Source organism: Apium graveolens, chromosome 4 (genome assembly GCF_009905375.1).
Source record: "Apium graveolens cultivar Ventura chromosome 4, ASM990537v1, whole genome shotgun sequence".
Taxonomy (NCBI): domain Eukaryota; kingdom Viridiplantae; phylum Streptophyta; class Magnoliopsida; order Apiales; family Apiaceae; genus Apium; species Apium graveolens.
This window is the reverse complement of record NC_133650.1, coordinates 6,271,732-6,343,820: the sequence shown is the minus strand read 5'-3', so window position 1 is coordinate 6,343,820 and position 72,089 is coordinate 6,271,732. Positions and strand designations below refer to the sequence as shown.

The 72,089-nt window shown below is 34.0% G+C and overlaps 5 protein-coding genes and 1 long non-coding RNA gene across 9 annotated transcripts; 5 read left to right on the top strand and 1 right to left on the bottom strand.

Annotated features, from left to right (window-relative positions):
* The first annotated feature begins 18,887 nt into the window (after positions 1–18,887).
* Positions 18,888–21,241, top strand: LOC141717600 (F-box protein At3g07870-like). 2 transcript variants are annotated; one of them, XM_074519748.1, is made up of 3 exons: positions 18,888–19,058; positions 19,590–19,666; positions 19,825–21,241. In XM_074519748.1, exon 3 carries the CDS (start codon positions 19,837–19,839, stop codon positions 20,974–20,976), a length of 1,140 nt encoding a protein of 379 aa, XP_074375849.1. In that variant the 5' UTR covers positions 18,888–19,058; positions 19,590–19,666; positions 19,825–19,836; the 3' UTR covers positions 20,977–21,241. The 2 variants fall into 2 exon arrangements, with proteins under 2 accessions (XP_074375849.1, XP_074375848.1); XM_074519747.1 differs by lacking the exon at positions 19,590–19,666 and having other exon boundaries at positions 18,889–19,058.
* Positions 21,242–22,276: 1,035 nt separating this feature from the next.
* LOC141717598 (F-box/kelch-repeat protein At3g23880-like) lies at positions 22,277–24,395 on the top strand. Of its 2 annotated transcripts, none has more exons than XM_074519746.1 (2): positions 22,277–22,449; positions 23,011–24,395. In XM_074519746.1, the coding sequence occupies exon 2, from the start codon at positions 23,031–23,033 to the stop codon at positions 23,949–23,951; it is 921 nt and encodes a 306-aa protein (XP_074375847.1). In that variant the 5' UTR covers positions 22,277–22,449; positions 23,011–23,030; the 3' UTR covers positions 23,952–24,395. The 2 variants fall into 2 exon arrangements, with proteins under 2 accessions (XP_074375847.1, XP_074375846.1); XM_074519745.1 differs by having other exon boundaries at positions 22,278–22,449; positions 23,003–24,395.
* A 2,136-nt stretch (positions 24,396–26,531) lies between these two features.
* On the top strand, positions 26,532–28,198 carry LOC141717599 (uncharacterized). Its single transcript, XR_012573701.1, has 2 exons — positions 26,532–26,702; positions 26,796–28,198. It is a non-coding gene; the product is annotated as an uncharacterized LOC141717599 (long non-coding RNA).
* On the bottom strand, positions 27,217–29,200 carry LOC141717597 (beta-amyrin 6-beta-monooxygenase-like). 2 transcript variants are annotated; one of them, XM_074519744.1, is made up of 3 exons: positions 28,036–29,200; positions 27,810–27,946; positions 27,217–27,652 (listed from the first exon to the last, which is right to left on the bottom strand). In XM_074519744.1, exons 1-3 carry the CDS (start codon positions 28,994–28,996, stop codon positions 27,353–27,355), a joined length of 1,398 nt encoding a protein of 465 aa, XP_074375845.1. In that variant the 5' UTR covers positions 28,997–29,200; the 3' UTR covers positions 27,217–27,352. The 2 variants fall into 2 exon arrangements, with proteins under 2 accessions (XP_074375845.1, XP_074375844.1); XM_074519743.1 differs by having other exon boundaries at positions 27,759–27,946; positions 28,036–29,195.
* A 6,257-nt stretch (positions 29,201–35,457) lies between these two features.
* LOC141718236 (uncharacterized) lies at positions 35,458–35,886 on the top strand. The gene has a single exon (XM_074520617.1). The coding sequence runs from the start codon at positions 35,458–35,460 to the stop codon at positions 35,884–35,886; it is 429 nt and encodes a 142-aa protein (XP_074376718.1).
* An 18,107-nt stretch (positions 35,887–53,993) lies between these two features.
* LOC141718235 (uncharacterized) lies at positions 53,994–54,422 on the top strand. The gene has a single exon (XM_074520616.1). It carries the CDS (start codon positions 53,994–53,996, stop codon positions 54,420–54,422), a length of 429 nt encoding a protein of 142 aa, XP_074376717.1.
* The last annotated feature ends 17,667 nt before the right edge of the window (positions 54,423–72,089 follow it).

Here is a 72,089-nt window from a genome sequence, read left to right as displayed (position 1 = left end):
AAGCCTGAAAGACATCTAGGGTTGTTAGTGCTCAAATTTTCAAGGTCCAAGGAATTGAATCATTTTGTGAGACTGCCTGGGATAAAAACAAAAAGAAAATGGAATTAATTGATGGGCTGTCAACGGATGTGGAATCAACGGATGATGAAAATTATCCGTTGAAGGAAGAAAAGGAGCATCCGTTGAAGGTTCCTCAATTAAAACAGGCAGATGTTTCTAACAGTGAAAAACTAAAGAAACTCAACAAAAAGTTTGGTTCAACTTCCAAGAACTTTGTCAGAGGAGAAGCAAGCACATCCAAAGATTTCAGTAAGGTGAATATAGGACACATGACCTTAGAACAGTTAAAGAATAGGCTCAAAGTGGTTGAGGATAAAAAGGAAACTAAAAGGAAATCTAATAGAAATGGGAAGGTAGGGGTTAACAAACATAACAATTACACACCTGATAAGTATGCTCCTAGAAAAAGCTGTGTGCATTGTAATAGTGTTAATCATCTATCTGCTAATTACAAATCTATTAAGAAATCTCCCATACCTGTACCCTCTTCCATGCCTAATATGTCTGCATCACCTCTGCATGCTATGCCTGTTATGTCTCAACAGAATCCTTATGCACATTTTGCAAACATGCCATATTTTAACAATCCTTATCTTGCTGCATTTAGTATGCCTCAAATGCCATACAATATGCCTATGTGGAATAACATGTTTGCACAATCCATGCCTTATCAAATTCCAAATGTGCTAAATGATTCTGTGACTAACCCTACACCTCAACCAACTACATCTAAGATCAAGGTTGACTCAAAGTTACCTAAGTCTAAAGATGCAGGAGGAATGAAGTCTAGGAGAAAGGCTAACATGAATGGACCCAAGGAAACTTGGGTACCAAAATCAACTTGATTGATTTTATGGTGTGCAGGGAAACAGAAGAAATCTATGGTACATGGACAGTGGCTGTTCAAGACACATGACAGGAGATTTCTCCCAGCTCACAGAGTTTAAGGAGAGAGCTGGCCCTAGCATAACCTTTGGAGATGACGGCAAAGGGTTTACTATGGATATGGCTTGATTTCAACCAGGAATGTCATCATTGATGAAGTTGCATTAGTTGATGGTCTCAAGCACAACTTACTGAGCATCAGTCAACTATGTGATAGAGGGAATACAGTTTCCTTCAATTCTGAAGCCTGTGTTGTCACCAGTAAGAAAGACAACAAAGTGGTTCTAACTGGAGTTAGAAAAGGAAATGTGTACTTAGCTGACTTTAACTCTACTGATGCAGAATCTATTACTTGTCTCTTCAGCAAAGCAAGTCCAGTTGAAAGTTGGCTATGGCACAAGAATCTATCCCATTTGAATTTCAAGACAATGAATGATCTAGTCAAAAAGGACTTAGTTAGAGGAATTCCTCTTGTTGAATTCTCAAGGGATGGTTTGTGTGATGCTTGTCAGAAAGGCAAACAAAGGAAAGCATCATTCAAAAAGAAGCTTGAAACAACAATTGATGAACTATTACAGCTGCTACATATGGATTAGTTTGGACCAGTCAATGTATTGTCAATTGCAAGAAAAAGATATTGCTTAGTGATTGTAGATGATTTCTCAAAGTTTTCATGGGTCTATTTTCTTGGATCAAAGGATGAAGCAAGTGAAATCATTATCAATCACATCAGGCAAGTCAATAATCATCCTGACTTGAAGGTTAGAAATATCAGGAGTGACAATGGAACTGAGTTCAAGAATTTGACAATGAGGCTGTTCTGTGAAGAAAATGGAATCATGCATGAGTTCTCAGCTCCAAGAACACCTCAGCAAAATGGGGTAGTTGAAAGAAAGAACGGATCTTTAATTGAGGCTGCTAGAACAATGCTTGAAGAATCAAAGTTACCAACATATTTCTGGGCTGAAGCTGTTAATTGTGCCTGCTACACTCAGAATATTTCTTTGATCAATCAAGCTAAAGGCATGACTCCTTATCAGTTGTTCAAGAGGAGAAAACCAACTCTAAACTTTCTTCATGTCTTTGGATGTAAATGCTTTATACTAAGAAATCAATCTGACCATAAAGGGAAGTTTGATGCAAAGGCTGATGAAGGGATATTTGTTGGTTACTCAGCTGGAAAATCTTATAGGGTCTACAATCTAAGAACCAACATTGTTATGGAATCTGTGCATGTTGTGTTTGATGATAAAAAGATTGATGGACTAACAGATGAGGGACAACATGAAAGACTCAAATTTGACAACATTGAGATATATTGTGATGATAGTGAAGAGGAGACTGATGGAGATGACACTTCAAAAGGGATTCAAAACATGCCCTTGGATAATGCACAAAATTCTGCATCCATTGATAGAGGCAATGCAGTATCCGTTGAAAGACATAGTGCATCATCCGTTGAAGTACAAAATGAAGCATCCGTTGATCATAGTTCATCAACAGATAATCGATTTACATCATCAGTTGATAAAACTCCAAGTTCCCTGCAAAGGACCAACAACTCAGGGGGAGTTTCAACTAATCAACACTCTGTCACACATCATGACAATATTGAGGCCACCTCATCTAGAGTATATCTTCCACCTCAAAGGAAATGGACCAAGAATCATCCTTTGAACTGATCATTGGTGATGCATCATCTAAAGTGCAAACAAGAAAAGCTACTCAAGATGAATGTCTGTATAGTAGTTTTCTATCTCAGGAGGAACCTAAGAAAGTGGAAGAAGCTTTATTGGATTCAGATTGGATATTAGCTATGCAGGAAGAGCTGAACCAATTTGAGAGAAACAAAGTTTGGAAGCTGGTACCCAAACCAAAGAACAAGAGTCCTATTGACACAAAATGGGTATTCAGAAACAAGATGGATGAAAATGGCATTGTCATAAGGAATAAAGCCAGATTGGTTGCTAAAGGCTATTCTCAACAAGAGGGAATAGATTTTGATGAGACATATGCTCCTGTTGCAAGACTTGAAGCCATCAGAATTTTTCTAGCCTATGCAGCCCATGCCAATTTCAAAGTCTATCAAATGGACGTCAAGAGTGCATTTCTAAATGGGAAATTGGAGGAAGAAGTTTATGTAAGTCAACCTCCAGGGTTTGAAGATCCAAATTTTCCAGACTATGTGTATTATCTGTTGAAAGCACTCTATGGACTGAAGCAAGCACCTAGAGCCTGGTATGAAACCTTATCAAAATTCCTTTTGGAGAATCACTTCACTAGAGGTACTGTTGATAAAACTCTCTTCTTTAGGAATGTTAATGGCTCTAGTATACTTGTTCAAATTTATGTAGATGACATAATATTTGGATCTACAGATGATAAGCTTTGTAAAAAGTTTGCTAAGCTAATGCAAAGTAATTATGAAATGAGCCTGATGGGAGAACTAACCTATTTTCTTGGTTTACAAGTTAAACAAGTTAGTGATGGAATTTTCATTAGTCAAACTAAATATATTTATGATCTTTTAAAGAAGTTTGACTTAATAGAATGTTCATCTGCAAAAACTCCCATGGCCACTGCCACCAAACTTGAATTAAATAAGACTGAAAGGTCTGTGGACATTACAAGTTATAGAGGCATGGTTGGTTCACTTTTATACTTAACTGCCAGTAGACCAGATATAATGTTTTCTACATGTCTCTGTGCTAGATTTCAAGCTGACCCTAAAGAATCTCACTTAGTAGCTATTAAAAGAATTTTCAGATATCTCAAGGGGACTCCAAATCTAGGAATTTGGTACCCTAGAGAGTCTGGTTTTGATCTAATTGGCTACTCAGATGCAGACTATGCAGGTTGCAAAATAGACAGGAAAAGTACAACTGGCTCCTGCCAATTCCTGGGAAACAAGCTTGTATCGTGGTTTAGCAAAAAGCAAAATTCAGTCTCTACTTCTACAGCTGAGGCTGAATACATTACTGCTGGAAGTTGCTGCTCTCAAGTGTTATGGATGAGGAATCAACTCCTTGATTATGGACTACATGTTGATAGAATTCCTATTTTTTGTGACAACACAAGTGCCATAGCCATAACAGAGAATCCTGTGCAGCACTCAAGGACCAAGCACATTGATATCAAGTACCACTTCATTAGGGAACATGTGATGAAAGGTACAGTGGAACTTCATTTTGTTCCAAGTGAACAACAAATTGAAGCCATATTTACCAAGCCACTTGATGAATCAACTTTCACAAGATTGGTAAGTGAGCTAGGTATGCTTAATTACTCTTAAAATTCATGTCCTTATTGCAATTTGAATTGAAGCCTGAAATGTATTAGCTACAAGAACAAATTTGATTTTTAACATAGATTATTCCATCAACGGATATTCCCTATCCGTTGAAAGTCAAAATTGTTCTATCAACGGATGTTCATTATCCGTTGAAAGTCATATACATTTCTGGAATTTTTATCCGTCAACGGATAAAACTGAAGTGCTCTTCAACGGATGACAGTTTACCTTATCCGTTGAAATATCACATCAGTCGATTCAAGTGTTTCACAGCCGTTGATTCTATTGTCTTAACCGTTGATACTCATACATACAGCTGTATGTATTTGTTTTAAAGGTAGTTTTCAGAATACTTACAGTTTATTCTTAAACGGCTGAAATTCACTTACACATATTTATTGTTTAATCTCTTATTTATTTTTTTTGAAAGTATATAAGCCCTTCTGATTTTTCATTTTTACTTTACGCTTTCTTGAAATTTCAAAGCTTTTACCATTTTCTCTCTGCAAAACCTTCAAGTTATTCTCTGCAATTTCTACTCACAACAATGGCACCAGTAGTAAAGATTATGTCTCAATCTGGGTTCATCTATGAGAAGAACAATTTCATAGCTTTGGTAGAAAAGAATGAAGCCCACTCAGATTATCACAAAATGATGGACTTCATCAAAAACTGTAAACTTAGCTATGCAATGCTGGAAGCCCCAACAATTTACTGTGAAGTAGTTGAGGAGATTTGGACAACTGCTGAGTTCAACTCCATAGATATGACTATCTCCTTCACTCTCAAAGGTAAAAATCACTGTGTTAACTGTGATGACTTACTAGCATGTTTTAAATTACCTGAGAACAATGCCATGACACCACACACTGATAACGATGTATCCAGCATATTAGATTCTATAGGTTATTTTCTTAACTCTGCTAGTTTAGGGAGTATTAGAAGAAAAGGCCTTAGGAAAGAATGGAGTTTTCTTGGGGATGCCTTTATCAAGGTTTTCTCTGGGAAAATTAGCAATTTTGATGCCATAACTTCATCTCTTGTTAATATGCTCTATATGCTTGTTTCTGATAGATATTTTAATTTTAGCAACTATATTATGCTAGAATTGGGTACTAGATTAGGTAACAAAGCTAATAGACCTAATAACATCTATTATGCTAGATTCTTTATGTTATTGGCTAACCATGTTGCTGAAGGTTTGGTCATTACGAATGAGAATAATAAACTCAAGTGCTGGGCACAAGAGAAAAGAGTTCTTGCAGATTTATTGAGAATGGATCTCAACAGCAGTGTGCCATTGGTATATTTACCAATCATGAATGCACCACAGGTAGGTGAGGTAATTGCTTCTACAACTCCTACTTCTTCCAACCCCTCTATTTCTTTATCTTCTAGTGTGGCCATGGAATCTGTGATAATGCCCCAACAGATTCCTACCAAGGTCACCAAAACTAAACTTTCAAAATCAAAGACAAAGAAAACCACCTCTGTTGTTTCTCAAAAGACAACAGTTGTAATACCTACCATTAACCCTGAGGGGAGTGAACAGGGTGTGAGTGGTGAGGGGAGGGGTGAACATCAAAGAAATCCCCAGGATAAGGAAGGAGAGAAAAGTGTTTCCCAAGCTAGCCAAGCCACAGTTTCTCAAAAAGCTGTGGTGGTTGAAAAGGGTACTAGCATATCCCTAGCTGCATCCTCCCAAAAGGATGTAACTATTGAAAATAGTTCCCAACCAGGAACACACAAACGAGGGAGGGACACTAAAGCCAAACACTCACCAACAAAAGCCTTTATTAGAAGAAAGAGAGCTAGAACCCAATCTTCTACACAGGGTGCACACACTGCACAGATACATCCATCTGTATCTATGCCTTCTCAAACTCAGTTTGATGTGGCTCCAACAAATGTGGAGTCACAGCCCCATTCTCTCACAATTAACACACATCAATCACCACACACTTCTTCACCATCTCTAGATGTGGATATGTTATTCCCATCAATTACTGATTCTCCCTCTTTACAACTCAGGGAGGAGCTCCACTCAAATACAGGTGATCATCATCTTTTAGATGATTTGTTGGATCACCCGCAAATTCTTTCAGATGTAATTGAAGGATCTGTGTCACCAAAACTCATATCAATCTACACAGATTCAACAGTTATATCACTTTCAATTTCTACTTCTTTTCCTTCTTCAACGGATATCACTCATCCGTTGACAAGTGGTTGTTCTTCAACGGATAAGCTTAACAGCAGTTATCCGTTGATACCATCAGTTTCACCTTCAACGGCTATTCCTCATCCGTTGATAGTCTCTACACAAATAACTGAAACAATTCCAAGTGTAGAAGACTTGATTACTGTACAATCACTGCTAGGACTGAGGGAAGGGAGTGACAATTTGAGTGAGAGGCTGGGTTGCTCCCAGGAAAAAGGAGAGATTGAGAGCTCAAATATGCATGCTATTTCTTCCAGCATGGCAAAAGTAAGTGAGAGGAGTACCACCTTAGTAGGTGAAGGTGAGGGAGTGAGTTGTGTGAGCCAGGGGGAGCCCCTGATGCAAGAACATAGAGAAAATGAGAGAAAGGCAGGTACAGCAGATATAAGGATGGATCCAGCCATTGCTAGTGAGTCAATGATTGTGAATGATGCTGAAAAGGAAAGACAATTTCAGCAACATTACAAAGCTGTAATTGATAACATTTCCTTGGATGCTGACACTTTTACTCATCCTGTTTCAGCCTATCAAGTATTGGTTGCACAGGGCAATGTGGAGGCAGAAAAGACACTACATCTAGTACATACAACAGCATCTCTTCAAAGGGACAAAACTGTTATTAACAAGATGCCTTCAACAGCTGGTGAGTCATTTGAAGAATTTGGAGTAAATTCTGATGATGATGACTTTGTTTCTTCTGATGGAAGCATGAACTTAGGGGGAGATGAAGGCCCTAGTTCTATTCCAAATCTACCTGAATGGGCCTTCACAAAGGAGTCTACAACAGGGCAATTCAATGTCTCCTTAGTCAAACAAATCAGTACTATCAAACAGGCCATTCAGAAAACTTCTCATGCTGGTACAAAGGCTATCCTTACAGCTCACTTGGACTCACTGCATCTCATGAAGTTGCATCAAGTAAGACAAAATCTGAGTGTGGATGAACTCAGAAAGGATATTGCTGACTTGAAATCCTACAATTCTGAAAAATTGGATTCAGTCATGCCCTTTGGTACAATGCAGGACATTTTGTTGAGATTGAAAAAGGAATCACATACTGAAAAGAGGATGGCCAAATTGGAAGACAGAGTTCAAGTTATTGAAGATTCTGTGGCCACCATTCTTCACAACCAACAATCTCAAACAAATCTACTTATGCAGCTGGCAAAAGCACAGGGCTTGACCCCTCTCCTTGATGATAACAAAAAGGGGGAGAGTAAAAGGGAAGGGGAAGGAGAGCCATCTACAAAAATCCAAATATCTAAAGTGCTAGTTCCTGCCATCACTACTTCTCCAATCATTCAAATCAAAGGAAAGCCTGATGGAATTGATTTAATCCAGCTAGCAGCAGCTGAAATTCAGGTGAAAGAGCAAAGGAGGAGAATTGATGAAAGGATGCAATAACTGTTTGGCTCAACATAAGATAAATCAATATCTGTGAAACATAGCACAAAGGTTGAACCAATCAAGATGGAGCACAAGCCAGAAAGGAGAAATAAGGTTGGAGAGACTTCTTTCAAGAATCTAAAACCTATGGTTCTCAAGCCCAACACCAGATCCAGCAAGGACTCCACAAAGAACCCTCTAGACTTTGCTCAGATGAAAGAAGTGGACTTTCCTCTTCCAAAGCCTGATGAAGACAAAGTTTTGGGTACAAGCATCATAAAACACAAGGAGACCATGGATGAGGCAGTAAGGAGAAACATGGCTATTATCTTTAGAGAGGGAAAAAGCATATGTGTGATGTAAGGACATCCCAAATTCTCAATAGCCAAGAGGGAAGAAACCAAAAGGTTAAAGAAAGAAGCTGAAAAACTCAAGGCTGACAAAAGAGCACAAGCAAAGCTTGAACAAAAGCTAAAGTCAAGTCTAGTTGAAAATGAGAAAGGAATTGAAGTCAGGGGTGAAGACAAGATTGCAAACTTAGATGAGGTTTTTGGGAGTATATTTGGTGAAAGCATGGAGGAAAAAGAGGAATGGCAGAAGGGAAACAGAAGAAAGGCTAAGGCACATAGAAGGAATGAAGGCAACACTGAAGAAACTAAATCTCTACCTTCCATACCTGAACCCTTTGTTGCTGATCCCACTATAAACATCCATGGTGAACCAATCATCCCAAAAGAGGAACCTATTGATTGGGACACCATCAATTTGCCTACCTTTTTAACCACTCTTCCACTACCAAAGAAACAGAAAAGAAAATCCAAATCTACACCTCCCCTAAACTCTAAGAAATTCACTCAAAAACATAAACCTAACCCTAAGCCACCCATTTCTAAAGATGATTATGTTCACATCTGTGACATAAAAGAAATTTCAGACATTGAACTCTATCTGGATGAGCTGGAGGATGTAAGGGGAATTGCTGCTTACAGACAGCTACCAGAGAGATTGGTGTTCAGATACAAAGGAGCTGGGGAAAGAACATGGCCTCTCTACAGGATTCTGAATGAAGGCTACTCTACCTTGATCAGAGTCTTTTCAGCCATACAAAAGGATTCTGGCTTTACCAGGACTGCCAAGACTGAAATTCTCAACAAGATTGCCAACATAAGGAAAACTTGGAGGGAGCCCAATGCTTTGCCCAGAACCTTACTCATTCAAGAAAGGGGAACTACAATTCACAAATCACCTCATTGGTTGATGGAATTCAGAGATGATAAAGGAGTCAGAAGATTTTTCAGACTTGAAGACCAACTCAAGATTGCCAGCAATGAAACTCTCAAAGAAATGCAATCTAAGTTGGATATCAGTGATGAAGATGAAGCTGAATTCTTCAGACAACTCCAACTCCAAATTGAGGAAAATGACAAAGGGCTAGGAAAGAAAACCAGGGATCAAAGAAGAAAAAGATGATTTGCTCAGGCTAGAGGAGCACCCTTGGAAACACTGTAAATCTTCAATTACCTTCTAGTACATACACTTTTGCAGCACTTTTAAATTTCTACTTAGTTTCAGTTCATATATTTGTTAAGTGTTTTGTTATCATCAAGTTAACCTTGAATTTATGTCTACAATTCTTATAAGACATAAATAGGGGGAGATTGTTAGGAATATATGTGCATTAGTTTGATGATATGTTTAACAAAACACTTAAGTAGAAATCTAGTGTTTGTAGCCTCAACGGATAAGACCACTTTGGCTATCCGTTGATGATGTAGCTTTACTTAGAAATAAGTCTAGTGTTGTAGCACATTTCAGTCTCTGAATTTGAGATATAATTCTTAAATGTTGAGGGAAATTATAAGTCATATTGACTACTAAAGGATATGCAGATAGGAAGGCCAATTGTAAATATTTCATGCCTTGTAATTTTGTATAAATGAAATGGTGTCAACGGATAACTTAAAGACCTTCAACGGATGAGAAAAAAAGCTTCAACGGATGTCTCTAAAGCTTCAACGGATAACATCCTTCAACGGATGAGTGCATCAACGGATAGAGCTTCAACTGCTAACACATCAACGGATAAAGCCATCAACGGATGAAGGCTTCAACGGATGTTCTGTTAAATAGCAGTTGACAAGTGATAGTTGTACCTACAAACAGAGGCACATGGGTTGACAGAGACAACTGAGATGTGGTAGCCTATTTCAGGAACATCAGAAAAAGCAGCCGTTCTACTCTAGTATAAAGAGGCAATAGTCAACAATGCACTGGAGTAAAAATGGAGAAGAAACAAGTGGAGAACTTATTTTATTATTGTACTTTTTATCTTTGTCTTCACTTGTAAACTTGGTGATATATAAACCAAGTAGCAGCTAGTAATTAGCATAGAATTTTTCCAGAGCTGTTTAGAAAAATCTTGAGAAAAATTATCTAGTTTGTACTAGGATGCAGCTGTGATCAACTTCTTGAATCACAGATTTTCTGAAATACCATCTCTGGTGGAACAACAAATCCACCAGAAAAGTTTTTTTTTAAGGTCTGTTGTGTTCTATACTTTTGTGCTTGAATATATATCTGTCTGTATTAGCTTAAAGCAATTCACACACTTGTTTATCTTAAACACACAGCCTTTGAAACTGCTCAAAACTTGAAAAAGTTTTGAGATTTACATTCAACCCCCCTTCTGTAAATCTCATTGTTAGTTCACTAGGAATAACAAAACTCTATGCCTGTGTTTATATACTACACAGTTACAAGATAATCTTCTAATTGATATGGAATATAATTCTGCTTCCTAAAATATATCAACTAGTTATCTTTTCTTCCAAGTATTCTATTCTTCATAGAATTCCTTCTTCATGCACAATTCTTTCTGTCTTAGTCTCGATCTTCTTTCCTTTCAATCAGCCGCCTGCCTTATCTGAAAGTCATCTTAAGTCCTGATATTATCTCCTGATAAATATCTTCTGAACCTTAAGTTCTGATAACTTAAGTTCTGATATCTTAAGTTCTGTCTTCAGTATAAGTGCTGATTTCCAGTTAAGTACTGATTTGTCCTGTTAGGTAAGATCTGAAAACTAAACACAAATCATATTACACATGACATTATCAAATATATCTAACAGTTTATCAACAAGATCAAATAACAGGAGTATCATAATCATTCTCTTTATCATTTCATATCACAAACAATTCTTCTTGTCATTTCATTCCCATTTAACATTTATAAGAGAGGGCAGAGTTACTTGACTCAAGAGCTTTCCTTTTTAACAGAGATCGAGTTACTGTCACCTAGGGTTTCTGTATGAAACAGATAGTTGCGCTTGCCTTCATGTGTTTCTTGGATTTTTCTTTGTTTTAAGCTTTTTGGATTTTGGTTTAAACAAAGCAGTTATAAAAATGTAGAGATATTGAAGTAAGCATAAATCACACAAATACCAAATATCAAAAACTCACTTAATTGTATTAATTAAGTTTGTCTTGCTACAAATTCTGCGTTCTTAACAAAATAAGAACTCAGCTTCTATCTTGAGAGAACACATGAAATTTTAGATCTGTTTGTAACCTGTGAACTAAGGACCCGTGCATGCTTTATAGACTAGCAGCACGGGTTTACAAGACTTGCACTAAAATGTACTATACTACTTTCTAAAGAAACTTTTTTTTTATTTCCATTTCTAGCTTAGCAAATCTGTGCAGTATCTTGCAGGTCCGTGACCACCCTTTGTCCAGTTAATCTTGGCCCTTGATCTTGTATTCTTCCAACTACTTTGTAGACTTTTCAATCTAGTGAACTAGATCGTTTGTTGACTGATAATCTTGAATCTTGAACTTGTCTGCATTCTGAATTTAAAAAGTATGTCGAGATCTCCAGTTTGTTTTATAGAGAAGTGACATCTCGATAAGTATAATGACTTATCGAGATCTCTAAGTTCTCTATAGGTATACTTGACTTGTCGAGCTCTCTAGATTTTTGCATATGAAATGATTTGTCGATATGTCTGAGATCTCTATATGTGGAAATGACTTCTCGATATCTCTGAGATCTCTATATACACAATTTGACTTGTCGATATCTCGGAGATCTGTATATGAGAAATTGACTTGTCATTTTCTCCAGTTCTCTACATCTTCACTTGACTTGTCGATATCTCTGAGACTTCTCTATAAGCCATTTTGGACTTGTCTACAAGTCATTCTGAACTTCTCAAATGACTTCTCGATGTAACATTTATAAAAGAGGCATAGTTACTTGCCTCAAGAGCTTTCCTTTTTAACAGAGATCGAGTTACCGCCACTTAGGATTTCTGTTAGATATTTAATGCTAAGAATGTAACACAGAAATGAGGGGGAGGGTGAATGTGTTTCTTGGATTTTTCTTTGTTTTACGCTTTTTGGATTTTGGTTTGAACAAAGCAGTTATAGAAGTGTAGAGATATTGAAGTAAGCATAAATCACACAAATACCAAATATCAAAAACTCACTTAATTATATTAATTAAGTTTGCCTTGCTACAAATTCTGTGTTCTTAAGAAAATAAGAACTCAGCTTCTATCTTGAGAGAATACAAAAAATTATAGATCTGTTTGTTACCTGTGAACTAAGGATCCGTGCATGTTTTATAGACTAGCAACACATGTTTACAAAACTTGCACTAAAATGTACTAAGCTACTTTCTAAAGCAACCTTTTTCAATTTCCATTTCTAGCTTAGCAAATCTGTGCAGTATCTTGCATGTCTGTGACCACCCTTTGTCCAATTAATCTTGACCCTTGATCTTGTATTCTTCTAGCTACTTTGTAGACTTTTCAATCTAGTGAATAGATAGTTTGTTGACTGATAATCTTGAATCTTGAACTTGTCTGCATTCTGAATTTGAGAAGTATGTCGAGATCTGCAGTTTGTTCTATAGAGAAGTGACATCTCGATAAGTATAATGACTTATCGAGATCTCTGAGTTCTCTATACTTGACTTGTCGAGGTCTTTAGATCCTTGCATGTGAAATGACTTGTCGATATGTCAGAGATCTCTACATGTGAAAATGACTTGTCGATATCTCTGACATCTCTATATACACAATTTGACTTGTCGATATCTCCCAGCTCTCTATATGAGAAATTGACTTGTCGATATTTTCAGTTCTCTACATCTTCATTTGACTTGTCGATATCTCTGAGACTTCTCTATCAGCCATTTTAAACTTGTCTACAAGTCATTCTGAACTTCTCAAATTACTTCTCGATATAACTTAATTTGCAACTTTTCGATATCTTGACTTAGAACATTTTTCATAGAACAGCTTTATTCAACTCCAAGCTTCTACATCTTTTCTCTAAGGGATGATCATTGTAATATCCGGGATATATCGTGTAATTATTTTGCTATTAAATAATTATTATGTGTGTTCAATATCTATTCTGTGAGTTAATTGTTAAATGTTATCTGTACTTGGATATTCAAAAATAATATTAATTGAGTATTTTAATTTTTATATGTCCAAAATAAAATATAGATAATTGTCATATTTTCCTAATTATTTTTATGTTGATTTATGGATTTATAAGGATCATATGAAATTTATAAAATCTTTTTCCGAGTATTTAAAATCTATTTTATAAAAACGGGAACCAACTGACGTCAACCGTTGTTACGTTTTTGGAACCCGAAACTCTTCCGACAACTCCTTCCTAACCTAATTGTAATATTCCGAGCATATTCCATGTTTTGACTTTTTCGATTCGGCATACGGTTTATTCTGCGCGGGTCCCGGCGCAATATTTTCGATACAATATTCAATTCGGTAAATCAATAAAACCCGTATTTTCGATAAACGGGAGCTTTTTATTAAACTATCCCAATTATCACTTCGTAGTATGTGTAACCAGGCGCTGAGACCAAGACCGCAGTACAAATTGTACTGATTTGGATAATTATCCCGAAAACCGATACCGTTTGGATCAGTTTTTATAAATAAACGTACCGTTTTATATCCAGAATGATCCAACGGGATACTAATTTCCCGTAATTATAAATAGCCTTTTTCCGTATTTTATTTCGTATCAAAATCATTTGCAGATAGTTAATTTTATAATTTTCAGAGAAAAACCCTAATTACATAAACTGTTCTAAGAATCAAACAGCAAAACGAATGCGTTACCAATCTCTGTTTTCAAAGCATGAGTAACCAAAACGAAGGATTTGAAGTGTTATATCAGATTCTGAGCTTTGTTTCACTGCAGAATCAAAGGTTTATTTTCTGAAAATTTATTTATTTTCGAATTTATTTTATTAAAAATATGAATTTTTGTTCGGATGATTGTTTGTATGATTTGATGATTGCATGTTGTAGAGCTTGTTTTCCTGATGATTTTCATATGTCATACGTCTGATTTGGAGTTCAATAACATGCTCAAAAGTGGGTTTGATTTTCGAATTTCAAAATTAGGGTTTATAACCCGTATGAATGTTTTCAATTGAAATTTGGGGGTTTTTGATTCAGGGGTTATTAGCTGTTGATTTATAGTGGGTTGTGTTCCTTATAAAATTTGCAATCGATTGATATATAGCTCGTTAATAGAGGATGCTTGAATCGAAGGGAGTTGTGTTTTAAAGATTTACGATGTTCGCCGGAAACCGACGATGTTTTTGGCCAATTTCCGGCCAGAACAGGGATGATTAGAATGTTTTGATTGCATGAACAAGTTCCTGGTGTTGTGTAGTGTTGATCTGGAGGTGTTGGTGGGGTGAGGACGCCGGGATCGTCTTCTCCGGCCACCCCCGATTTTCCGGCGACTGAAACTGCAAAATTGCAGTTTAGTCCCTATATTTTTGAAGATGGTGAAGTTTAGTCCCTGTAGTTTGCAAAGTTTTCAAAAATAGGATTCCTGTTTATAAAATGTTTAAAAATCATATTTCCTATTTATTTTTATTATAAAAATTCATTTTTAATTTCTGAAAATTCTGAAAATTATTATTTTAATTCCGAAAATTATTTTTAATTCAAAAATAAATCTGAATTAATTAGTTAATTAATTTCAGTTAATTTTTAATCGATTAATTGGTCAATTAATTTGGAAATTAATTGATTAATTGATTTTAATTAATTATTTAATTAGATATAATTACTTAAAAATGATTTAAAAATTCCAAAAAATAGTTTCGAGCTTTAAAATATTATTCTAAATTATTTCCAAGGCTCGATAATTAGTATAAAATTGTTTCGAAGCCAGAATTGGCCAACCGAACCCTGTTTATTATTCCGAAATTGATCCAACGACCCGTTTTAATTCCGAAAAATGTTTTAAAAATCATTTTAAATATCAGAAAGTCTATTTATGACCCGAGACTTCTTTATAAATAATATATCATTGATTACGTGATGTATTATGTGCTATATGTGACTTGTTGATTGACTATCAGTCTATCTATTCGGTGTTTACTTGATTATTACATAACTTTCAATCTGTTAATCGGATTTGGGTAAAACGAAGGGTAGACAGAAGTATGTGTTGAATAGAACTCTATTAGTCGATTATTGATATATGTTTATGATATGTGAGCAGAAGAGGCAAGGCATAGGAAAGGGAAACAGGTAGTTGAGGAGTAAGACGATTGTGATTGGAAGTGAGTGCAGAATAGTAAGCTAGTACCAGGAAAGTGTTCTGAACTTTCTCGAGATATTATAGTACTTGATAATCCTGTGATATTGCAAGTGCTTTGAAGCACATAAACCTAAACCCTGATTCCAGTTATTGATCTTAAGCCATGAACCTTATTCTTTCTAGACCATTGATTGTTGTATACCCACACACGAACCTCAAGTATACGATACTACTTCACAAATACATGCAAACAAAATTCCAAACACTAAACTGAATTAGTTATATACTCAAACATTGTTAACTATGCTTTGAAAGCCCAAATCTTTGAAACCCTGAAATGTTGATTCCTTTGTTATCCAATTCTTTCAATACCAGCATCCAAGCTTTTAAATTATCTTATTGATCCTTACAAGGATTGAAACCCTTTCATTGTTAAACACTCATTGTTGTTAATGATTCTGATTATTGTTTATTATTGCTTATTCTGTTATTATGTTAGAATTGGATTGTTTTATAAAATTGTGGACCAGATTCGTAGTCAGACCATATAATGGTCAAATTAGGCCAATGTGTGCCTTGGATCAAGTAGTTAGAGTAATGCTGTGTGCCTTGCTCGGGGTTAGTGCGTGACTGATCAGCAGCCTAACCTTGGTTTTTAAATTAAAAGTATTATATCCAATTCTAAATCATAATCCATTGTTCACTTGATATCATAATCATGTTCACCTGATGATCATTATTCTCAGTTTTGTCATTGTGACTTGCTGAGCTAGTTAGCTCATTTGTGCGATGTTTTTTGTATTCTTTCCAGCTAAAAAGGAACCAGTTGGTAACGAGGATCCCCAGTCCAGCGCGAGAGCTAGAGGTTCAGGTTGAGAAAGCTGAGCTAGTAGGCTTCTTTTGGAATAATTTAAGTCTGTAAAAGTTTGTAATAAAGTTTAATACTCAGTTTGAGTTTGAATGGTTGGGATTTGAACGATATGTAATATAAGTAGATGTGTGGCTTGTGTGCATACTTTAACCTGTTGCGATCCGTGGTAGTTGGTAAATAGGGTCACTCCATATTATTGTTATTTTTATTATTGTTATAAGCAGGTTATAAATAAGATGTGTGTGTGTGTGTGTGGACCCCAAACTTCTGACCCGGGTTTGGAGGACGCCACAATCATGGCTTGATCTTCTTTCACAGTTTATTCCTTAGCTTGAATCTATTCACAGAAATATCCCCCAGTCCAATCTTCTAACAATTTTTACAAACTCAAGAAATACAATACTGAATACAGATTTATATTATCATACAACTTAATTTTAGGGTTGTCAATGTGACTTAGTCTTGTTATTGTACAGGCATGTCCTGCACAACAATTTCCTTTCCTAGTTTAAATGTCCTCTCTTTCCGAATCTACAACACAATAAACCCTAATTAGGGACCTTATCAACTTTCAACGTTTCTCTGAACGTCTAACTTTTCTACCCCATTTGCATTAAATAGTCAACTTATACATTATATATATATAACCATGACCACACTTAGGGCCGTAAAATTTTTTCGAAAAATCCGATATTCGTCTGAAAAATCCGCATCGAGAAAAAACGGATATTATCCGTATCCGAGAAAAAGTGGATATTATCCGTATCCGAATTCGGGATATTCGAATCCGAAACTAAATACATATATGATATTTAAATTATATAAATATATAATTATATATAATTTAAAATTTATTTTTTTAGTTTATAGTGTGTGTAAATGTATTAAATAATACGTTTATACAAATTTTATATAATGTACACATACTTTATACATATATAGTGCCCGTTTGGGAAATCTGAAAATAAGTAACTTATGACTTAAAATGAATAAGTGAATTATAAGTGATAAGTAAAAAAATACTAATAAGTTAAATAAGTATTTGGATAATTTTACTTATAAGTCAAAATAAAAAAATTCTTAAATGAGCTAAAATAAATAATTATTAAATATAATTATCTAAATTCTTGAATTTTAAGTTAGATTAACATTTAAAAATATATATTTTAAAACTGAGGTTAACAAATCAGCGAAAAATTAAAATAAGTTGAGAAAAAGTACGTCGTTACTAACATTCAACTTATCAGCTTATAAGTTGTAAATTCAACTTATAAGTTGGGTCGACAAACACTCGTCGATAAGCTGTTACGGGCTTATAACCCATAAGTGACTTATAAGTGCGCTGCCAAACAGACCCATAAAGCAATTAATCACTTAAACGAATCGTTACACGTTATATATTCATTACACGATCCAAATTATCCAAAAACCGAGACAAAAATCGAATAGTTTGATTCTGAAATTTTCAAGAAATTATTTTCTTCCACATGCAGTTCGATTAAACCATATAATTCGAATCATAAACTCTTAAAACCCTATAATATACATAATCGATTCTAAAAATCAAAAACTCGAAACCACTATCTCAAGAATTCCCATATACTTGACATGCACAAGTTAATCTAGCTATATTACAGTTTGATTATGTTATTTAAATATTATTGTGTCATGTGAGTTGACTTATTTGTGTTAATGCGGGAGTGCCATATATGATGATTTTTAACCATTTATTGGGTATCTATGAGTCTTTAATGACTGAATATGTCATATTATAAGAATTTTTGTGTCTAGCCAAAGATATCCTTTGGTTAGATCTTATGTTATTTTTAATGTCTTAATGTACATTAATTTTTCTTTAAATAAATTATTATCAAGTATAATTTTCTTCATAACTTTTAATATATTTTCCTTATTGTATTTGTTCTTATTTTCAGGATGATCGGATGAGATTCTTTTGTGTATATTTTTCAAACTTTATATAATAATCATCTAGCGGAGGGGTCTCGAAATAGAAGATAGTTTAGTTTGAATTTTTGATGACATAAGGGATTTCTAATAACTATCGGAAGATACTGGTTATTAATAGTTTTGTATACAATATACTTTCTAGAGGATACTTTTTTTCTCCCCGAGTTTTTTCATGTAGCGTTTACTTTTGCGAGATTTTAACGAGGTCTTTTTACGAGTTATCTGTTTTATATATTAAAATTTTATTGTCTAAACGTACGAAAACAAATTGCGTGCCTTTCGGTTAAAAATGAACTGTGTAAATAAAATATATATTCTTACGATATTATATTGATGAAATTGTTTTATTATGAAAAAAATGCGACATATTACGCATTTCAATACTGTAAAGCCATGCCACGTCTTGTTTCGGCTACCCACGTGTTATGTTCTCATGCTATACACGTCTACCGATGCATGCAAAACTTAAAAAAAATACAGCATCTCTATTATTTCAATCCCAAATAAATGCTTAATTAAAATGGCACTACACATGATGTTAATCAAAATATAGTCATCTTATTATTTTTAATTTTATTAAATTAATTACTAAATTTTGTAATGAATCAATCAATCATAATATGTTAATAATATTTTATTATTCCAGATATTTATATTTGCAAGTACTCTATATATTGGAAACATAGCGATTGGTCATTTTTTGTTCAACCTCGCCGGCGGCCGGTAGCAATCACCGGCACCTGACAGCTTTCAGTGTTTCTTCTGTCACGGTAAACGAGATACGTCTTTGCATATTTGTCATATTGTTAATGTTAAATATATTCGTGATTAATTTCTTTTATGTATGTTTTCTGGTTCTTTAAAGCTTTGGATCATATCTATGCACACAAATAAGGACCAATAAATACTCAATGAATTGAAAAGAATATATTCTATGCTTATAGTTTACAGAAAACCTTGTATGTTGATTGAAGAGTAGAGCACTAGACTAGATAATTGTATTTTTTTTATAATAATTTTGTAGTGATTATGGTTTTGAACTGAAACAGCCACGATATCTTAGGGTCGTATGGATAGTGGGATTTCAACCTGGTTAACGGGAATGAAAATAAAGTTTTTATACATTTTTGTATGAAATCTCATTTCCATTTTCATTGATCGGAATGAAATCACATGATCCAAAAGGCACTAATTTATTTGCTTATCTAATTAACTAAAAAGAACTGTTGCTTATATGTGTGTTAAGAAGAAGCTAATACTTATGTTACTATGTTTTCAATTCATCTTATTTTTTTCTGTAGGGATTTAGGCCGTCAGAAAGGAGTAATTATGAATTTGTGTTCATAAACGCATGTATATTTGTAAGAATTTTTGGATGGTGAGTTGGGTGGTTTTTGTATGTTGTCACAATTTTTTGTTCCAACAAGAACTAGCTAGTGGGGAAAAGTAGCATTAAATTAACTTTGTCATTTTTTGATATATTTCAAGTTTTGGGATGCATAGGATATATATACTAATGAAATTCGTCTATCTAAGGTATGATGTGAGATGGCGTCCTCAATTGAATCATTGCCTCCTGGAATTTTAGCTTATATTTTGTCGAGGACTCCCGTTAAGACTATAGTTTACAGCAAATGTGTGTGCAAGAAATGGCGTAGCCTACTCTCGGAGCCTTACTTCGTGGATCTGCATTTGTCAAGGTCACACACATGCCTTGTAATTCATCAAGAAGGCTCCTTATCAAAATGTAATATATTTAAACTGGGGGAACTCGAAGATAAGCCTGATAGCTTTAATATTTACCATGACCCTGTGATGAAAATAAAGTTTGGGCTTGGCTTCCGGTATAGTGTGATGCACTTAAGTGGTACAATAAATGGGCTAACTTGTATATGGCATTATTCTGGTTCAGATGAAACTTATATATGCAATCCAGTTACGCGTGAGTACACACTCCTTCCGGAACACAAGATCATCAGAAAACCATTGCCTGCTGTATCATATGGTTTTGGTTTTATTGCAGCCCGAAACCAGTACAAGGTCGTAAGGTTTTATCAAGGTGGTTATCCTTTAAACCAAGACTTGTACAAGTCGGATTGTGAGGTTTATACGCTTGGAACAGGCATGTGGAGAAGTTTAGGACAAGTCCCCGTTGGGCTTGGTGGTTGTCAGAATGGTGTATTTCTTAATGGTAATCTTCATTGGTTAGCTCATGATCAGCATCACATCACTAGCGACCTGGTTTGTACTTTTGATTTAGAAAGAGAATTCTCAGAATTAGCTGCATCTGCTCCTTTAGTTGATGAAAACATGAATTCTGCTTTTAGGAGCTTGGGAGTGCTAGGTGGTTGCTTGTGTCTATGTGATAATACGTCTGAATGCGAGTTTGTCATTTGGGTTAGACAAGATTATGGAATGAAGGAGTGTTGGACTAAAGAGATTGTCATCGAAAATGACTTTGAAACACAACTGTACAAGACAGTTCATGTACTTACAGTATTGACAGGTGGGTCGATCCTGATGGTAGTCCATAATGGTCACATGTTCACTTATCATCGTGAGAGTAAAACATTGCAGCGACTTGACATATCCTGGACCAAGGACTTCAGCATATGTAATGTAATGGTTTATGTCCCTAGCTTTATCAGGCTCAAGAGTTTCATGTCCGAACGGGTATTAATATTTTAGTCCTGAATTTTAGTCGTGTTTTGTCAAATGTATCGAAGATGATGTGGTATATCCGTGGATGCATCTTCGTTGAACAAATTCAGGTTTGTAGTGTTATATTATGTGTATGCAGCTGCAGCATTAAATAGTGTTGTAATGTTTGAAAGCAGTTTTGCTTCTGAAATCCAGTTTGTAAGATTAATGTAGGTAAGGTTGTATGTTAATATCTCTGTATACAACCGCACCATGTGTGTTTTGTCCTGGTTTGAACAAAGGCTTGTCTATACTCTTTTGTTCAAGCTCTGGTGCCAAGTAAACTGATTTGTTACTGGTATGTTTACAAGTAAAGATCACGATTGGTGCCAATCAAAAGAATTTAAATTGATTTACACAGATGACTAGCAGCTAGTTTCAATGAATGTTGAACATATATTGGATGACTATGACTAGCAGCTGTTTATTTTATGGACTTTTTTCTAGTGTGTGTGCCGCTGGGGACATGAGTGATGGGGACATGAGTTATGAGTTAGTGCTTGATAATGTGTACACAAAATAATATTGGTGGATAACTCATTAATAATGATGGACTCACACAAATCTCCACCAATAAATTTTTTACAACTCATCAATTATACTTTTTTAGTATATGCCCATGCGAACACACTAGACAAATTGTTATTTTATTTGTGACTTTTGCATATATTTCAAAGTGATTTGACCGGATAGTTAAAATTTAATTTGTATTTTTTTTTGTAAATAAAGTAAATAACTTATATTTTAATTCAAAAATAAAATAAAATTATATTTCTAACTAACCGGTAAAAATACATTGAAAAATGTGTGCAACAATTTGAACGACAAATGGAAAACACAGAGCTAACAATTTTTAACAATTTTCTAATTTTGTTTGTGTAGGTATTTCTTTAGCAGCATCGTAGATCCTGTTTTCACTCTTTTCTTACTGATTGTTCTATTATTTCACCAACAATTTTATTCATAGAGATACTTTTTCTCTAAACTCTCTTATTGAACCCAAAATTTCAATATCGTTATATTTATGAGCACTTCCCTCAAATCAGATCCAAGTAATCTTTCACTAAAATTTGTGCAAATTTAGGTGTAATTTGATAGAGATCTACAGATCCGAACCTGAACCGAATCTGAACAAAATTTGATAGATTCGGGTTTGAATTTAGTGATTCAGGTTCGAATTCGCTCAAATTCGAGTTTGATAAAAAAAATCGGATCCGTTTCAATTTTAATTTTAAAAATTGGAATTGGCCTGTCAAATTCCAATCCCTGCCTCCGCGACATGGCATCTCTGTTTTAAGTTTTAACTGCCTAGAGTCTTGAACAACCTGAACTATATACAGAACAAGTCTAATTCTATCCATTTATTTATATCGCCTTTTTCTCCTTAGAAAATAGGGCAAAAATTCATAACCCACCGTCTATATTAACACCTCCGAGTCGTCATCCAAGGCTTTAAGACTGGTAAGCAAATTTATAAATTTTCGTATTCGATCTAAGTAAATTATTTCAATTATGCAGATATTAATCATTGAAATAACATCCTTATAAGATTTGTTTGTGTGCGAGGACTATTACAAATTTATGAATTCCGATTTAAAAATGATAATTTGCGTAATAGATCTGATAGTAATTTACTATGATTTGTCTATGTGCGAGTACTAGTTGTATTTAAAATTCGTTTTGAATAATCTTAAGCAAAAGCTGCATGATCATCAATATTCTGCAACACATCACTATGCACTTGTGCTATGTTATAATTTGCAATACATCATTGATCAAAATCGCTTCCGTGGGTGATTTAGTTAACAGAATTTCGGAATGCTATGTAAAGTTTCGATTTTCAATAAAGTTAGGGTAGATTTCTGACGTTACTCTTTGATATGCGTGGAATTATTTGCTTATGCAATTTTATAGGGTTTTCTTTAGAATTATTAAATTAGATGAATTTTAAGAAGTATAATATATTGGTTAAGTAATTTGATTTTGTTGTCCGGGATGATTCTGTTTGGTGAAGGAGTGCAGTGGCTAGCTAATCACTCAGTATGGATTTACCGGCAGAGATTGTGGCTGACATTCTATCGAGACTTCCCATCAAGACAATAGTGCATTGCAGAACTGTATGCAAAAGATGGCACATTCTACTTTCGGAGGCTTATTTCGTTAGTCTTCATCTATCAAGATCACCCGTAGGGCTTATAGGTCATCGAACAAAGCTGAGATCTGATCTCTTTAATCTGGGGGAACTAGACGACAATCTTGAATATCATGAATTTATTGACCCTTGCCCTCTGGAAAGACTTGACCTCAGGTCTAGACTATGTTGGTTTTTGGATTCAATTAATGGGTTAATTTTTTATGAGGTAAAAGTAGATCATGATTATGTACTGAATATATGCAATCCAATTACACGAGAGTACATAATCCTTCCGGGTGACAACTGTGTCAGATCATCGATGTATGAAATTGTAACTCGTGGCTTTGGGTTTGTTGAAGCCAGCAATCAGTATAAGGTCGTAACCTTGTATCTGGGTAGCAACAAGTCAGAATGCAAGATTTATACGCTGGGAACAGGCATGTGGAGAAGTTTAGGACATCTCCCCTTTTTTGTGAATGGTCTTCAGAATGGTAGTGTTGGTGGTTTTGGTATTTGTAGTACATTTTTTGCTGGGAACCTTTACTGGCTAGCTAAGGAAGAACACACCAATAAAGAGATGGTATATACTTTTGATTTGGAGAGGGAATCATTTCAACTAACTGACTCTGCTCCTCGAGTTTATGGTGATTTAAGAAATTCCAGGAGCTTGGGAACACTAGGAGATTACTTGTGTATATGTGATGGCATACCTGATTCTGATCTTGTCGTCATTTGGACGATGAAGGAGAACTGGACTAAAGAATTTATCATTAAATCTGAATATGGTCTATATTTTGTTAGACCTTTAAACCTTTTGAAAGACAGATAGGACTATCTTACTGTTATCCGATGGTCATCTGTTCAATTATAATCTTGAATATAAAACTGAACTGGAAGCAGTTAACGATGTTTTCCGGGATGGGCTGCAGTGCCCTTGGATGGACACATTTCATGCAAAAGTTTATGTCCCAAGTTTTATACGGCTCAAGAGTTTCACGGAGGAGAAGGTTTCAGTTTTTAGTTCTGAATAAGTCTGCTGGCTGCTTTTTTCTAGATGATTGCAAGGGTTTCAAGATGTTGCAGCTTGAAGCTCAAATCTCTTTTTACTCTTCATATTTCACAAACTCTGTATGTTCGCTTGGGTTCCATTTGTGTTGTTTTAAGTAACTTTGTAGAATGTGTGATGGATCTTTTTGTCATCCTTTGGTAATTGTTCATACGTTTATTTATCATTTTTTGGTTCTTTAATTAATTTGAATTGCTTTCTGCTGAATGATTGCAAGGTGTCAAGATGTTGCAGTACGAAGCTTAAATATTTTTAACACTTATTTTGCACAAAATCTTTATCTTTACTTAGGTTCCATTTGTTTTTTCTGATTGTATAATCTTATGTTGCAGCAAACATACGTTTTTCCCTTTTACTTCTAAACATAAGATTATTATATGAAATACTAAATTATGATGAATTATATCTATACGAGAAACTGGAATATGATCACTAAAATAGCAAGACCATAATCTGTAAACAGGAGCTAAGGTTTGAGAGTTAAATGTAGCAACAGAAAACTAGCAAGACAAGTAGATTTGCTAGTTTATTTTTAATTTTTAGAAATTTTCCTAAAATTGATTAGATTTTAAAAAATATATAAAATTGCTTCTGTGGGTGATATAATTAATAGAATTTTGTAATGCTATGTAGAATTTCGATTCGATAAAGTTAGGGTAGATTTCTGACATTCCTCTTTTTTGCCAATGGTCTTCAAAATGGTAGTGTTGGTGGTGGTTGTTTGTGTGGTACATTTTTTGATGGAAACCTTCATTGGTTTGCTAATGCATCAAACATCAATAAAGAAATGATATATACTTTAGATTTGGAGAAAGAAGTATTTCAACTAATGGCATCTGCTCCTCGAGTTGTTGCTGATCCTGTCAGGACCTTAGGAATACTAGGAGGGTACTTGTGTATATGTGATGGCACACTAGACTCTGGTCCTATCTTCCTTTGGACTATGAAGGAAATGCGGACCAAGGAAATTGTCATTAAACATGACTACTGGATATATTCTGCCAAACCTCTAAACATTTTTAAAGATAGGACAATCTTATTGTATTCTGATGGTGATTTGTTCACTTATCATCTTGAATCTAAAACTCTGAAACAACTTAGTAATGTTTTCCGAGAGGGGCTGATAACCCCTTTTATGGACTCGTTATTCGCAATAGTTTATGCATCAATTTTTGTAAGGCTCAGGGGTTTTGCAGAGGAGAAGGTTTCACTATTTTAGTTCTTAACAAGTCTGGCTTCTTTCTGCTAGATGATTGCCAGGTTTCAGGATGTTGCAGCATGAAGCTCAAGTCTCTTTTTACTCCTTTTATTTCACAAACTCTTTATGTCATCCTGTTGTAATTGTTTGTACACTTATTTATCATCTTGAATATAATACTCCGCAACCACTTAAGGATGGGCAGAGGACCCGTTATCTGGACATATTTGATGCAAAAGTGTACCAACCAAGTTTTGTACGGCTCAAGAGTTTGAGAAGAAGGTGTCACGTTTTAGTTCTTAATTAAGTTCAAATGCTTTCTGAATGATTGCGGTGGAAGCCATCAAGACAATGTATTACATTGCCGTCTGCAGATGACAAAAAGTAAAGTACATACTCTTTTCGTATCAGAAATTGTATTATACTAATTAAAACTCAAAGTTTTGAATTTTGTGGTTTGATTTGTTTCACTCAAGGTTCAGATGATAAGGTACGTCTTTCGGTTTAGTAGTTTTCATGCACATGGTAATTTTAAGCGCATGGAATTTTTTTTTTGCAAATACAGAAATACTTGACATTTGCAGAGGAGGCGCAAATACACAAGTACTTGACATTTGCATACAGAAGTACTTGACATTTGCAGAGGAGGCGAAAAGGACTCTACTGCTAATGCTTTGTATAACAGTCAAGGACTCAAGGGCTCAAGGCAAATGATTTGCAGCCTAGTAACAACTTTTCTTTAAAAAAGTATAAAAAACTTGTTATAATTATGTTATTTTTGGAGGTAATTGAATTATTATCTAGATTATGAGATTTTTTTTAAAAAAATATATCATTAATTCTCCTATTTATAAGCAAGTACTTTGCATTTTCAGAATTTAAAACACGTAGGCAATAAGAGCATAATCCTTCCGGACAACAAGAATTAAAAAATAAGTTTAATTTTTAAAACAGTGTGATATGAAAGTATATTTATGCACGTGTTACCATCTAACTATTAGGATAGTTTTCCGGTACCAAAATTTGGCATAAATATTGGAGAATATATTCGCATTTCGTGCAAGTGTAACTATTATTTTTCCTAATTTTTCCAACTGTGTGAAAAAAAATTGATTTTATTCAGAAATATGGCCTTCTTCCTGTGGAACAGGGCATAATTCACCTTATAGATTAGAAAAAGTCATCTTAAACATACGCTCAAGAAGCCTCTGAGTCGTCATCAAATTTATATCTCTAAAACTGGTATTCAAATTTATGAATATTGTGGAACATATATCCTTGTTTGTGCGTGAGGAGAATTGAATCTAATTTCCGAGGTACTTTCTAAATTGTATACTTCTTTTAGTTAAATTTACAAGATATCGTGATTTCTCTGAATAACTGAATTCTATTTTTACATTTGTTATCAGATTATAATCTTGTCGTACGTTATGTATAAGTTACACATATGGAACTGTTACCAACTTGTTTGATCTGTAACTTGCTGCCCCCTGTTTTTGTGAAAATGAAAAATAGGATGACATTTACGACAGTAGTGGCATGTTTCTTTCAGAGTGGCTTTTCCTGATCCTCGGATTTGTTACCGATGAGTGTAAGACAAACTTAAAACAGAGAGACATTTATGTGAAAGGAAATTATGATAGGCAGATGAAAGTATGTAATATATACTTTCGGTTTGGAGAATGTTATTGTTCCAAATTCCAATTAAATGCTTCTGTTCCTGGAGTTTTTGAGAATGAAACTTGCAATTGTGCATAAAGTAATTGTCATTTGATTTCCAATCATCTTTAGGCAAGACGAGATTTGACCATACGGCACACGTCAGCTAAATTCTGATTTCTCCGATTTCAATCAGCTTAACAGTATGTTTTCAATCGTTATATTGTTACTTATTAATAACACAACTGATTTGCATAATAATTGGAAGTACAGGCTCCATACTATGCATATATGTAGAGTTTGCTAGCTACATGTTATGGCGAATGATGCGAAGTGGTAGACCTTCCATTGGTATTGGGAAAGAGTGAAACGCTATCTTCTCTTGGGGATTGATTATCTGCAATTTGAATCTGGTGACAATGTTATATATAAACACCAGAACTTCAAGTCGAGCGTACTCTTTTCCGCAACACATTCTAGGCCCTCCACCAAAAGGTACAAAAGTGTAAGGGGCAGGTCCATTTCCTTCGAATCTTGATGGATCAAATTTTTCTGGATCCGGAAAGCATTCTGGATCCTTGTGTGTTGTATACGCTGTCCACGATGCCTAAAAGAAAAAGAGTAGTAAGAATTAACACAATGTTGCGTAGAATGTTGTTTATATGCTGTCTAAGAAGAGTCATAGATTGTATGTGTGCATAAACAGTTGGCACCTTGTATCCCTTTGGAATACTGAAACCAGAAAATGAAACATCGGTGACAACCTCTCTAAAACCACCCTGAACAGGTGGTGTGAGCCTCAGAGTTTCACAAACAACATTCCACGAGCATCTCATCTTCTGAATATCCTCCCACTTTAACATTTCTCCTTCTCCTTTCGATTCTGCTATTTCCATTAATTCTGTATTGTTTTATCAATTAGTCTCTCAATGAACAAATGATGAACCAGACTCTTGGGCTGGAAAAAAACAAGTATAACATATTTCATACCTTTGTAGATCTCGTCATAGATATGTGGAAGCTCCGCAAGATATTTGAGCACAAAGGAAACAGCAGTGCTGGTGCTCTCATAGCTACCGATAAGTAAAGCAATGATGTAGTTGGACATCTCCTCTTCGCTCATAAATTTTCCATTTCCATCGGTTACCAGCAATATCCGAGACAAGCAGTCAGTATATGATAATGTTGTTTCTTTTTTCTCCATTTCCTCTCTCCGCCTGGTAATGATCTTCACAATCTCCTCCCGGATCAATTCCCCACCCTTGATACCTCTACTATAAGCAGTTCCGGGCAGATTGATTGGTACAGAGAACATTCCAGAAGTAACAAATGCAAAGTGTTTATATATCCTTCTGACATGATCAATGTCGTCAATTACATTGACAAATAATCGATATGCCAGATTAAACGTGTATTCCTTTGACAATGGATGTACCATTACCACATCATTACCATCCCATTTTGATTCCACGTGCTCTCGTGCCATGGCATCCATCACAGGAATGTAATTCTTCAGAGCCTCAGGCTTTAAAATCTCGTGCACGAAACGATGCATTGCAGCTGATGCTTCATCCACAGGAATGTGCGAGAATTCAGGGGAAAACAAAATCTTTTTCACAGTCACTGGCCACCATGATGTCAATAATTTTGTAAACACAAACTTATTCCCCTGTGCTCCACAAAACACAGCCATTTTTTGTCCGAAAATACTTGTTCGGAATACATCCGTCGAGTACTTGCTCCTTCTTTCGCCCATAAATTGTTGCGTACCTAGAGACACATACTTAAAGCTCTCTCCAACCACTGGCCATCCACACGATCCTGGTGGAACTTTTATGTTTGAGGATCCATTTTTGGATTTTCGCAATACCAAAAAAATGGAAATCGGAAGAACGAAAAGTATGGGGAATGCATATGGAAACAAGCTCATAGCTAGTGTATGCAAAGCCATTTAAAAAAAAATTCTTGATCCTTGAATTTGCAAGCTTTGGATTTCTATGCGAAGTCTTATTGTATATATGCAGTGTTTTGTAACTTCTATCAGATTTTGGCAGATATTCTGGTTTATTATGAAAATATTTAGTATTATGTTTTTGTTAAGTAACGGATAAGATTCTGGTGGATATCCTGATTTATTATGAAAATATTTAGTATTACGTTTTTGTTAAGTACCGGATGGACTGATAAAATCAGTAGGAAGTCAACACTTTTATTATTGATTACATTGCTGTTATTCTGCAAAGCACATCACGCAAGTTTTTTGGTTGGGACGAGGAGAGCAAACCGGAGCAAAACAAAACGTTTGGAGGACAAAAACTACTTATTTACTTGCAAAATCAAAACAGTAAAGGTACAAAATTGATTCACAACAAAATGTGATGTGTCAAATTTTTATTTGTTAAATGAAAATGGATTCTACTGCAATCACATCAATATCACGAATTAATTTTTTTCATACCGCCACACCAACCATGTCATTTGCTAACAATATTTTTACTTTTTGTGTGTATCTACTTATCAAATTATCAAAAATTGATAAGATTTTAATTAATTTTATTTTCAAATTTGGATTCGACGACTTCCTACCTGCTAGTACAAAATTATGCAAAATTTGTTTCTTTAATCTATCTCCTGGTTTCATCCGTTTCGATTCTCTATAAATGCATAATTAAATAAAATTGGTATTCCAATTTTATAATACTACATATTTATATAATATTATGATCTATTTGAAAAAATATTATTAATTATTAGTACTTCGCTTAATAGTCTCATATACGCACATATTATAGTATATTATATATTTATAGAAACTAACTCCTTAACCCATGCAAGGCACATATTTTTTAAAATACGAATAAACTTTGTGATAAATAAGTTACATGATTATTGATATTGACGAAAAAATGTATTGTGAGATTAATTATCTCCGAGGAGTTTGTGTCGTACGATTAATAATCCTACAAATTTGCTCAACTGTTATCTTATATACATGAAAGTTTGATATTTATTATATATAAATACGTTTAAATTTTTTTTAGGATAGTATCACATATATCTTTCGGGTTTCAGTCGTATGTTGACAACTATACTTTCTTATAATAGTTTTTAATAATATTCGCATAAAATAATTTGTGCTCGTCACCCTGAAATCTTCGTATTGTGGATAACTAATCTATACACCTTAGTTGTAAGCCTGATGTGTTAATTTGGATTCCTTTGGATGATAAGTTAAGCTGTAAAGCACTTTACAATTTATTGAGTGAAGAAGTTGCACATTCTGATGTACTTTGGGAAGTCATTTGGAAGTGTAAGGTTCCCGAAACTGTGAAATTGTATTTATGGAAATTACAGTCCAAGATAGTCCCTACTAAAGTTTGGATGGCTAGTATAATTTGTAATTTTGGAGATAATAAGACATGTTTTTTGTGTGATTTGGAGGATGAATCAATGGATCATTTGTTTTAGGAATGCTCCTTTTCTAAGAAAGTCTGGATCTTTGTTCTAAGTTGGTGGGGGATAGTATCTAAGGCTAGTGTAGTAGATTTGGAGTCCATGTGGGGTTCTAGGAACCTCTTTCATCAGGATAGTATTAAGCAAGTATGGACTATTGTGTTGGTATCTACTATATGGACTATTTGGTTGCTCATGAATCAGTCTTATTTTCATGAGAATTCTCTTAGTCTAGGTCAAGTTATTTTCCTCGTTAAAGTCGAGCTATGGAATGGGGCTTGGCTAATGGAATTCTAAGTTCACATAAAATTAAATGGTGGGCCAATAATCCAGTTGGGGTTGTCACTGCTAGTGATAAAGATTTTTGGTGGAAACTGATCTCTCAAGGGGATCATGATATTGTAGCTTTTATTGATGGAAGCTTGAGTACTAATGCAAAAGGTTCAATTGCAGCAAGAATTGGAGGTATTGTTTATGATAAATCATGGGGGAATTTGTTACATTTTGTTGGACCATCTACAGCTTCAAGTCCTTTTGAAGTGGAGTGCTTTGCTTTGAAAACCTTGTTAAGGATCTTAAAGGATAGTAGTTGGAAACATAGTCATATTTTGGTTCTTTCAGACAACAAACAGTTGCTTAATCAATTGGATGTCACTGATATGCAATATAAGTTATGGAATTGCAAGGTGTTAGCTATTTAAGTGAAGTACATTGTGAGAGAAAGGAATGGAGTGGTTGATGGAAATGCAAGAAGAGGTGATCGTCTTAGTAATTTGGAGATAAGTAGTTAGAGCTTATTTTTTCTTTTCCATTTAAGTAAATTCAAATTAGTAGTAAATATAAAATAGTGATTTATGTTGGTGGGGATTCTTTTAAGTGATTTTTGGTTAGTAGAGTTTATAGGTTGTTCAGGAATAATTACTGAGTTATTTTAAAGTCATTATAGTTACTTGGGGATATAAAAAGCTATCAGATTTGCTTGTGAAGTCTAAACGGTTGCTTGGGAACACGTACTGAGTCTATAGGGCTTTTATGTCACTTCTAGGGGGTTTTTAAGCAGTCTTATATATATACCAGTCCTTTGCATGCGATTTGGTACCGATTTTCTTGTATCATTTTCCAGTAGAGAGGGTTAGTATAATTAGGGTTCTTGCTAGTCTTCAAAATGGAGGAGGAGAATGTTAATGTCAATGCAAGATGGCTGATGCCTGGTAAAGGGGTAGTTAATTGCAATGTCCATAGCTTCTTTTCTCATGAAGCATTGCCGAATGGTTGCCATTCTGGGATTGGCATATTGTTCAAAGATGGGGTTTGAGTGATTTTACACATGACTGCAGGAACCTTGGGTTTTGGGGATCAAAGAGAGAATGAATTTCATGCTTTACGTGAGAGGTTAAAGGAAGCTTATTACAAGGGTTTCAAGAAAATCATTTTGGAAACATATCATGTTGATGCATATTGGGAGTTGTTCAACTCTATGGTTCTTGGTGGTTGTCCTCAGTACGCGCATGTCCTGTGGCAGTTGAATCAGCGTAAGGCAGACAGGAACTACAAGTGTGAGTTAAGCCTGGTGGTTCAGGAAGCTAATGCTTTGGCTTCTTATCTGGCTGAATATGGGGCTCACCACTAGGAGCAAATGGTTATTGTTGAGGAAGATTTTGGAAGCGTAGAAGAATTGTGGTATCATGATATTGGTTTGGGAAATATTGAACCTAGATTCTCTGTGAGGCAAGGGGAAGTTGAACCAGCTATCATGGCTGATGAGGTTTTTGATCCTCAAGAAAATGATCTTCAGGAGGGTGGGGAGAATAATAAGTTTCAAGGTATGGACTTGCATGGCTTGGGTGCTGAGGCTGGTGTTGTTGTAGAAGGTAATGAAGAGGAACTGAACATTGCATATTTAGAGGTGGTTATTGGTCTCCCTGCTGCGGCTTCTGGTGCTGGAGGGCTTGGGGAGTGCAGGCTGAAGACATGACAATGGAGCAGTGAAGAAGATGGGCCAGGAAGATGAAGTTGTGGAGCTTCTAGGAATTGTTTGGGCCTCCAAGCAATTGTTGATTTAGTTTTATTATTTAGTTATGTTTTGTTTGGGTTAAGTATTTATTTTGGGTCAATCTAGTAGTGATGGTTTGCTTGTTAGCCTATCTTCCAGTTGGGTTTATGTAAGGTTTGGACCTATTTGGTCTTTGCCCTTTAATCTATTTCATTGTGCTGTTCAAAAAACAAATGACCCCATAAATTTGCTCAACTAGTTTTCTTATATACATTAAAGTTCGATATTTTTTACATTTATATATGTTTAAAATTTTGAGCATTATATCACATATATCTTTCGATCTAATATTTGTGTACGTTTAGGATGACAACTATGTTTTTTATAATAGTTCCTTGTACCATTCATATAAAAATAATTTGTGCTTTTCAAACTGAAGTCTTAGTACACTAACCTATATTTTTCTTAAAAATAGTCTTTGTATTTAATATATTCACTCAAAATAATAAATTTTTAAAATTGTATTAAAATTATGTTCATTTTAAAATATATTAAGATAGATGTAATCTATGTATATAGTTATACATTCTTTTAAATGATGAAATAATAATAAATATATGTTATAATGAGTTAGACTAATTAATACATTCATATTAGTTGTAGTTAATACGTGTATATTAAATGAAAAGTTATACACATATATAATTATGAGGGGTATTTTCGTAATTTTACAAGGAATAAAATGTCTCACTGAACCCCCTAGTTGCTCTATCATATATAATAGATACATAGATTTGTATTAAATTCACAAGAGATGCTGTTTTACATTTGGTTAGTTCCCAAAACATATAATTAAAAATTACTCCCTATCTTCCAAAATACAAGTCCATTTGACTTTTTACAAGTATTTTAAGGTGAAAAAAGGATAACTCCACAAATTATTTTTAATTTTTTTTAAATAAAAATATACATATTAAATTTTATTTCAAAAAAAGAAATTTTAGAAAAAATAATGCGGAGCTATGACTTTTACACCTTAAAGTATGCGTTAAAAGTCAAAGGGACTAGTATTTTGGGATGGAGGGAGTATGATTTAAATAGTTTCTCAATTTTTCCGTGCATCCAATAATTTTAAAGCATATGAGTGTAGAGATGCACAAAAATCCCATCGTGTCAGGCTTTATCCGGGCTTTAAAAAACACGGTTTATTTGAAAACGGATCGGGCCGTGCTTTTTTAAAAATCAGGCCATGATTCCTATAAAATATAAGGCCCCTTTTAGGCCCGCGGGCCGGGCCTGATCGGGCCGAACCGGGTTTTATTTGGGCTTTTTATTTATATAATAAATATTATTTTTATATTTTATAACTCAAACTATGAGTGGTTTAAATACCGGAGAAAACAATATTTTGATTTATCAGAGAGAGTAGTTTAGACCCCGAAATAAATAATAATTTTTTAAATAATATCTATATTTATAATAATATAATTATGTACAACAATCTGTATTGTCCGAAATCTTGTATGGTTAGCTAGTTATTAGTGTCAAACACAAGCTTGATAGTTGTTATTTCTTTGTATGCATTCTTGATCCACTAGACTGCTTAATACATACATTCTAAAATTATAAATTTAAAGACGACATCATTTGCAATTTATAATAATAAATTCGCTTACAATTACAACTAATTTAGTAATTAACTTTAATACCTTTTAATTTGATGAAAAAAACAGAAAATTTTAACGAAATAAATCAGCAAATAATCATATATACCTTTACTGCTTCTAATATTATAATATCATTTATTTAAAAATTATAAAAAGTATTGTATATTTTCAAATTTTCTAGAAGTATTTTGATTTTTTAATCGGGCTTTTCAAAATGCCCGGGCTTTTATCAAGGCCGGACCATATTTTTATCCGGCCTTTTATTCGGATTTTTCGACTTTCAAGCCGGGCCGAATTTTCGAGAAAAATGGAGGTCCATTTAAGGCCCACGACCCGGTCTAAACCGGGCCGGGCTTTTTTCCGGATTGAAGTTTTTGGGCTTTTTTCCGGATCGGATCGGATAGTGTATTGGATTTCGAATTTTTTGAAATCTCTCTATAAGTGAGTCATATGTGTTAATTGTTTTAATTTCAGCGCACTTTCAAGTCACAAGTAATATTTTTGCAATGTAGGAATCACATAAGCAAACCATTTGTAGTTCAATAGACTAGATAAGAAATGCGGATTAACCCTCCCTTGCAGCTTTCAAATTATTTTTTTATCAACCATGAAATGTATTTGTATCAAAGTTTATTATTGGTATTTAATATCAGGATTTACTAAAGATGACGTCATCAGTATCTGTCTATCAGTAGTTGATGATCATCATTTGATGATCAATATTTGATGATCAGTACTTAGTTATATTAGTACATATCAAAGAAGGAAAGAGATTGCAGAATTCAAGGCGGGGAAGGACTTTACTTACAAAAGCAATCATAGATGGATATGTATTAGGTTTCCTTATTGTAATAGAATATGATTCCTTATTGATTGTGTAACTGTGCACTATATAAGCACAAATTAGGTTTACACTATTGGTGTTACGAATCGTTATATCTTTAGATAACCTAGAAGCTCTCAAGGATAATTGTTCATCCTTTGAGAGAGTACTTTTGTAACAATTTTTATCTGATTAATATAAAAACTGTCGTTTCTATTAAGTTTTATTGAATTGTTTGTATAAACTGTATTCACTCCCCTCTACACTTGTATTACGAACCTAATAATTGGTATCAGAGCTTATTGTTGATATACAAATAGTTTAAGATCTGAAAATCAATCTTTAATGGAAGACAAAGAACCACAACAGAATCCACCATCACCCCCAACCACACCACAGACTATAATATGAGCAGGTATGAGGCTATCAAGGTTTCAATTCTAAAGATACATGAGAATCCAATCTCGAAGGTTAAGATGGCCATGTGTTTTGAATCTCTACATCCTGAATCTCTAAGTAGAATTTATGATGGTCTTTATAGGCCAATGAAGTTGGCAATAGCAGTTATTAGTGAAGAAGAAAAGATGGTTGATAAACCAAAGGACTATACTGCAGAGGATCTATCATCAATCATGAAAGATGCAAAAGTAGGACATATCTTGCATAGCAGTATTAATAGTGTTATGTCCAATAGGGTTATTGGATGTGAAACAGCAAAGGAAATTTGGGATGATTTAGAAGTAAAGTGTCAAGGTAATACTGCTATCAAAAAAAACATGAGGACAATACTTACTCAGGAATATGAGCACTTTGAATCAAGATACAATGAGTCCTTAATTGAGATCTATGAAAGATTTCAAAAGCTGTTGAATGACTTATCTCTTGTCAATAAGGAATATGACTGAGAGGACTCAAATTTGAAGTTTTTACTTGCACTCCAAGAAAAGTGGGACTTTAAGGTCACATCAATAAGGTATAATTATGAACTTGATGAAGTATCTCTAGATGAGATCTATGGCATGTTGAAGACTCATGAACTGGAGATGGAGCAAAGGATCAAGAGAAAAGGATCAAAGTCTAGACCAATTGTACTTAAAGGTGAAGAGAAGCTAAAGGCGAAATCTAGGAGAAAAGGTCACTCCAAAGGAAAGGCTATGATTGCAAAGTCTGATACTGAGTCATCAAACTCTGATGATGATTCAAACACTGATAGTGAATCAGATACTGATAGTGATCATAAAAACAATGAAGATATTGAATAAATGGCTGCTCTATTGGTTAAAAGCTTGAAGAAGAAGGTCTACAAGAACTCCAAAAAATGGAAAAGGTTTTCCAAAAAGGGTTCCGGTTCCTCAAACTTTGATAAGAGAAATGACAAAAGAAATACTGATTGGAAGGAATCAAAGACTAGAAAATATGACAAGTCAAAGGAAAGGTGCTATTATTGTGATGGAAGTGGACACTTTGCAGCTGACTGTAGAAACTAAAAACTGAGAAGAAACAAGCCTTGATCACAAAGAAGAAAAACTGAGATGATTCATCAGATTCAGATGATGGTGTGAACTATGCTTTCATGGAAAATACTGAAACTAGGCTGACACTACTGAATTAAAGGTACCTCAAACCACACTTGCTTTTGAGACTGATAATATCTATGAATTAAGATTATTTCTTAAATCTCTGCATGTTAGTTATAGGGATCAAAATTTAGAGAATAATAGAATCAAGAGTGAAAACTCTGAGTTAAAGAAAATAAATGATTTTTCTATCTCAAACTGAACCAAAGAAAGTGGAAGAAGCTCTTCAAGATGTTGACTGGGTTACAGTAATGTAAAATGAGCTTAATGAATTTGAAAGCAACAAAGTCTGGACTCTTGTGCCAAGATCAAAGAACAGATCAGTTATTGGTACAAAATGGGTGTTCAGGAACAAAACTGATAGTGAGGGCATCATTACAAGAAATAAAGCAAGACTGGTTGAAAAGAGCTATTCACAACAAGAAGGCATTTATTATGATGAGACTTTGGCTCCAGTTGCAAGGCTTGAGGCAATCAAAATTTTTGTAGGCTATGCTGCTCACATGAAGTTTAAAGTGTTCCAAATGGATGTAAATAGTGCATTTTTGAATGGCGAACTTAAAGATGAAGTTTATGTTGAACAACCTCCAGGGTTCATTGATCCAAAATATCCTGATCATGTCTACAAAATAGATACAGCACTCTATGGACTAAAACAAGCTCCAAGGGCCTAATATGAAACACTTGCTCTATTTCTATTAGAAAGTGGTTTCACACGAGGTATAGTTGACAAAACTTTATTTTATAAATACCATGGTAATGACTTATTATTAGTACATATATATGTTAATGATATCATTTTTGATTCTACTAATGATAAACTCTGTGAGAGGTTTACAAAGCTAATGCAGTCAAGATATCAAATGAGTAGGATGGGAGAATTGAGTTATTTTCTGGGTTTACAAGTAAAATAGACTGATGAAGAGATCTTTATAAATCAATCTAAATACACCAGGAATTTGCTCAAAAGATTTGGAATGCAAGACAACTCAACTACAACAACTCCAATGTCCACTGCAACCAAGTTAGATTTAAATAATGGTTCATCAGTAGAAATAACTAACTACAGAGGTATGATTGACTCACTCCTATATTTGACTGCTAGTAGACCCGATATCATGTATGCTACCTGTCTCTGTGCAAGGTTCTAAGCTAATCCAAGGGAACCACATCTATTAGCTGTGAAAAGAATTTTTAAATATCTCAAAGGCACCATAATCTTGGTTTATGGTATCCTAGAGATTCAGACTTTAAGCTAATTGAATACTCCAATGCTGATTTTGCAGGATATAAAATAGACATGAAAAGCACTTCTGGAACTGCCAATTTCTCGGTGGCAGGTTGGTTTTTTGGTTTAGTAAGAAACAAGTCAATTTCTACATCAACTACAGAAGCTGAATATATTGTTGCAGGAAGTTGTTGTGCTCAAATTTTATGGATGAAGAATCAGTTACTGGATTATGGGTTAGAGTATTCTGCAATTCCTTTATATTATGATAATCAAAGTGCTATTGCAATGACAGTAAATCCAGTACAACATTCAATGACTAAACACATTAATATTATGTACCATTTTATAAGGGAGCATGTAATGGAAGGTACTGTGGAATTGATCTTTATTCCAACAGATCAGCAATTAGCTGATATATTCACCAAGCCTCTCTTTGAAGCTACCTTTACAAGATTGGTGAATGAATTGAGAATGATATCAGGACATTTCTCAAACTCTGATAAGTTGGAATAACCACTGATAATTAGAGTGTGGTGTCTTCTTATTATGTATCAGTACTAGGTAAATACTGATTATAGTGTTAAACTCTAATGCCATGAAAGCATATAATTAATTTCTATTAATCCCAGCCAGTAGCTGCATGTTAAACTCTGATTATCTGTAAGCTCTGATATTGGTCAAACTTATTTGACTGATAAATCATGATAATGGTTGATTAAATACTGATATTGGTCAAGCTCTGATTATGCATATGATTTACCCATGATATAAAATTAGGTTGCATATATGTGATTATAATAATAAACTTAGCTCATTTAATTTTAAAAAGCAAGAAATTTTCTATCTTCAAAGCTATAATTTAGGTGCATATGTTACCAAGAAAGTGTTCTTATCTTCTTACTTATTATCCACACATAACATGCGTTACAAATAAGATAGAAATAGATAATCAAATAGAGTCATAATAGGCATATAATTACATATCACAATATTTCTAGTAATAACAAGTATGTACCCATTTTACCCCAATTTCCTTGTGACCATCAGGTAAGTCAGTTAGCACCCATATATTATTCTTCTCAATGGAATTTATTTCACTATCCATTGCATCTCTCCACTTCTTTTCTTTCACAGAATGAACAACCAAGGTTGGCTCTTCACTTGACAGCATTAACATTTCCTCATCTAACTCGATCTCCTCTGTTTCATTGTAAATGTCTCCAAACAGTCTGAAATGTCGTGGCTCACAGCTGGCAGTTGATGCAGCTGAACCGGAACTCTATGCACCATCTTCAGATTCAGCTGAATGTGTCTGTTCTCCTGAGGTACATGACTGAACAGGTGTATTCGGTTGAGACTCATCGCCACTAGAGATGCTTGACCTGACTGTAGTATTTGTTTGAGACCCATTACCACTTTCTGCACCATCGACCTCAGCTGATTCTGAATTCACCAAAACTAGCGATCCTGGAAACTTCACCTCATTTTTTACAGTACTTTGATTTTCCAATGGCCAGCACTTATCCTCTTGGTATGTCACATCTCGACTAACATGAACATGACCAATAATGGGGTTGTATAATCGACTAGCCTTGGCCATGGTTCTTTTCCCAGATGAACCACAATTTTGCTTCTATCGTCAAGTTTTTTAACTTGCACCTGTGGAACTTTAATATATGCAAGACAACCAAAAGAATTTCATGTGATCAAGATTTGGTTTCATACCTTTCCAAGCCTCTTAAGGTGTTGTTTCACATAAAATTTTTGTTGGCAAGCGGTTGAGTAGATAAACCGAATGTCGAACTGTTTCTCCCCACATATAAGCTCGTAATTTCTTTCCTCTTAATAGATTTCTTGTCATTGCTGCTACTGTTCGATTCCGCCTCTCAACCACCCCATTTTGTTGTGGGTTGCAAGGCGCTATATACTGTCTATTTATGCCAGCAAGTTCATAATAGTTTGTAAAATCATTTTAACAAAATTCTCCACCATGGTCCGTCCTGAAAATTTTGATCTCACAGCCACTTTCTTTTTCAATTGTGCTCCGAAATTTTTTAAACACTTCGAACGCTTCACTCTTTTCTTTTAGCATATACATCCATATTTTTTGAGAGTAATCATCTACTAACAAGAAAAAATAATTATTACCTGCCGGCGTTGGGGGAGTAATTGGCCCGTATAAATCTTTATGTATCAATTCCAATCTCTCCTTTGCATGAAACAAACTCGGATGCCCGTAATTCTTTCTCATTTGTTTTAACATCAAACATCCTTCAAATATTTTTTTTGGTATCATTAGTTCTGGCAAGCCTCGAGCTAATCCATCCTTGGACATTTGTGTCAATGCTTGAAAATTCACGTGTCCCATCCTCTCATGCCACAACCACGTAGTCTGTTTAGCTCTCAACATTAGACACATTGGAGCACTCTCCTCGAGGCTGATCTTGTATAGTCTGTTTGCAGATCTTGTAACCCTCATGAGCAGCCTTCCCCTTTCATCATGAATCCGCAGTAGGTCACTATCAAGTACCACGTTGTTCCCGTCTTCTGTCATTTGTCCCAAGCTGATAATATTATTTCTCAGCATTTGTAAGAAATAAACCTCCCTCAGCTTCTCTATTTTTACATTTAAACGCCACTGTTCCCTTTCCTTTTATATTAACAGTGGAGCCATCTCGAAACCTCACCAAGCCATTCACACTTTCGTCAATATCCTTAAACTTTTCCCTTTGGCCAGTCATATGATTGCTGGCCCTATTGTCAAGAAACCAAACCTGTGATTCTCTTCCCTCATCAATTCTCTTCAAGTCTGGAATCATTTGTTCTTGGTTCAACATGATAACACCCATTTCCTCATTCCTGAATTCAGTAAACGGCAAAGTTGGCTCGTCTTCCTCTGTTTTCGACAAGTTTACCTCCTTATGAGTTTCCCTCATGTCTCGTCAAGGCTTACGACATTCATATACAAAATGACCATAATTCTGACAATTAAAACATCTCAATATGCTCCTGTCGCGACTTGTCCTTATCCCTTCTCGTCCTCGAGGTTCAACACTCACTTTGGTTCCATCCCTGCTAGTACGTTTCACCCATTCCTCTCAAGTCATCAGCAACCGGTTCTCATTGTTTTCTTTCTTTTTCCAGTCCTCCGCTGTCAGCAGGAGCTGCCCATGACTGGGTTCTGTAGTTCCACGAAGCCTCTCCTCGTGAGCTTTGAGAGAACCCACTACCTCTTTAATTGACATCTCCGCCAAGTTTCCAAATTACTCAATGTCAGATGCAATATGTAAATATTTGGTGGGAACAGCCCTCAGTAATTTATTTACCACGTAAGCTCATCCAGTTTTCACCTAGTGCTCTAATGTTTGACAGCAGGTTGTTAAATTTCATGTAGAAATCATCTAGTTGCTCTGTTTCCTTCATCCTCGAGGCCTCGAATTCACCCTTCAATGTTTGTGCACGAGCTTGCTTAACTTTCTCTTCCCCTAAACTCATGATTTTTAGAGCTTTCCATGCCCTCTTTGTTATGCTCTTATCTACTATTGACAACAATTGCTCCTAAAAAATCCCTTAACATATCACAGCCAAAGCACGCTTGTCCGTTTTATCCTCTATAGTGGATTTCCCATCTTTAGTTTCCTTTGTTTCGATAGCTTCCCACACCCTTTGAGCTTGTATGAACACTTTCATTTTTTGTGCCTATGCAGCATAGTTTATTTTCGTCAACGTGGGATAGCTTAGCCCAAATGGACTTCTCTCCTTTGTTTTGCTCGACTCCATCTTGTCTCCAGGTCTTTAGCTCTAATATCAGGTGTAAGAAAAAGATTTGCAGGTGCGTGTAAAATAGAACTGAAAAGGAATAAGCTGAAATAAAAAACTGCTGACTTTTCTTATTATAACAAAATGAAATAATACATGAATATAAAGAGAATCAGTTATGCAGAATAGCTACAAAACCGCATACATTACTAACAGACCCCTAGTACTTCTCCACTACTTGTTTACTGAATCAACTCTCCTAAAAATACTCTGCAAACTCACGACTAACTCAAACTATCCGTTAATAACTATAAAACAGCTATTAACTTTATTTCAAATAAATATGTTTAGATAAAAATATCTAACATATTTTAGAATTATTTCCTCAACCAAAATATCATCACTATTCATACACCAACATAGACAAGAAATCCTCTCCCTTTTTATAAGTAAAAAGGGTACGGCCAACATGAAATTGTTGGACCCCAAACTTATGAAGAAATGGTAGTAAGGGTGTTAGTTAAAAATAAAACTTATGAAGAGATCCGAGTAAGGGCCTTGATATAGTTTCAGAGCTCAGGCTGGTAGTAGGAATCAGGTTTGACTCGTTTCGATTTCCATAGCTAATATAATCACAAATTATTGTGAATATGAAAGGCAAATTTATGCCGCGAAGATGGAAAGCTGTAAATGGGCTTTCAAGTAACTGAAATGTTAAAATATTAATATCAGATCTTGGTAAGGGATTTCATTTAACTCCTTAATATTAATTTTTGTATCACTTAAAATTTCATACTCTACGAACCTCATATGCTACGATGATATATTATTATTAAACATAATTGAAAAAAATTAATATTTTATCTAACGCTCAATAAATAAAGAAAATATTAATGTTTAAGGTTGTATCGAGCACAAGAATTTCCTAGAGAAGATTGTAGTATTTTAGTTCTAAAGTCTAGTTTCTTAGGTATGATTTCAGGCCGCTGAATACAGTTGTTTACTAGCGCACCATAATATTATTTGAAATCGGCTGTTAGTGATTTCTATTTTGATAAGGTGAATAATTTTTTGATTTAATATAATGTGTTATGCCATATTTTTGGAGTTTTAATTATCTCACAAATTTGCAAATATGATTCTAAAAATAATTAATAAACTTATAAATAATTATTTCTTCTCTGTGACGAGTAATAATATCCAATTAATTATAGAAAATATCCCTTCACAATATGTTCAAATAAGGATGGTATCCCACTGCAAATATTACTTAAAAAGATAATATCTACTAAATCCAAATACATCCTCAAAAATTGTAAGGAATAAAAACCGAATTCAACCTTCAAAGTATTTTACAACAAAATCCCTCCATTAATAATTGTAGCCTCCATCAACCATTATGGCTAGAAGGATGGGGATGATTCTTTTTTAATTATAGAGGATTGTGAAACCATGCACAATACTTGAGGGGTAATATTGACTCTTAAGTAGGCTTAATGGAGGAGTAGAACGCGTAGGCTCACTCTCAAAGTTTTTTGAAAATTGCGAAATTTCATTAGATAGAAGCAACATCATACATAAGACTCTCCAACACATCATGTGGAGGAGAAAGATAATCTTGAAAGCAATAAACCGCACATTGTAGCCTTGCTAGAAGATGGGCAACTCTATTGGTTTACTTTCTAGTAAAAGACACTGAATAATCTGGATTTTATCTAAAAATGCTACGACACTCGTGGATTATGTGGCCAACCTCCAGGTAATTTGCAGACCCATTGTTTACTGCCTGACTTAAAGCCACGAATCAGTCTCGACAACCACCTTAGGAATGCACATCTGAGTAGCCCGGCTCACTCTCAAAGTTAATTAATTCTTCTACTTGTAAAAGAACCCCGACTTAAACCTTATATTTAATCGGAGAAAAATAGAAGAAGTGGAGCAATTCGATCAATGCTTTTAGACAAGGACGAGATCCTAAAAGAAATAAGTGAATATTGTCACAAGTGTAGCCTAACATCATTGATGAAGCAAGTTACTTATAAAAGAAGACAAAGAGGTGGATGTTTGCCAAGATAACATGGTAAGGCTTGTGGCAATTAAGAAAAATTATAAATAAAAAAATTCAGATTTATTTGAAGGAAAAAATCAAGGTAAGTTTTATTTATTTTGCCATATATATATGTTATTCCATGCATATTATATTTTATTTATCTAAAAGTTGTGCTATATAAAATTTTAAAACTTAACATATTTAATGCCAACAAGTAATGCCACTCATAACATAGATATTGCTAAATCATATATATATTTTTTTAAAAAATATTTTCAAACTTGTAAGCTGGATTTCTCAGGAAGAATAGTGCCACCATGCTTTGGAGGCTTTGGTATCATTATTTCTTGAATTTCTTACGACGATCCTTCCATGTAAATCACTTGAAGAGTGGTTTCACAAAGATTTACTTGACAATGAAAGCAGCAAAATTTCGAAAAAATCTCATATTCTAGCACACTTAAAAAAACTAATTTTAAGCATTTTGTACAGTCACCTAGATGCTTTATCTTTTTACTAATCTTTTACTCATAGTTGTTAAAGTAACTAAGAAAATTAAAAGGTGAAAAAGTGGGTTGGTTGTTATGCTATATTTTAATAGACCTTGAAGTCAGTAAGGTTCCCAACACAAATATAATTTTATAACATAAAAAATTACTAATTTGGCAGGAATCAAAACTCAACCATTAACATAATTGTATTATCTTCCTCGTGTAAATGTAAATTTGTATGCACATCCATCTTAAAAAATTGACTCTAACAGATTCAAGTCTCAAGCCCAACTTCAAATATTTAAAAACAGATATCCTCCTAATTCCACAATTTCTTTATTCAACCAACCTTAAAATTTGTAATTAACATTTTACTCCATTAACACAATGAATGTTAAGTTATTTCCTTAATTTTATATAATTTTCTAAATATTACGAACTTAAGAAGTTTTTCCCTATATCAATCTCAACTGATTATAAGCCAAATTTTGGAGCGTTTTTAAGTTAAACCCATTTAAATTTAAAATAATTGATAACTTAAAGTTAAAAAATACCCATCTTGTAATACATCATAAAAATAATTAAAGTAAAAAAATTTGTTTGAATTCATGTTAAAAGTGTGTATGATGCACCTTTTAAAAATAACTTTCTTTATTTTCATAATTTCATTAAACCTTCAGATTTTTGTTCAAATGAAATGCTTATAAAACTCTTTTTTATACACTTCTAATGACCTACAAGTTAGCTACAATACAAAATTATTCAATAAAGAATAATTTAATATTTAAATTATATTTTTTATTTTAAGCAAATTCAATAAATATATATTTTATATACATACCAAGCAGAAAGTAATATTCATATTAGTAAAATTAAAATATAATCATTTTCTTTTCAATGATGAACTAATATGTATTTTATAAGATCATTTATTAAATTATAATTTAAGCTAGTTTACCAAAAATAGAATATTCATTTGAAGGATAAAATAATTCGTGCTCCAACACCTGTTTTTTTATTACAACTATGATATGAAGAAATTAATTATACATTATATAATGATTAAAGCCCAATTACCCTTACCCACCCAAGGCCCACTTGACATACAGGTAAATCATGGATAATGATTGACAAAAGCAAATAGCACCAATGGTCCAGGCACAAACATAGGTACCCGTAATTAAAGCCCAATTAGGGTTACCGAAGGCAAGGCCCAGAGACAGATAACCCTAATCTTGAATATAAAAAGTTTTAAGCACTCTGCCACTCTCTAATCCTTATGTGTTTTTTTGTTAACCCTCATTGTTACACCATATTTCAATTAATCAGGAAATGTTCAAGCCGACCTCATAGGGGAAGGGCAACAATTGTATGGATTTGATATGAAGGAGATATCAACGAATTGTATGAATTTGATATGATAAAGATATCAAGGATATAAGAAGGTACGACGTCTTCTATACGCTCTTTTTGTTTCCTTTTGATATGTAATCTTTCCATAGCATAGCATTGTGGCCATATTTGAATCATATGATAAAACTTTCATTTTCTTAATCTAATTGTATAATTAAGGATTAAGGATTTTCAGAAAACTAATATAAGTAGGGTTTTGTGAGAGTGAATTAGTTAATTGAAAGTTTATATTGTGAACTTGATAATTTATAGTATTTTTGTATAATTAGTTTTTGCAAGAGATTCTTTCATTCTCCAGACTTTTTATAAAATAACAAATATAGCATATGTGTGTGTGCTTTATATGGTTATGTTATCATTGATATGAATCCCGAGCCATATGAATCCTACTATAAAACTTTGTCAATTGTAGAGCCTTATAAAGTAGGTGAGAAATAGTAAAAAAAAACACAGTGAAAGTTATGAGTTGCGAATCTCTGATGAATTGGACATGTATTAAAAATTAGACTATATATTATTTCTACACACTCAATGCAACTAGTTTTAAGAGTTACTGATAGTTTTGAAAAAATATGAAGGAGGTTTAAAAATGGTGTAATTGACAAAAGGGTATTATCGGAAGAAACTAACACGAGTTACTGAAATGGAACTAATAACAGAAGTGCTGACCAACATGCTACTAGTAGAAGTTTGACACTTTGCAACACAAGTGATAAGTGCATCCAATGTGAGCAACTCCCCTCCTTAAAAATATGAGGTTGCAATGTTTTATGTGATAAGTGAACAACTTAAGTATGTTCCGTATTATAGAACTTTTTAGAGTCGGACCATGTTAGTATTTATATCAATGTATGTGAGGGTTAAGAGTAATAATGAGTTCTTTACTTTAACTTCATAATCTCTCATCCCCTAAATGACAAGTTTGGAATTTGGTGTGAGAACACATATCCGCAAGCTATCTTAACGAGTCGTGACTTATATGTATGTATGACTGAATACAGAAAAAGATGGCATTGAAAGATAATGAACACAAGAGTACATTGAACTGTGTGTACTTTCTATACTACTACTTTGGCTGCATTTTCTGTTGTATTTTGTTATACAAGGTAGAGTAAGTCTCTTTATATAAATAAACACAGCTTCTCTTTAAAGTTTACTTCAGTCACTTGGTGGCTATTCTTGCTACAGTAATTATGATGTCACCATTGTGACGTGATCTTACTTTTGTCATATCCTAGCTAATATTTAACAAATAATGATATATGAATTTTTAATTTTAGAAATTTGAATGAAGATAGAGGTGCAGTTGCATATTGTTTCTTTGTTTTGTTTTAGATCGATAAAATTAGTTAATGATATATTTCTTTATAGAGAATAATTTTTTTATATGGTGCAATGTTTGCACTGACAAATTCTCCATGATGGACTTATTGGTAGAATTGATGGCTGATATTATGTCAAGAACTCCTGTAGAGACAATAATGTCATGCAAAAGCGTGTGCAAAAGATGGTGTAATATAGTCTAAGAATCTTATTTTTCTGGCCTGTATCTCTCTAGATCATCTGAAATGCTTTTACTTCATCAAGGAGACGCCGAGGATGAAGATGATGACAAAGATAGTGACCTTGTAATGGTTGAACTAGATGATCAACATCACCAACATGATATTCATCATGAGCCTCTGATGAGATTTTCTCCATGACTTGCCTTGGGAGATTATGTGGGGTTAAGTGGTTCAGTTAATGTGTTAATATGCTTCGTAGATAGTTATAATGATTCAGCATATGTATACAATCCAATTACCAAAGAGTACATACGCCTTCAAGATTCCGAGTACACTAGAGAATCATATTCAAAGGGATATTATGGTTTTGGATTTGTTGAATCAAACCTACAATACAAGATTGTATGTTTTTATAAGGGTATATTTCCTTCAACTGAATATGCCCTAGGGAGCGAGATTTATCCGCTTGCAACTGGCATGCGGAGTGATCTTGGACATGTCGCCTTCCATCTGAATGAACATTGAATGAACATTATTGTGGTCACTATGTCAGTGGCAACTTCCAATATTGGTTAGCTGATGAACTAACATGTACTTTCAGTTTGGATAGAGAATTATTCCGTCCGATGGAAGCTCCTCCATGGGCTACTGGGAATACAGATCGTTTTAGGATCTTGGGAGTCAGTAATCATTTTAGGAACTTGGAAATCCTTAAAGGTTGCTCATGTATATGTGATATAACACTATACTCTGAACTTTCCATTTGGGTGAAGAAAGATTATGGTATGGAAGATAGTTGGAGTAAAAAAGTCATCATCAGTCCTAATCCTCCGTTACATGATGGTATATATACCGACATGGCTTGGCTTCTTAAAGTTCTCAAAGATGGGATCATCTTAATGTATTACGACTAACTTCAATAAATTATGGAATATAGTTGCAATGTTTTATGTTGAGGATGATAAGTGAACAATTGAAGTTGGTCACAATATATTAATTTGTTCCCATCTTTGAGAACTTTAAGAACCCGAACCAAGTTGGTATTTATACCATCATGTAACGGAGGATTAGGAGTGATGATGAGTTTTTTACTCCAACTATCTTCGAAACCATAATCTCTCTTCACCCAAATGGAAAGTTCAGAGTAAAGTGTTATATAACATATACACAATCAACCTTTAAGGACTCTCAAGTTCCTAAATGATTACGGACTCCCAAGATGTTAAAATGATCTTTATTCCCAGTAGGCCATGGAGGAGCTTCCATCGGACAAACTAATTCTCTATCTAAATCAAAAGTACATATTAGTTTATCAGCTAACCAATTAAGGCTGCCACTAACATAGTGAACCGTATCATGTTCTTTCAGATGGAAGGGGACTTGTCATAAATCTCTCCACATGCCAGTTACAAGTATATAAACCTTGCTCCCTAGGTCATATTCAGTTGAAGGAAATCTACCCTTATAAAAATGTACAATCTTGTACTGTTGGTTCGATTCAACAACTCCAAAGCCACAATATCCCTTGATATGATACTCTGGTGTACTCGGAATCTTGAAGGCTTATGTACTCTTGTGTAATTGGATTGCATACATATGTTGAATCATCATAACTATCTTCTAAGCATATTAACCCATTAAGTGAACCACTTGACCCCACATAGTCTCCCAAGGCAAGTCCTGAGGAAAATTTCATCAGAGGCTTGTAATGAATATCATGTAGGTCAAGTTGATCATCTAGTTGAACCACTGCAAGGTCACCATCACTCTCATTATCTTCATCCTCGACATTTCCTTTATGAAGTAAAAGCATTTAAGATGATCTAGAGAGATGCAGACAGAAAAATAAGGTTCTGAGACTATATTATGCCATCTTTTGCACACGCTTTTGCATGACACTATTGTCCTTACAGGAGTTCTTGATATAATTTCAACCATCATTCTGCGGGTAAGTCCATAGTAGAGAATTTGTCACTCCACACCTTGCATCAAATAAAATAATTCTTTTTGTTGAAGAAATATATCATTGACTAATTTTATAGATCTCAACAAAACAAAGATTCATTATGCAAATGCAAATCTATATTCATTCAAATTTCCAAAATTAAAAATTCATATATCATGTTTTGTTAAATATTAGCTAGGATATGACATAAGTAAGATTATGTCATAATTGTGACATCATAATTACTAAAGCAAGAGTAGCTACTATATGGACTATTTGGTTTGCACATGAATCAGTCTTATTTTCATGAGAATTCTCTAGTCTAGGTCAAGTTATTTTCCTCGTTAGAGTCGAGCTATGGAATGGGGGCTTGGCAAATGGAATTCTAAGTTCGCATAAAATTAAATGGTGGGCTAATAATCCAGTTGGGGTTGTCACTGCTAGTGATAAAGATTTTTGGTGGAAACTGATCTCTCAGGGGATCATGATATTGTAGCTTTTATTGATGGGAGCTTGAGTAGTAATGCAAAAGGTTCAATTGCAGCAGGAATTAGAGGTATTGTTTATGATAAATCATGGGGGAATTTGTTACATTTTGTTGGACCATCTACAGCTTCAAGTCCTTTTGAAGTGGAGTGCTTTGCTTTGAAAACCTTGTTAAGGATCTTAAAGGATAGTAGTTGGAAACATAGTCATATTTTGGTTCTTTCACACAACAAACAGTTGGTTAATCAATTGGATGTCACTGATATGCAATATAAGTTATGGAATTGCAAGGTGTTAGCTATTCAAGTGAAGTACATTGTGAGAGAAAGGAATGGAGTGGTTGATGGAAATGCAAGAAGAGGTGATCGTCTTAGTAATTTGGAGATAAGTAATTAAAGCTTAATTTTTCTTTTCCATTTAAGTAAATTCAAATTAGTAGTAAATATAGAATAGTGATTTATGTTGGTGGGGAATCTTTTAAGTGATTTTTGGTTAGTAGAGTTTATAGGTTGTTTAGGAATAATTACTGAGTTATTTTAGAGTCATTATAGTTACTTGGGGATATAAAAAGCTATCAGTTTTGCTTGTGAAGTCTAAACCGGTTGCTTGGGAACATGTACTGAGTCTATAGGGCTTTTATGTCACTTCTAGGGGGTTTTTAAGCAGTCTTATATATATACCAGTCCTTTGTATGCGATTTGGTACCGATTTTCTTGATTCATTTTTTAGTAGAGAGGGTTAGTATAATTAGGGTTCTTGCTAGTCTTCAAAATGGAGGAGGAGAATGTTAATGTCAATGCAAGATGGCTGATGCCTGGTAAAGGGGTAGTTAATCGAAATGTCCATAGCTTCTTTTCTCATGAAGCATTGCCGAATGGTCGCCATTCTGGGATTGGCATATTGTTCAAAGATTGGGTTTGAGTGATTTTACACATGACTGCAGGAACCTTGGGTTTTTGGGGATCAAAGAGAGAATGAATTTCATGCTTTACGTGAGAGGTTATAGGAAGCTTATACAAGGGTTTCAAGAAAATCATTTTGGAACACATATCATGTTTGATGCATATTGGGAGTTGTTCAACTCTATGTTCTTGGTGGTTGTCCTCAGTACGCGCATGCTCCTGTGGCAGTTGAATCAGCGTAAGGCAGACAGTAACTACAAGTGTAAGTTAAGCCTGGTGGTTTAGGAAGCCTAATGCTTTGGCTTCTTATCTGGCTGAATATGGGGCTCACCACTGGGAGCAAATGGTTATTGTTGAGGAAGATTTTGGAAGAGTAGAAGAATTGTGGTATCATGATATGGGTTTGGGAAGTATTGAACCTAGATTCAAAGCTGTGAGGCAAGGGGAAGTTGAACCAGCTATCATGGCTGATGAGGTTTTTGATCCTCATGAAAATGATCTTCAGGAGGGTGGGGAGAATAATAAGTTTCAAGGTATGGACTTGCATGGCTTGGGTGCTGAGGCTGGTGTTGTTGTAGAAGGTAATGAAGAGGAACTGAACATTGCATATTTAGAGGTGGTTATTGGTCTCCCTGCTGCGGCTTCTGGTGCTGGAGGGCTTGGGGAGTGCAGGCTGAAGACATGACAATGGAGCAGTGAAGAAGATGGGCCAGGAAGATGAAGTTGTGGAGCTTCTAGGAATTGTTTGGGCCTCCAAGCAATTGTTGATTTAGTTTTATTATTTAGTTATGTTTTGTTTGGGTTAAGTATTTATTTTGGGTCAATCTAGTAGTGATGGTTTGCTTGTTAGCCTATCTTCCAGTTGGGTTTATGTAAGGTTTGGACCTATTTGGTCTTTGCCCTTTAATCTATTTCATTGTGCTGTTCAAAAAACAAATGACCCCATAAATTTGCTCAACTAGTTTTCTTATATACATTAAAGTTCGATATTTTTTACATTTATATATGTTTAAAATTTTGAGCATTATATCACATATATCTTTCGATCTAATATTTGTGTACGTTTAGGATGACAACTATGTTTTTATAATAGTTCCTTGTACCATTCATATAAAAATAATTTGTGCTTTTCAAACTGAAGTCTTAGTACACTAACCTATATTTTTCTTAAAAATAGTCTTTGTATTTAATATATTCACTCAAAATAATAAATTTTTAAAATTGTATTAAAATTATGTTCATTTTAAAATATATTAAGATAGATGTAATCTATGTATATAGTTATACATTCTTTTAAATGATGAAATAATAATAAATATATGTTATAATGAGTTAGACTAATTAATACATTCATATTAGTTGTAGTTAATACGTGTATATTAAATGAAAAGTTATACACATATATAATTATGAGGGGTATTTTCGTAATTTTACAAGGAATAAAATGTCTCACTGACCCCCTAGTTGCTCTATCATATAATAGATACATAGATTTGTATTAAATTCACAAGAGATGCTGTTTTACATTTGGTTAGTTCCCAAAACATATAATTAAAAATTACTCCCTATCTTCCAAAATACAAGTCCATTTGACTTTTTACAAGTATTTTAAGGTGAAAAAAGGATAACTCCACAAATTATTTTTAATTTTTTTTAAATAAAAATATACATATTAAATTTTATTTCAAAAAAAGAAATTTTAGAAAAAATAATGCGGAGCTATGACTTTTACACCTTAAAGTATGCGTTAAAAGTCAAAGGGACTAGTATTTTGGGATGGAGGGAGTATGATTTAAATAGTTTCTCAATTTTTCCGTGCATCCAATAATTTTAAAGCATATGAGTGTAGAGATGCACAAAAATCCCATCGTGTCAGGCTTTATCCGGGCTTTAAAAAACACGGTTTATTTGAAAACGGATCGGGCCGTGCTTTTTTAAAAATCAGGCCATGATTCCTATAAAATATAAGGCCCCTTTTAGGCCCGCGGGGGGCCTGATCGGGCCGAACCGGTTTTATTTGGGCTTTTTATTTATATAATAAATATTATTTTTATATTTTATAACTCAAACTATGAGTGGTTTAAATACCGGAGAAAACATATTTTGATTTATCAGAGAGAGTAGTTTAGACCCCGAAATAAATAATAATTTTTTAAATAATATCTATATTTTAATAATATAATTATGTACAACAATCTGTATTGTCCGAAATCTTGTATGGTTAGCTAGTTATTAGTGTCAAACACAAGCTTGATAGTTGTTATTTCTTTGTATGCATTCTTGATCCACTAGACTGCTTAATACATACATTCTAAAATTATAAATTTAAAGACGACATCATTTGCAATTTATAATAATAAATTCGCTTACAATTACAACTAATTTAGTAATTAACTTTAATACCTTTTAATTTGATGAAAAAAACAGAAAATTTTAACGAAATAAATCAGCAAATAATCATATACCTTTACTGCTTCTAATATTATAATATCATTTATTTAAAAATTATAAAAAGTATTGTATATTTTCAAATTTTCTAGAAGTATTTTGATTTTTTAATCGGGCTTTTCAAAATGCCCGGGCTTTTATCAAGGCCGACCATATTTTATCCGGCCTTTTATTCGGATTTTTCGACTTTCAAGCCGGGCCGAATTTTCGAGAAAAATGGGGTCCATTTAAGGCCCACGACCCGGTCTAAACCGGGCCGGGCTTTTTTCCGGATTGAAGTTTTTGGGCTTTTTTCCGGATCGGATCGGATAGTGTATTGGATTTCGAATTTTTTGAAATCTCTCTATAAGTGAGTCATATGTGTTAATTGTTTTAATTTCAGCGCACTTTCAAGTCACAAGTAATATTTTTGCAATGTAGGAATCACATAAGCAAACCATTTGTAGTTCAATAGACTAGATAAGAAATGCGGATTAACCCTCCCTTGCAGCTTTCAAATTATTTTTTTATCAACCATGAAATGTATTTGTATCAAAGTTTATTATTGGTATTTAATATCAGGATTTACTAAAGATGACGTCATCAGTATCTGTCTATCAGTAGTTGATGATCATCATTTGATGATCAATATTTGATGATCTACTTAGTTATATTAGTACATATCAAAGAAGGAAAGAGATTGCAGAATTCAAGGCGGGGAAGGACTTTACTTACAAAAGCAATCATAGATGGATATGTATTAGGTTTCCTTATTGTAATAGAATATGATTCCTTATTGATTGTGTAACTGTGCACTATATAAGCACAAATTAGGTTTACACTATTGGTGTTACGAATCGTTATATCTTTAGATAACCTAGAAGCTCTCAAGGATAATTGTTCATCCTTTGAGAGAGTACTTTTGTAACAATTTTTATCTGATTAATATAAAAACTGTCGTTTCTATTAAGTTTTATTGAATTGTTTGTATAAACTGTATTCACTCCCCTCTACACTTGTATTACGAACCTAATAATTGGTATCAGAGCTTATTGTTGATATACAAATAGTTTAAGATCTGAAAATCAATCTTTAATGGAAGACAAAGAACCACAACAGAATCCACCATCACCCCCAACCACACCACAGACTATAATATGAGCAGGTATGAGGCTATCAAGGTTTCAATTCTAAAGATACATGAGAATCCAATCTCGAAGGTTAAGATGGCCATGTGTTTTGAATCTCTACATCCTGAATCTCTAAGTAGAATTTATGATGGTCTTTATAGGCCAATGAAGTTGGCAATAGCAGTTATTAGTGAAGAAGAAAAGATGGTTGATAAACCAAAGGACTATACTGCAGAGGATCTATCATCAATCATGAAAGATGCAAAAGTAGGACATATCTTGCATAGCAGTATTAATAGTGTTATGTCCAATAGGGTTATTGGATGTGAAACAGCAAAGGAAATTTGGGATGATTTAGAAGTAAAGTGTCAAGGTAATACTGCTATCAAAAAAAACATGAGGACAATACTTACTCAGGAATATGAGCACTTTGAATCAAGATACAATGAGTCCTTAATTGAGATCTATGAAAGATTTCAAAAGCTGTTGAATGACTTATCTCTTGTCAATAAGGAATATGACTGAGAGGACTCAAATTTGAAGTTTTTACTTGCACTCCAAGAAAAGTGGGACTTTAAGGTCACATCAATAAGGTATAATTATGAACTTGATGAAGTATCTCTAGATGAGATCTATGGCATGTTGAAGACTCATGAACTGGAGATGGAGCAAAGGATCAAGAGAAAAGGATCAAAGTCTAGACCAATTGTACTTAAAGGTGAAGAGAAGCTAAAGGCGAAATCTAGGAGAAAAGGTCACTCCAAAGGAAAGGCTATGATTGCAAAGTCTGATACTGAGTCATCAAACTCTGATGATGATTCAAACACTGATAGTGAATCAGATACTGATAGTGATCATAAAAACAATGAAGATTGAATAAATGGCTGCTCTATTGGTTAAAAGCTTGAAGAAGAAGGTCTACAAGAACTCCAAAAAATGGAAAAGGTTTTCCAAAAAGGGTTCCGGTTCCTCAAACTTTGATAAGAGAAATGACAAAAGAAATACTGATTGGAAGGAATCAAAGACTAGAAAATATGACAAGTCAAAGGAAAGGTGCTATTATTGTGATGGAAGTGGACACTTTGCAGCTGACTGTAGAAACTAAAAACTGAGAAGAAACAAGCCTTGATCACAAAGAAGAAAAACTGAGATGATTCATCAGATTCAGATGATGGTGTGAACTATGCTTTCATGGAAAATACTGAAACTAGGCTGACACTACTGAATTAAAGGTACCTCAAACCACACTTGCTTTTGAGACTGATAATATCTATGAATTAAGATTATTTCTTAAATCTCTGCATGTTAGTTATAGGGATCAAATATTTAGAGAATAATAGAAATCAAGAGTGAAAACTCTGAGTTAAAGAAAATCAATGATTTTTTCTATCTCAACCTGAACCAAAGAAAGTGGAAGAAGCCTTCAGATGTTGACTGGGTTACAGTAATGTAAATGAGCTTAATGAATTTGAAAGACAACAAAGTCTGGGACTCTTGTGCCAAGATCCAAAGAACAGATCAGTTATTGGTACAAAATGGGTGTCAGGAACAAAACTGATAGTGAGGGCATCATTACAAGAATAAAGCAAGACTGGTTGAAAAGAGCTATTCCACAACAAGAAGGCATTTATTATGATGAGACTTTGGCTCCAGTTGCAAGGCTTGAGGCAATCAAAATTTTTGTAGGCTATGCCTGCTCACATGAAGTTTAAAGTGTTCCAATGGATGTAAATAGTGCATTTTTGAATGGCGAACTTAAGATGAAGTTTATGTTGAACAACCTCCAGGGTTCATTGATCCAAATATCCTGATCATGTCTACAAAATAGATACAGCACTCTATGGACTAAAACAAGCTCCAAGGGCCTAATATGAAACACTTGCTCTATTCTATTAGAAAGTGGTTTCACACGAGGTATAGTTGACCAAACGTTATTTTATAATACCATGGTAATGACTTATTATTAGTACATATATATGTTAATGATATCATTTTTTGATTCTACTAATGATTAAACTCTGTGAGAGGTTTACAAAGCTAATGCAGTCAAGATATCAAATGAGTAGGATGGGAGAATTGAGTTATTTTCTGGGTTTTACAAGTAAAATAGACTGATGAAGAGATCTTTATAAATCAATCTAAATTACACCAGGAATTTGCTCAAAAGATTTGGAATTGCAAGACAACTCAACTACAACAACCTCCAATGTCCACTGCAACCAAGTTAGATTTAAATAATGGTTCATCAGTAGAAATAACTAACTACAGAGGTATGATTGACTCACTCCTATATTTGACTGCTAGTAGACCCGATATCATGTATGCTACCTGTCTCTGTGCAAGGTTCTAAGCTAATCCAAGGGAACCACATCTATTAGCTGTGAAAAAGAATTTTTAAATATCTCAAAGGCACAATAATCTTGGTTTATTGTATCCTAGAGATTCAGACTTTAAGCTAATGAATACTCCAATGCTGATTTTGCAGGATATAAAATAGACATGAAAAGCACTTCTGGAACTGCCAATTTCTCGGTGGCAGGTTGGTTTTTTGTTTAGTAAGAAACAGTCAATTTCTACATCAACTACAGAAGCTGAATATATTGTTGCAGGAAGTTGTTGTGCTCAAATTTTATGGATGAAGAATCAGGTTACTGGATTATGGGTTAGAGTATTCTGCAATTCCTTTATATATGATAAAATCAAAGTGCTATTGCAATGACAGTATAAATCCAGTACAACATTCAATGACAACACATTAATATTATGTACCATTTATAAGAGGAGCAATGTAATGGAAGGGTACTGTGGAATTGATCTTATTCCACCAGATCAGCAATTAGCTGATATATTCACCAAGCCTCTCTTGAAGCTACCTTTACAAGATTGGTGAATGAATTGAGAATGATATCAGGACATTTCTCAAACTCTGATAAGTTGGAATAACCACTGATAATTAGAGTGGGGTGTCTTCTTATTATGTATCAGTACTAGGTAATACTGATTATAGTGTTAAACTCTAATGCCATGAAAGCATATAATTAATTTCTATTAATACCAGCCAGTAGCTGCTATGTAAACTCTGATTATCTGTAAGCTCTGATATTGGATCAAACTTATTTTGACTTGATACAATCATGATAATGGTTGTTGAATTAAATACTGATATTGGTCAAGCTCTGATTATGCATATGAATTACCCATGATCTAAAATTAGGTTGCATATATGTGATTATACTAATAAACTTAGCTCATTTAATTTTAAAAGCCAAGCAAATTTTCTATTCTTCCAAGCTATAATTTAGGTGCATATGTTACCAAGAAAGTGTTCTTATCTTCTTACTTCTTATCCAACATTAACATGCGTTCCCAAATAAGATCGAAATAGATAATCAAATAGAGTCATAATAGGCATATAATTACATATCACAATATTTCTAGTAATAACAAGTATGTACCATTTTACCCCAATTTCCTTGTGACCATCAGGTAAGTCAGTTAGCACCCATATATTATTTCTTCAATGGAATTTATTCACTAATCCATTGCATCTCTCCACTTTTTCTTTCACAGAATGAACAACCAAGGTGGCTCTTCACTTGACAGCATAACATTTCCTCATCTAACTCGATCTCCTCTGTTTCATTGTAAATGTCTCCAAACAGTCGAAATTCGTGGCTCACAGGCTGGCAGTTGATGCAGCTGAACCGGAACTCTATGCACCATCTTCAGATTCAGCTGAATTGTGTCTGTTCTCCTGAGGTACATTGACTGAACAGGTGTATTCGGTTGAGGACTCATCGCCACTAGAGATGCTTGACCCTGACTGTAGTATTTGTTTGAGACCCATTACCACTTTCTGCACATCGACCTCAGCTGATTCTGAATTCACCAAAAAACCTAGCGATCCTGGAAACTTCACCTCATTTTTTACAGTACTTTGATTTTCCAATGGCCAGCACTTATCCTCTTGGTATGTCACATCTCGACTAACATGAACATGACCAATAATGGGGTTTGTATAATCGACTAGCCTTGGCCATGGTTCTTTCCCAGATGAACCACAATTTTGCTTCTATCGTCAAGTTTTTTAACTTGCACCTGTGGAACTTTAATATATGCAAGACAACCAAAAGAATTTCATGTGATCAAGATTTGGTTTCATACCTTTCCAAGCCTCTTAAGGTGTTGTTTCACATAAAATTTTTGTTGGCAAGCGGTTGAGTAGATAAACCGAATGTCGAACTGTTTCTCCCCACATATAAGCTCGTAATTTCTTTCCTCTTAATAGATTTCTTGTCATTGCTGCTACTGTTCGATTCCGCCTCTCAACCACCCCATTTTGTTGTGGGTTGCAAGGCGCTATATACTGTCTATTTATGCCAGCAAGTTCATAATAGTTTGTAAAATCATTTTAACAAAATTCTCCACCATGGTCCGTCCTGAAAATTTTGATCTCACAGCCACTTTCTTTTCAATTGTGCTCCGAAATTTTTTAAACACTTCGAACGCTTCACTCTTTTCTTTTAGCATATACATCCATATTTTTTGAGAGTAATCATCTACTAACAAGAAAAAATAATTATTACCTGCCGGCGTTGGGGGAGTAATTGGCCCGTATAAATCTTTATGTATCAATTCCAATCTCTCCTTTGCATGAAACAAACTCGGATGCCCGTAATTCTTTCTCATTTGTTTTTAACATCAAACATCCTTCAAATATTTTTTTTGGTATCATTAGTTCTGGCAAGCCTCGAGCTAATCCATCCTTGGACATTTGTGTCAATGCTTGAAAATTCACGTGTCCCATCCTCTCATGCCACAACCACGTAGTCTGTTTAGCTCTCAACATTAGACACATTGGAGCACTCTCCTCGAGGCTGATCTTGTATAGTCTGTTTGCAGATCTTGTAACCCTCATGAGCAGCCTTCCCCTTTCATCATGAATCCGCAGTAGGTCACTATCAAGTACCACGTTGTTCCCGTCTTCTGTCATTTGTCCCAAGCTGATAATATTATTTCTCAGCATTTGTAAGAAATAAACCTCCCTCAGCTTCTCTATTTTACATTTAAACGCCACTGTTCCCTTTCCTTTTATATTAACAGTGGAGCCATCTCGAAACCTCACCAAGCCATTCACACTTTCGTCAATATCCTTAAACTTTTCCCTTTGGCCAGTCATATGATTGCTGGCCCTATTGTCAAGAAACCAAACCTGTGATTCTCTTCCCTCATCAATTCTCTTCAAGTCTGGAATCATTTGTTCTTGGTTCAACATGATAACACCCATTTCCTCATTCCTGAATTCAGGTAAACGGCAAAGTTGGCTCGTCTTCCTCTGTTTTCGACAAGTTTACCTCCTTATGAGTTTCCCTCATGTCTCGTCAAGGCTTACGACATTCATATACAAAATGACCATAATTCTGACAATTAAAACATCTCAATATGCTCCTGTCGCGACTTGTCCTTATCCCTTCTCGTCCTCGAGGTTCAACACTCACTTTGGTTCCATCCCTGCTAGTACGTTTCACCCATTCCTCTCAAGTCATCAGCAACCGGTTCTCATTGTTTTCTTTCTTTTTCCAGTCCTCCGCTGTCAGCAGGAGCTGCCCATGACTGGGTTCTGTAGTTCCACGAAGCCTCTCCTCGTGAGCTTTGAGAGAACCCACTACCTCTTTAATTGACATCTCCGCCAAGTTTCCAAATTACTCAATGTCAGATGCAATATGTAAATATTTGGTGGGAACAGCCCTCAGTAATTTATTTACCACGTAAGCTCATCCAGTTTTCACCTAGTGCTCTAATGTTTGACAGCAGGTTGTTAAATTTCATGTAGAAATCATCTAGTGCTCTGTTTCCTTCATCCTCGAGGCCTCGAATTCACCCTTCAATGTTTGTGCACGAGCTTGCTTAACTTTCTCTTCCCCTAAACTCATGATTTTTAGAGCTTTCCATGCCCTCTTTGTTATGCTCTTATCTACTATTGACAACAATTGCTCCTAAAAAATCCCTTAACATATCACAGCCAAAGCACGCTTGTCCGTTTTATCCTCTATAGTGGATTTCCCATCTTTAGTTTCCTTTGTTTCGATAGCTTCCCACACCCTTTGAGCTTGTATGAACACTTTCATTTTTTGTGCCTATGCAGCATAGTTTATTTTCGTCAACGTGGGATAGCTTAGCCCAAATGGACTTCTCTCCTTGTTTTGCTCGACTCCATCTTGTCTCCAGGTCTTTAGCTCTAATATCAGGTGTAAGAAAAAGATTTGCAGGTGCGTGTAAAATAGAACTGAAAAGGAATAAGCTGAAATAAAAAACTGCTGACTTTTCTTATTATAACAAAATGAAATAATACATGAATATAAAGAGAATCAGTTATGCAGAATAGCTACAAAACCGCATACATTACTAACAGACCCCTAGTACTTCTCCACTACTTGTTTACTGAATCAACTCTCCTAAAAATACTCTGCAAACTCACGACTAACTCAAACTATCCGTTAATAACTATAAAACAGCTATTAACTTTATTTCAAATAAATATGTTTAGATAAAAATATCTAACATATTTTAGAATTATTTCCTCAACCAAAATATCATCACTATTCATACACCAACATAGACAAGAAATCCTCTCCCTTTTTATAAGTAAAAAGGGTACGGCCAACATGAAATTGTTGGACCCCAAACTTATGAAGAAATGGTAGTAAGGGTGTTAGTTAAAAATAAAACTTATGAAGAGATCCGAGTAAGGGCCTTGATATAGTTTCAGAGCTCAGGCTGGTAGTAGGAATCAGGTTTGACTCGTTTCGATTTCCATAGCTAATATAATCACAAATTATTGTGAATATGAAAGGCAAATTTATGCCGCGAAGATGGAAAGCTGTAAATGGGCTTTCAAGTAACTGAAATGTTAAAATATTAATATCAGATCTTGGTAAGGGATTTCATTTAACTCCTTAATATTAATTTTTGTATCACTTAAAATTTCATACTCTACGAACCTCATATGCTACGATGATATATTATTATTAAACATAATTGAAAAAAATTAATATTTTATCTAACGCTCAATAAATAAAGAAAATATTAATGTTTAAGGTTGTATCGAGCACAAGAATTTCCTAGAGAAGATTGTAGTATTTTAGTTCTAAAGTCTAGTTTCTTAGGTATGATTTCAGGCCGCTGAATACAGTTGTTTACTAGCGCACCATAATATTATTTGAAATCGGCTGTTAGTGATTTCTATTTTGATAAGGTGAATAATTTTTTGATTTAATATAATGTGTTATGCCATATTTTTGGAGTTTTAATTATCTCACAAATTTGCAAATATGATTCTAAAAATAATTAATAAACTTATAAATAATTATTTCTTCTCTGTGACGAGTAATAATATCCAATTAATTATAGAAAATATCCCTTCACAATATGTTCAAATAAGGATGGTATCCCACTGCAAATATTACTTAAAAGATAATATCTACTAAATCCAAATACATCCTCAAAAATTGTAAGGAATAAAAACCGAATTCAACCTTCAAAGTATTTTACAACAAAATCCCTCCATTAATAATTGTAGCCTCCATCAACCATTATGGCTAGAAGGATGGGGATGATTCTTTTTTAATTATAGAGGATTGTGAAACCATGCACAATACTTGAGGGGTAATATTGACTCTTAAGTAGGCTTAATGGAGGAGTAGAACGCGTAGGCTCACTCTCAAAGTTTTTTGAAAATTGCGAAATTTCATTAGATAGAAGCAACATCATACATAAGACTCTCCAACACATCATGTGGAGGAGAAAGATAATCTTGAAAGCAATAAACCGCACATTGTAGCCTTGCTAGAAGATGGGCAACTCTATTGGTTTACTTTCTAGTAAAAGACACTGAATAATCTGGATTTTATCTAAAAATGCTACGACACTCGTGGATTATGTGGCCAACCTCCAGGTAATTTGCAGACCCATTGTTTACTGCCTGACTTAAAGCCACGAATCAGTCTCGACAACCACCTTAGGAATGCACATCTGAGTAGCCCGGCTCACTCTCAAAGTTAATTAATTCTTCTACTTGTAAAAGAACCCCGACTTAAACCTTATATTTAATCGGAGAAAAATAGAAGAAGTGGAGCAATTCGATCAATGCTTTTAGACAAGGACGAGATCCTAAAAGAAATAAGTGAATATTGTCACAAGTGTAGCCTAACATCATTGATGAAGCAAGTTACTTATAAAAGAAGACAAAGAGGTGGATGTTTGCCAAGATAACATGGTAAGGCTTGTGGCAATTAAGAAAAATTATAAATAAAAAAATTCAGATTTATTTGAAGGAAAAAATCAAGGTAAGTTTTATTTATTTTGCCATATATATATGTTATTCCATGCATATTATATTTTATTTATCTAAAAGTTGTGCTATATAAAATTTTAAAACTTAACATATTTAATGCCAACAAGTAATGCCACTCATAACATAGATATTGCTAAATCATATATATATTTTTTTAAAAAATATTTTCAAACTTGTAAGCTGGATTTCTCAGGAAGAATAGTGCCACCATGCTTTGGAGGCTTTGGTATCATTATTTCTTGAATTTCTTACGACGATCCTTCCATGTAAATCACTTGAAGAGTGGTTTCACAAAGATTTACTTGACAATGAAAGCAGCAAAATTTCGAAAAAATCTCATATTCTAGCACACTTAAAAAAACTAATTTTAAGCATTTTGTACAGTCACCTAGATGCTTTATCTTTTTACTAATCTTTTACTCATAGTTGTTAAAGTAACTAAGAAAATTAAAAGGTGAAAAAGTGGGTTGGTTGTTATGCTATATTTTAATAGACCTTGAAGTCAGTAAGGTTCCCAACACAAATATAATTTTATAACATAAAAAATTACTAATTTGGCAGGAATCAAAACTCAACCATTAACATAATTGTATTATCTTCCTCGTGTAAATGTAAATTTGTATGCACATCCATCTTAAAAAATTGACTCTAACAGATTCAAGTCTCAAGCCCAACTTCAAATATTTAAAAACAGATATCCTCCTAATTCCACAATTTCTTTATTCAACCAACCTTAAAATTTGTAATTAACATTTTACTCCATTAACACAATGAATGTTAAGTTATTTCCTTAATTTTATATAATTTTCTAAATATTACGAACTTAAGAAGTTTTTCCCTATATCAATCTCAACTGATTATAAGCCAAATTTTGGAGCGTTTTTAAGTTAAACCCATTTAAATTTAAAATAATTGATAACTTAAAGTTAAAAAATACCCATCTTGTAATACATCATAAAAATAATTAAAGTAAAAAAATTTGTTTGAATTCATGTTAAAAGTGTGTATGATGCACCTTTTAAAAATAACTTTCTTTATTTTCATAATTTCATTAAACCTTCAGATTTTTGTTCAAATGAAATGCTTATAAAACTCTTTTTTATACACTTCTAATGACCTACAAGTTAGCTACAATACAAAATTATTCAATAAAGAATAATTTAATATTTAAATTATATTTTTTATTTTAAGCAAATTCAATAAATATATATTTTATATACATACCAAGCAGAAAGTAATATTCATATTAGTAAAATTAAAATATAATCATTTTCTTTTCAATGATGAACTAATATGTATTTTATAAGATCATTTATTAAATTATAATTTAAGCTAGTTTACCAAAAATAGAATATTCATTTGAAGGATAAAATAATTCGTGCTCCAACACCTGTTTTTTTATTACAACTATGATATGAAGAAATTAATTATACATTATATAATGATTAAAGCCCAATTACCCTTACCCACCCAAGGCCCACTTGACATACAGGTAAATCATGGATAATGATTGACAAAAGCAAATAGCACCAATGGTCCAGGCACAAACATAGGTACCCGTAATTAAAGCCCAATTAGGGTTACCGAAGGCAAGGCCCAGAGACAGATAACCCTAATCTTGAATATAAAAAGTTTTAAGCACTCTGCCACTCTCTAATCCTTATGTGTTTTTTTGTTAACCCTCATTGTTACACCATATTTCAATTAATCAGGAAATGTTCAAGCCGACCTCATAGGGGAAGGGCAACAATTGTATGGATTTGATATGAAGGAGATATCAACGAATTGTATGAATTTGATATGATAAAGATATCAAGGATATAAGAAGGTACGACGTCTTCTATACGCTCTTTTTGTTTCCTTTTGATATGTAATCTTTCCATAGCATAGCATTGTGGCCATATTTGAATCATATGATAAAACTTTCATTTTCTTAATCTAATTGTATAATTAAGGATTAAGGATTTTCAGAAAACTAATATAAGTAGGGTTTTGTGAGAGTGAATTAGTTAATTGAAAGTTTATATTGTGAACTTGATAATTTATAGTATTTTTGTATAATTAGTTTTTGCAAGAGATTCTTTCATTCTCCAGACTTTTTATAAAATAACAAATATAGCATATGTGTGTGTGCTTTATATGGTTATGTTATCATTGATATGAATCCCGAGCCATATGAATCCTACTATAAAACTTTGTCAATTGTAGAGCCTTATAAAGTAGGTGAGAAATAGTAAAAAAAAACACAGTGAAAGTTATGAGTTGCGAATCTCTGATGAATTGGACATGTATTAAAAATTAGACTATATATTATTTCTACACACTCAATGCAACTAGTTTTAAGAGTTACTGATAGTTTTGAAAAAATATGAAGGAGGTTTAAAAATGGTGTAATTGACAAAAGGGTATTATCGGAAGAAACTAACACGAGTTACTGAAATGGAACTAATAACAGAAGTGCTGACCAACATGCTACTAGTAGAAGTTTGACACTTTGCAACACAAGTGATAAGTGCATCCAATGTGAGCAACTCCCCTCCTTAAAAATATGAGGTTGCAATGTTTTATGTGATAAGTGAACAACTTAAGTATGTTCCGTATTATAGAACTTTTTAGAGTCGGACCATGTTAGTATTTATATCAATGTATGTGAGGGTTAAGAGTAATAATGAGTTCTTTACTTTAACTTCATAATCTCTCATCCCCTAAATGACAAGTTTGGAATTTGGTGTGAGAACACATATCCGCAAGCTATCTTAACGAGTCGTGACTTATATGTATGTATGACTGAATACAGAAAAAGATGGCATTGAAAGATAATGAACACAAGAGTACATTGAACTGTGTGTACTTTCTATACTACTACTTTGGCTGCATTTTCTGTTGTATTTTGTTATACAAGGTAGAGTAAGTCTCTTTATATAAATAAACACAGCTTCTCTTTAAAGTTTACTTCAGTCACTTGGTGGCTATTCTTGCTACAGTAATTATGATGTCACCATTGTGACGTGATCTTACTTTTGTCATATCCTAGCTAATATTTAACAAATAATGATATATGAATTTTTAATTTTAGAAATTTGAATGAAGATAGAGGTGCAGTTGCATATTGTTTCTTTGTTTTGTTTTAGATCGATAAAATTAGTTAATGATATATTTCTTTATAGAGAATAATTTTTTTATATGGTGCAATGTTTGCACTGACAAATTCTCCATGATGGACTTATTGGTAGAATTGATGGCTGATATTATGTCAAGAACTCCTGTAGAGACAATAATGTCATGCAAAAGCGTGTGCAAAAGATGGTGTAATATAGTCTAAGAATCTTATTTTTCTGGCCTGTATCTCTCTAGATCATCTGAAATGCTTTTACTTCATCAAGGAGACGCCGAGGATGAAGATGATGACAAAGATAGTGACCTTGTAATGGTTGAACTAGATGATCAACATCACCAACATGATATTCATCATGAGCCTCTGATGAGATTTTCTCCATGACTTGCCTTGGGAGATTATGTGGGGTTAAGTGGTTCAGTTAATGTGTTAATATGCTTCGTAGATAGTTATAATGATTCAGCATATGTATACAATCCAATTACCAAAGAGTACATACGCCTTCAAGATTCCGAGTACACTAGAGAATCATATTCAAAGGGATATTATGGTTTTGGATTTGTTGAATCAAACCTACAATACAAGATTGTATGTTTTTATAAGGGTATATTTCCTTCAACTGAATATGCCCTAGGGAGCGAGATTTATCCGCTTGCAACTGGCATGCGGAGTGATCTTGGACATGTCGCCTTCCATCTGAATGAACATTGAATGAACATTATTGTGGTCACTATGTCAGTGGCAACTTCCAATATTGGTTAGCTGATGAACTAACATGTACTTTCAGTTTGGATAGAGAATTATTCCGTCCGATGGAAGCTCCTCCATGGGCTACTGGGAATACAGATCGTTTTAGGATCTTGGGAGTCAGTAATCATTTTAGGAACTTGGAAATCCTTAAAGGTTGCTCATGTATATGTGATATAACACTATACTCTGAACTTTCCATTTGGGTGAAGAAAGATTATGGTATGGAAGATAGTTGGAGTAAAAAAGTCATCATCAGTCCTAATCCTCCGTTACATGATGGTATATATACCGACATGGCTTGGCTTCTTAAAGTTCTCAAAGATGGGATCATCTTAATGTATTACGACTAACTTCAATAAATTATGGAATATAGTTGCAATGTTTTATGTTGAGGATGATAAGTGAACAATTGAAGTTGGTCACAATATATTAATTTGTTCCCATCTTTGAGAACTTTAAGAACCCGAACCAAGTTGGTATTTATACCATCATGTAACGGAGGATTAGGAGTGATGATGAGTTTTTTACTCCAACTATCTTCGAAACCATAATCTCTCTTCACCCAAATGGAAAGTTCAGAGTAAAGTGTTATATAACATATACACAATCAACCTTTAAGGACTCTCAAGTTCCTAAATGATTACGGACTCCCAAGATGTTAAAATGATCTTTATTCCCAGTAGGCCATGGAGGAGCTTCCATCGGACAAACTAATTCTCTATCTAAATCAAAAGTACATATTAGTTTATCAGCTAACCAATTAAGGCTGCCACTAACATAGTGAACCGTATCATGTTCTTTCAGATGGAAGGGGACTTGTCATAAATCTCTCCACATGCCAGTTACAAGTATATAAACCTTGCTCCCTAGGTCATATTCAGTTGAAGGAAATCTACCCTTATAAAAATGTACAATCTTGTACTGTTGGTTCGATTCAACAACTCCAAAGCCACAATATCCCTTGATATGATACTCTGGTGTACTCGGAATCTTGAAGGCTTATGTACTCTTGTGTAATTGGATTGCATACATATGTTGAATCATCATAACTATCTTCTAAGCATATTAACCCATTAAGTGAACCACTTGACCCCACATAGTCTCCCAAGGCAAGTCCTGAGGAAAATTTCATCAGAGGCTTGTAATGAATATCATGTAGGTCAAGTTGATCATCTAGTTGAACCACTGCAAGGTCACCATCACTCTCATTATCTTCATCCTCGACATTTCCTTTATGAAGTAAAAGCATTTAAGATGATCTAGAGAGATGCAGACAGAAAAATAAGGTTCTGAGACTATATTATGCCATCTTTTGCACACGCTTTTGCATGACACTATTGTCCTTACAGGAGTTCTTGATATAATTTCAACCATCATTCTGCGGGTAAGTCCATAGTAGAGAATTTGTCACTCCACACCTTGCATCAAATAAAATAATTCTTTTTGTTGAAGAAATATATCATTGACTAATTTTATAGATCTCAAACAAAACAAAGATTCATTATGCAAATGCAAATCTATATTCATTCAAATTTCCAAAATTAAAAATTCATATATCATGTTTTGTTAAATATTAGCTAGGATATGACATAAGTAAGATTATGTCATAATTGTGACATCATAATTACTAAAGCAAGAGTAGCTACTATATGGACTATTTGGTTGCACATGAATCAGTCTTATTTTCATGAGAATTCTCTTAGTCTAGGTCAAGTTATTTTCCTCGTTAGAGTCGAGCTATGGAATGGGGCTTGGCAAATGGAATTCTAAGTTCGCATAAAATTAAATGGTGGGCTAATAATCCAGTTGGGGTTGTCACTGCTAGTGATAAAGATTTTTGGTGGAAACTGATCTCTCAAGGGGATCATGATATTGTAGCTTTTATTGATGGGAGCTTGAGTAGTAATGCAAAAGGTTCAATTGCAGCAGGAATTAGAGGTATTGTTTATGATAAATCATGGGGGAATTTGTTACATTTTGTTGGACCATCTACAGCTTCAAGTCCTTTTGAAGTGGAGTGCTTTGCTTTGAAAACCTTGTTAAGGATCTTAAAGGATAGTAGTTGGAAACATAGTCATATTTTGGTTCTTTCACACAACAAACAGTTGGTTAATCAATTGGATGTCACTGATATGCAATATAAGTTATGGAATTGCAAGGTGTTAGCTATTCAAGTGAAGTACATTGTGAGAGAAAGGAATGGAGTGGTTGATGGAAATGCAAGAAGAGGTGATCGTCTTAGTAATTTGGAGATAAGTAATTAAAGCTTAATTTTTCTTTTCCATTTAAGTAAATTCAAATTAGTAGTAAATATAGAATAGTGATTTATGTTGGTGGGGAATCTTTTAAGTGATTTTTGGTTAGTAGAGTTTATAGGTTGTTTAGGAATAATTACTGAGTTATTTTAGAGTCATTATAGTTACTTGGGGATATAAAAAGCTATCAGTTTTGCTTGTGAAGTCTAAACGGTTGCTTGGGAACATGTACTGAGTCTATAGGGCTTTTATGTCACTTCTAGGGGGTTTTTAAGCAGTCTTATATATATACCAGTCCTTTGTATGCGATTTGGTACCGATTTTCTTGATTCATTTTTTAGTAGAGAGGGTTAGTATAATTAGGGTTCTTGCTAGTCTTCAAAATGGAGGAGGAGAATGTTAATGTCAATGCAAGATGGCTGATGCCTGGTAAAGGGGTAGTTAATCGAAATGTCCATAGCTTCTTTTCTCATGAAGCATTGCCGAATGGTCGCCATTCTGGGATTGGCATATTGTTCAAAGATTGGGTTTGAGTGATTTTACACATGACTGCAGGAACCTTGGGTTTTGGGGATCAAAGAGAGAATGAATTTCATGCTTTACGTGAGAGGTTATAGGAAGCTTATTACAAGGGTTTCAAGAAAATCATTTTGGAAACATATCATGTTGATGCATATTGGGAGTTGTTCAACTCTATGGTTCTTGGTGGTTGTCCTCAGTACGCGCATGTCCTGTGGCAGTTGAATCAGCGTAAGGCAGACAGGAACTACAAGTGTGAGTTAAGCCTGGTGGTTTAGGAAGCTAATGCTTTGGCTTCTTATCTGGCTGAATATGGGGCTCACCACTGGGAGCAAATGGTTATTGTTGAGGAAGATTTTGGAAGAGTAGAAGAATTGTGGTATCATGATATGGGTTTGGGAAGTATTGAACCTAGATTCAAAGCTGTGAGGCAAGGGGAAGTTGAACCAGCTATCATGGCTGATGAGGTTTTTGATCCTCAAGAAAATGATCTTCAGGAGGGTGGGGAGAATAATAAGTTTCAAGGTATGGACTTGCATGGCTTGGGTGCTGAGGCTGGTGTTGTTGTACAAGGTAATGAAGAGGAACTGAACATTGCAGATTTAGAGGTGGTTATTGGTCTCCCGGCTGTGGCTTCTGGTGCTGGAGGGCTTGGGGAGTGTAGGCTGAAGACATGACAATGGAGCAGTAAAGAAGATGGGCCACGAAGATGAAGATGTGGAGCTTCTAGGAATTGTTTGGGCCTCCAAGCAATTGTTGATTTAGTTTTATTATTTAGTTATGTTTTGTTTGGGTTAAGTATTTATTTTGGGTCAATCTAGTAGTGATGGTTTGCTTGTTAGCTTATTTTCCAGTTGGGTTTATGCAAGGTTTGGACCTATTTCGGCTTTGCCCTTTAATCTATTTCATTGTGCTGTTCAAAAAACAAATGACCCAATAAATTTGCTCAACTAGTTTTCTTATATACATTAAAGTTCGATATTTTTTACATTTATATATGTTTGAAATTTTGAGCATTATATCACATATATCTTTTGATCTAATATTTGTGTACGTTTAGGATGACAATTATGTTTTTTTATAATAGTTCCTTGTAACATTCATATAAAAATAATTTGTGCTTTTCAAACTGAAGTCTTAGTACACTAACCTATATTTTTCTTAAAAATAGTCTTTTTATTTAATATATTCACTCAAAATAATAAATTTTTAAAATTGTATTAAAATTATTTTCATTTTAAAATATATTAAGATATATGTAATCTATGTATATAGTTATACATTCTTTTAAATGATGAAATAATAATAAATATATGCTATAATGAGTTAGACTAATTAATACATTCACATTAGTTGTAGTTAATACGTGTATATTAAATGAAAAGTTATACACATATATAATTATGAGGGGTATTTTCGTAATTTTACAAGGAATAAAATGTCTCACTGAACGCCTTAGTTGCTCTATCATATATAATAGATATATAGATTTGTATTAAATTCACAAGAGATGCTGATTTACATTTGGTTAGTTCCCAAAACATATAATTAAAAATTACTCCCTATCTTCCAAAATACAAGTCCATTTGACTTTTTACAAGTATTTTAAGGTGAAAAAAAGGATAACTCACCAAATTATTTTTAATTTTTTTTTGAATAAAAATATACATATTAAATTTTATTTCAAAAAAAGAAATTTTAGAAAAAATAATGCGGAGCTATGACTTTTACACCTTAAAGTATGCGTTAAAAGTCAAAGGGACTAGTATTTTGGGATGGAGGGAGTATGATTTAAATAGTTTCTCAATTTTTCCCTGCATCCAATAATTTTAAGGCATATGAGTGTAGAGATGCACAAAAATCCCATCGTGTCAGGCTTCATCCGGGCTTTAAAAAACACGGTTTATTTGAAAACGGATCGGGCCGTGCTTTTTTAAAAATCAGCCCATGATTCCTATAAAATATCCCGCGGGCCGGGCCTGATCGCGCCGAACCCGGTTTTATTTGGGTTTTTTATTTATATAATAAATATTATTTTTATATTTTATAACTCAAACTATGAGTGATTTAAATACCGGAGAAAATAATATTTTGATATATCAGAGAGAGTAGTTTAGACCCCGAAATAAATAATATTTTTTTAAATAATATCTATATTTATAATAATATAATTATGTACAACAATCTGCATTGTCCGAAATCTTGTATGGTTAGCTAGTTATTAGTGTCAAACACAAGATTGTTAGTTGTTATTTCTTTGTATGCATTCTTGATCCACTAGACTGCTTAATACATACATTCTAAAATTATAAATTTAAAGACGACATCATTTGCAATTTATAATAATAAATTCGCTTACAATTACAACTAATTTAGTAATTAACTTTAATACCTTTTAATTTGATGAAAAAAACAGAAAATTTTAACGAAATAAATCAGCAAATAATATATACATTTATTGCTTCTAATATTATAATATCATTTTTTAAAAATTATAAAAAGTATTGTATATTTTCAAATTTTCTAGAAGTATTTTGATTTTTTAATCGGGCTTTTCAAAATGCCCGGGCTTTTATCAGGGTCGAACCGGATTTTTATCCGGCCTTTTATTCGGATTTTTCGAGTTTCAAGCCAGGCCAAATTTTCGAGAAAAATGGAGTTCCATTTAAGGCCCACGACCCGGTCTAAACCGGGCCGGGCTTTTTTCCGGATTGAAGTTTTTGTGCTTTTTTCCGGATCGGATCGGATAGTGTATTGGATTTCGAATTTTTTGAACATCTTTGTATGAGTGAGTCATATGTGTTAATTGTTTTAATTTCAGCGTACTTTCAAGTCACAAGTAATATTTTTGCAATGTAGGAATCACATAAGCAAACCATTTGTAGTTCAATAGACTAGCTAAGAAATGCGGATTAACCCTCCCTTGCAGCTTTCAAATTATTTTTTTATCAACCATGAAATGTATTTGTATCAAAGTTTATTATTGGTATTTAATATCAGGATTTACTAAAGATGACGTCATCAGTATCTGTCTATCAGTAGTTGATGATCATCATTTGATGATCAACATTTGGTGATCAGTACTTAGTTATATCAGTATATATCAAAGAAGGAAAGAGATTGCAGAATTCAAGGCGGGGAAGGACTTTACTTACAAAAGCAATCATAGATGGATATGTATTAGGTTTCCTTATTGTAAT

Coding starts and splice junctions, on each gene's coding strand:
- LOC141717600 (XM_074519748.1), top strand. CDS start 19,837: ATGGCGTCCTCAATTGAATCATTGCCTCCTGGAATTTTAGCTTATATT.
- LOC141717598 (XM_074519746.1), top strand. CDS start 23,031: ATGGATTTACCGGCAGAGATTGTGGCTGACATTCTATCGAGACTTCCC.
- LOC141717597 (XM_074519743.1), bottom strand. CDS start 28,996: ATGGCTTTGCATACACTAGCTATGAGCTTGTTTCCATATGCATTCCCC. Junction 27,947..28,035: donor CTATGACGAGATCTACAAAG/GTATGAAATATG, acceptor AAAACAATACAG/AATTAATGGAAATAGCAGAA. Junction 27,653..27,758: donor GTATTCCAAAGGGATACAAG/GTGCCAACTGTT, acceptor TTTTTCTTTTAG/GCATCGTGGACAGCGTATAC.
- LOC141718236 (XM_074520617.1), top strand. CDS start 35,458: ATGGCCATGTGTTTTGAATCTCTACATCCTGAATCTCTAAGTAGAATT.
- LOC141718235 (XM_074520616.1), top strand. CDS start 53,994: ATGGCCATGTGTTTTGAATCTCTACATCCTGAATCTCTAAGTAGAATT.